The sequence below is a fragment of the Telopea speciosissima genome, chromosome 10, assembly GCF_018873765.1.
Source record: "Telopea speciosissima isolate NSW1024214 ecotype Mountain lineage chromosome 10, Tspe_v1, whole genome shotgun sequence".
NCBI lineage: Eukaryota > Viridiplantae > Streptophyta > Magnoliopsida > Proteales > Proteaceae > Telopea > Telopea speciosissima.
This window is the reverse complement of record NC_057925.1, coordinates 10,528,757-10,598,693: the sequence shown is the minus strand read 5'-3', so window position 1 is coordinate 10,598,693 and position 69,937 is coordinate 10,528,757. Positions and strand designations below refer to the sequence as shown.

Genomic DNA, 69,937 nt, shown 5'->3' with positions numbered 1-69,937 from the left:
ATCCTCTATGAGATTCTAACTCATGTGGCTCTCGATGATCTTCTCCGGCAATGTAGATGGGTTTGCAGAGATTGGAAAACTTTGACATATGACTCCACATTCAGACGCCTCCATTGTCAAAGAACACAATCCGTTTCTGGTTACCTCATTCAGTATCTTACCAAGAATAGATTTCACGCCAGCTTTGTCCGTTCCATTAATGAATCCTCTTCGTCATCGATTTCTCTCGATTTTATGCCGGAGATGGACATTAGGATTAGAGCCTCTACTCATCAGGCACAAGGTCTGGTTTGCTGCGTCAGTAAAGTCGACCACAGCACTCACTTCAGGTATTGCTACTTAATTCGTTAAGTTTTGCTTTTTTTTTGTTAAAAAAAAAAAAAAAAAAAAAAAAAAAGACCTCTCTACTGGGAGTGTGGCGAACGCTTGCACTCCCAAGAATCTCTCTCTTTTTCCCATTGCCCCCCGTTTGTTTTTTAGAGGGGAAGTTTTGATGGGATTATTGGGAAGATGGGAGTCACATGGTTTTTTTTTTTTTTGTTTGGAAAAAAAAATTATATTAAATTCAAGAAGCACATATGGATAATTGTTTTTCCTAGCCTAGATGGCCAGACTAGAAACCATGTACATCCAAAATAAAATGATTCGTAATATAAGAAAACATTGCATTATGACAAAGATTGTTTATCTTCAAAAGTTGATCCAAACGCTCCCATGACCAAGGCGTATGGATTGGAGATGGAAGAAAAACAGGGATCATTTTGTTGGAACACCAAACTTCTTTCAACTTCAATCCATGAATGGCCGCATACTCTAACCCAATCAGAAGTAGTCAGAAGTCCAAAGATTTTTTTGTTCCAAAAAATGAGATGTCGTAATCCGACATGCAGCAATAGAAATAAACTTTCCTTCTAACGAAATAAAAGAGGCCCATCCAACTAAACCTATGCTTGAGGGTAGAGTTCAGAAGTGAAAGCTTCGGCTATGACTTTGGATTGCTTAGCGATGGGATTTTGAAGTGTCAATAAGCATATAAATCAATTAATGTTATTCCTTTGTTTTTGTAAGTGAGGTTAGAGATAGGTTGGGATTTTGAAGCGAGGTTGGGGTGGGATTTTGAAGAACTACATCAGCATTTTCCCACCTCATTTCTCCTACCCCACCTAAGCACCACATCAGTATTTTCCTAGCTCATTTCTCCTACCCCACCTAAGTCCCCTCTAAACAAACGGGGCCTATATGAAAAGATATCTCTGCCCCCTTGTTTTGAGGAGAGAGAGTGACACATGGGAGTGCAGGAGACAAAAAAAAACACTACTTCGCTTTTTTTTAAATATTTGGAAGGAAGAATTTTGGTTAAGTCCCTAACATAGTTCGTAATCTCGGATCGAATCAGTCAAAGTCATGTGGATTGGATCAATATCAGCCTAGACCGATACCCAATATCCATTGATCCGTCTACTGGGATCAGATCGCCTGAATCTTGGGATCAGATCGGTCGTCATTACGATTCTAAAATGGCTTGTAACCTCAGGATGGAATCGGTCCAGATCGGATCGATATCAGTCATGATTTTTCGATCTATTTTTATTTTTCATAATTTTTTTATAGTATCTAATCGATAATAACCGATATGGAAACTGATACAACAAAATCCGATTTCTTTTTTTTCTGTTTTTTTTCATTATTTATCAATGCAGACCGATTTTGACTGATCCAGATTGGTAACTAATCGATATCAGCCTTGACCGACCCAAACTCCCACAACAGTTTCCCTTGTAGAAGTAGAATACAAATCTTCTCTTTATCTCTCTCCAGTTTACGAAAAATTAATTATCCTTCTGTCATTCTTTTTCTATAGATCTTCAGGTAAATCATGTATCCAATTACAATATTGTTTTCTTTAGGGTAAAGATGTTCAATTACAATTTATGTTCAAAGTGTAAGTATGAATTTTTTTTGGTGACTTGCAAATAAAAATTTCATTTTCATTATTTACTTAATTGTTTATATATTTACACTTTTACTAATCCAATTTCATCAGGTACTATGTGTGCAAGCCTTTGACAAGGCAGTGGACAAAAATTCCAAACCCTGTGAGTGGTTGTTACAGTGAGAAAATGGCCATAGTGGTAATGAAATCAAATCCAATATTGCATTACAAGATCATTCGATTCTCACATTGCAGTAAGGATTGGGGTACACAATACTGTGAGATATTTGATTCCAAGAACTGGGCATGGAGGTTTCATGTGGAATATGAGAGGTTGCCTTATTCTGTTCTATTTGATTTGGAGCCAGAGGTTTTTCTGCATGGTTCTTTCCACTGGTTAACCTTTTTGGGTGAACAAAAACAAATTTTTGCTTTCGATGTTGACAAAGAGAATTGGAGGTTTATCATGTTACCTCAATCGCAACCTTCTAATGAAGTAGAAGCTCGAATTGACAAAAAATTGGTAATTTGTGAGGGGCATCTTGGGCTGTTATGCACTCCAAAATTGACGTCAACGCCGGAGCTATGTTTATGGATTGAGGTATGGGTGATGGAGGATTACTTGAAAGAGACATCCTGGAAAAAGAAATACAGATTGAGCTTGGAACCACTAAACCGGATTGTGGGTAGACGGTATTGTATATTGGCAATGGACACAATGAATGACAGTGTTTTGGTGAGGACTTTTGACAAGCACATTTGGTACAATTGCACCAGTGGAGTTCTAACCAAAGTGAAGAAGCTTGAAAATCCAATGAGTACTTCTGTTCGATCTATTCATCCATTTATTTCCGATTCTGTACCTTGTAATCTAGAGCCAGAAGTAAATCCAAAAGAAGAAAAAAATCGAATCTGGAGCTCTTGTTAGAGATCTTCTTCAATGTATATATAAGAGACCACTTTCAATTTTGGAGCTAGCTCTACCCTAGGACTGAAAGGGGTTCACTACATCCCAACACCTTTATTTCTTCAGCCATTTTAGTTCGTGCACTTGAAAATATACAACTTCTAACTATTTGTTTCTTATTCATTGGAATCTTTTTATATGTATTAGGACAAATTTTTCTGTCAATAAGGGCTTGCACACAGTAGGGGGTATGTTCAACCATTCATAAATGGGGGTCAATTTTTACGTCACTTTTTATGGCCATTGAAGAGCCGGTGATCCGTCACCGCTTGAAGGAAACCTTCTTTCAATTTATTACATATGTTTACGTTTCTCAAAAACCAAGTTCTCAAAAGTCACCCTAGAGAATAACCATAGTACATATAATTAGGATGAATTTTGAAGCGAAGTCCCAAATGGAGTAGATGCAAATATATCTTATCTTCCTTTTCGAAAGTTCGTTTTATTTTTTCTTGGGACTCATAAGCAATAACTACTTTCTGAGGATTAAGTAAATCTTTTCAAATTTGAAACTTATGAATGTAAAACAAATTTGAAACGAACTAAACTTGTAATTAATTTATTAACTAGTAGATCTGAGCAATTTCCCCTTTTCATAATTGTAGTCTAAAGCTGAAATAGCAGTAACATCCAACTCCATCTCCTAATTATCCAACCCAATCTAAATCTATAATGGAATCAAATTCTAAAACTAAAAATGGAATGCAACTCTAACATAAATAAAATATTACAAGATAAATCAAATAATCTACTAATATCCTACTAAACCCAAATCCCAATTCCGACCCGATTCTCATCAGAACTTTCAAACAAGTTTGGCCTGGTCCAAAGAACTGCTCCTGCATCACCTAGACAAGTCGGATCATAAAATAAATATTTTTTTTTTCTACCACCATTTCTGAAACTTCACTAAAACAATTCCACCTTCTGGGGATCATCAGGGTAGGACTGGAAGGTCAACTTTGTCGAAGGAAAAGTAAATGACACGCCCATGATCTACATGACAAAACTTCAAGGGAATGCCATTGCACTTTTTCTCAAGGTTTTCAAGCTCTGCTCTCAGTGGTGGCTGACCACTACAAAAGAAACCAAAGATTGAGATGCTTTTACAACAGTACAAGACATACAAATTGATCTCTTAAATCTTAATAGAAGGAAAAGGAAAAGGAAAATAAGAAAAAATAACCAAGGGAGAAAAATATGGTGATTAACTCAAGACCATAGCAAGTTTTTTGCAAATAATGCGCTGAAAATATGTACCATATGATGCACTTCTCAACATACAAAAATTTATTTCCCTATACCAGCAATTTCATTCATATTTTGCCATATTCTAATTTTTATTCTCATTTTGGAGTTACAAATGCAGAAGAATGAACAAAAAGGGTGGCCCCAAGATCATTCCAGACAGTTCCTAATTCAATTATCATAATAGCAATAGATCTCAGTAACAGTAATAGAAGATCATTCTGAACTTGAAATCAAGATAGAGACCAAATTTGAAGATTTCAGAAATTCGATCAGCAGGGCTCTTTAAGAAATGGGCATACAAGTATCAAGATGTCTTCTTTTCAGGCATTATATGGGCGACTTCCACCTGTCATTCCATTCTATGTAGAGGGTAGTTCTTCCATAGAGGCGGTTGATTTGGATCTTTAAGAGAGAGACCAGTTGCTGCACCAATTGAAAGGTCATTTACTCAAAACTCAGCAATGGATGAAGGCTTATGCAGATAACCATAGGAGGGAATTGAATTTTCAGGTTGGTGATTGGGCATGGCTTAAATTGCAGCCTTATCGACAGTTGTCTGTGACGTCTCGACCCGGCCAGAAAATTAGTAAGCGTTACTATGGGCCATTTGAAGTGTTAGCCAAGATTGGACCAGTAGCTTATAAATTACAGCTAGCTTCTCAATCCCGGATCCATGATGTCTTTCATGTATCCCAGCTTAAGGCTTATTTTGGGACGATTCCTCCTGTTACAATTCAGCACCTACCCGCTATAAATTCTGCCGCTCAACCAGTGGTTGTACCGATGGCAATTGTACGTCAACGACAAATCTGGGTGAATGAGAGGCTTGTACCTCAAGTACTTGTTCAATGGCATGGATTGTTGTTAGAAGATGCAACTTGGGAAGATTTTAATAAATTCAAAGCTTTATATCCCAATCTCAACCTTGAGGACAAGGTTTGTTTCAATGGGGTAGGGAGTGATACAACCTCAGAATTACAGGTGGACATTAGTCAACAATTTGAAGATACAGCTCAGCAGGCCAGGGAGCAAGTTGATCAGCCTCAGACAACAGAAGAAGCCCCTAGACAAAGAAGAGCTCCAGCTTGGCTTAAAGATTATGTGACTAGTTGAAGTGGGAATTGATCCAGTGAATTGAACTAGTCTTGCAAGATTGTTGATTCTAGAAGAAGCTGCAAGTTGTTGGTGTACAAGTGGATGATTCTAGAAGAAGCTACAAGTTGTTGGAGCACAAGTGGTGTACAAGTGGTTCAGTTAGTGTTAGCTATACAAGTTGTAATCAGTTAGTAGCTCCGTTAGTTAGTTGCTGTATTGTTAGATTGGGTAGCTTATAAATAATTCTTGTAAGTTATTAGAGGTAATGAATGAAAATACAGATTTCTCTTCCTCTGTTTTACAGAATCTTCTTCTTCTACCTTCCTCCTAGGAGTTGAACTGCTGTTCAACTATTTTCTTCATTTTCCCTATTCACATCACAACGCCTATAGGGGGTGTCAATTTCCAACTTGATTGCCAAACTAACATGAACAAGAATATCCCTCTTAATCTCTACCAAGATATGAAGAGTACTTGATCCACTGACCAATCCTCGGAAGTCTAGGTCTGCAGGGATAACAAGAAATTACAAGCTGGGTGCTGTTTGAAGCGTGTTTGTTCTTCTTAGTTGTGGAGCTGCCCATCTTCACTCAGGGGTGCCGTTGAGATGATGCTCTAGGGCTGCTGTCAATTGGTTTTAAATTTTCTTTTTTTATTTCTGCATAAATTTGATTTACCGATAGAATAATTAAAAAAAAGGGCATTACTAAGCTTGAGCTTCATTGTCAGTGCATATCAAACCTGTTCATATTATTAATTATGTGGTACACACCGGTCTTACAGTCCTAGTGCCTAACCCAATTATTTTTAGTTTTGCAAACTTATTTGCCACACACACATAGAACAGGTGCAAACATTGATACCGGATTAAGCCATCATCTGCTGGAACTCAGGGAAATCAATCACACCATCGCCGTTGCGGTCGAATGCCTGTATGATTCTCTTGCACTCTTCATTTGACATTTTGTTTCCAAGGCGACCGAATGTTCTCTGCAAGCCCTCTGGTGTAATGGACCCAGAACTCTTTGCTACGAACATCTGAAAGCCTCTTTTCAGATCATCATCCCCACCTTCACGTTCCATCAACAGTGCAAAATCATCAAAGCTGAGCATCAAACTGTCGCCGCCTGCTGCATCGAGTTCGTTGGTCACAGCTTGAGCCTCTTCAGGTGACATGAACTCCCTTTTGGAGGCAAGGTAGGATCTGAGTTCAGATCCTGAGATTTTCCCATTACCATCAGCATCCAAGTGACGAAATATTTGTTGGAGTTCATCATTTCTTGATTGTTTTTTGGAATGCTGAAGGCGATGGAGACTTAGCACAAAGCTCTTGTTGGAGAACCATTTGGATAATGTTGCCTTGGAAACAATAGCAGTTGCCATTAGAGTAGCTAGGAACGTTGAGTAGGGTTTGTTGCTTCTTGTTGTCTGTTGCTCTTTGCTGTGATGGAAATGAAAGAACATGCAAAGAGACTTATATAGAGACTTTGATAGGATGGAGACTTCATGGTAAGTTAAAAAGAAAGAATCAGATTCTAGAGCTTAAAAGGACTGGTCTAAGTTAAAAGTTTCTAAATATTGAATTGTTGGAATATTTGCCTAAATAAACATTCATGGGGGGTGTTGCTTAAAGACAAATAATTTTCAGTGTGAGAAAGAATAAATATCCATAGCTTAAAAAAGGACTGGTTGTTGTTAAAAGTTCCCAAAGGTGAATGCATGGGTTGGGTCCCAGATTTGAGTGATGATTAACATTCTTGCATCCACATTCAAAAGTCATACAAATACAAGGTTTAGTTTATACATCGACTTAAATGGGGTGGAACCTAAAAAAACAAGTATGTAAAATCCTTAATTTACAAATAAACAAGCTTTGAGAGGAAATTAACAAATAAAAACTAATCTAATCTTCTTCTCTACCAAACAAAATTGGACAAAGGAAGTATATGATTCAGTGCCTCTTGGGTGTCAATTTCAAATATGAATAGCCAAACTACGTACATACATGACATGACACGGTTAAGGATACGTGGCGTTGTACTTGTTGGGCATTATAACTTCTGAATATAAAAGAATTAGAAAATTAAATACTAGTTATATATAAATGTTATATGATACATAAACATGGATGAAGTTATAACTTGGTGTTTCAATTTATTTATTTTTGTGCATTGGGCTCGAAAGAGACTATTTTTGTCATTTTGTAAGGATATTTTAATTCAATTTTACCCAAAACGGCTTGTATGAGATGAATTTAATGTGATCTAAGACAAACTATTTACCCAAAATTAAGATCATATGATTATAGTATATTGTTGTTTGTTGACACAAACACAACTCGTTTATCATATCATGTTCATTAGGGATGCAGGGATTCCAACACAACACGAAGATGTCCTGACATGACCTATTGCCACACCTAGTTGCCCTGGTACCTAAGTGATACTCTTAATTGAAGCTTAGAACGAAATATACACAAAAATGTGCTTATATGTTAGATAAACTTAATCAGGTTGAATCTTGATTCAACATATATATTTTAGTAGGCCTTGTTGAATAAATTGTCAGGATGCACAAATATTTATCAATTGCTATTTCCCTTCCCCATGACTCCCTCTTACATCCCTTGTACGCTCTCTCTCTCTCTCTCTCTCTCACACACACACACACACACACACACACACACACACATACATTCTCTGCACTGGGGACGCAAGATGTGCCCAGACACATGGGGCAAAATGACCGCCCCCGTCCCCTGAATGACCGAAATGGCTGCTGCGTCCCACCCCATGTGTATGGGCACAATTTGCTCCCCCATGTGCTCCTAGGCAGAGAACATCACCTATATATTTATTTATTTATTTATCATGTCAATCTTCAAAAATCATGTGATCATCTGCAAAAATGGTAGAGAAAAGGTTTACACCGAGGCAAAAGCAAGATTTTCTTCCATGGCAATAGTAAATTAGTAGGAACGCATCGGGTCCCCCTTTTTGATACCCTTACCTCACAAGCCATCGCTTCTAGACAACTATCACTATTAGAGTGCTTGTTGGTGATTAGGAGATGGCTGCAGAGAAAGCTTCTGTTGCTCCTGGTTCCAATGGCTGTGATTTGGATGATGATGGAGATGCTCATGAAGATGTGGATCAAGGCCCCATTCCTGCCCCCTTGGGGATGGAGGGGGGTGCTCCTTCATCTGCTCTGGTGGAAAAAAAATCCTTTGCAAGTGCAGTGGGGGGAGTTTCTTGGCCGTACATTGATGCACTACCAAACCCAATTCATACGGGTAACATTACTCATATTGTGATTCCTTAGTCGGGTTATGAATCCAATCTTCTAAAATTTTGGTTTTCTCTCATTGGGAGAGTTAACTTTAGACATGCTTCCTTGAATGATCTCTGTAAAGAGGCTTTGATCAAGTGGAATCTGAAAGATCGGGTGGTGATGTGGCCTCTAGGAAAAGGTTTTGTCATCTTTCAATTCTCTTCGGAGTCGGATATGGCTTCAGTTTGGAGAAGAAGCCCTTTAAAATTCAAGGATTAGTTCGTTAAGTTTCAAAGGTGAAGACTGGATTTTAACATCAATTAAAAACATGTTGCTACTAAGCTGGTTTGGGTTAGGTTTCCTTATCTCCCCCTAGAGTATTGGCATGAAAATGTCCTTCTTTCTATGGCCATGGCTGTAGGTTGACCAATAGCTTTGGTCCGTTTCACTCAGCAAGGATTGTTCGGTCACTATGCCAGAGTTCTGATCAAGGTGGATGCATCGGATTCAATTGCTAGGATCGAGGAATTCCAAGTAGAAATATGTCAACTTGGCTCCTCGGAGTTTTTCTACTTTTTTTTTTTTTGATATGTAGCTTTTCTACTTCAATTAATCAGTGATCTATGAAGATAATATGAGCCATTGTGGCTACTGTAAGAAGCTCGGCCATCAGGTTGCAGGATGCAGAATCAAGAAGGAAGATGATGCTCATGCTAACGCTCAGGTTCAAGCTGCATCTGTTCCTGGTACAGTGTACATGGATGAAGATGGAGTCAACCCTGCCAAGAAGAAGCACAACTCGTCCATCTTAGTGGGATGACAGGTCCTGGGTGCTCCTAGTCTGGCAAGTATTTTTCCCAATATCTCAACGGTTATGTAAGATAAGAACATAGTTGCTGACCTTTGTAACTGCCCTGGACTGCTACTATCACTGTATTGCACCAAGATACACTGTGTTGACAACAATGACAACAAACACAGAGACATTGGGGGGGGGGGGGGGGGGGATCTCCTATTAATTCTAATCAATCAGTTGGAAGAGATATTATTTCACCCAATTTAAGAAATTCAAATAAGAGAGGATCTGACGTTAATAAGGAAGGTGATCTGATTGCCTCTCTAACAGAATATTTAGCTAATATCCCCTTGGATGGAACCGGTTCACCCATTGACCATCTTTTTGGAACACAAGGTGGATCCGGGTATGGGTCGGGCTATGATTCTAACCATGGATCGGAGGATGAAGGTGGTTCAGAACCAGAAGGTAGGCAGGATCGAGTGGTGAGGGACCGGTGTGGCCTCTCTCCCCCCGTGCTTGTGGTCACCATTTTGAGGTGGGTGCTTCTTCTCTTAGACCTCAACCAGCTTTTAATGGTCGTGGTAGAGGTGCCTCCAGGGGAGTTATGGATGCAAGTCGTGGTGGCAGGAGTTCTTTTGTTTGTGGTGGTAGAAACTCTGATCGAGGGACCCTCATTTCCTCCGCAGAAATCTCTGCCCTTCCTTCCTCTTCTTTTTATGAAGGTTGGCTAGTCATGGAATTTCTTGAAGTGGATGCGGTAGATGACGCTGCCAGAAGGTTAGAGGGTGGTGAGGGGATGGTTACCTGGCAACAGTCGAAGAAAAAGCATGGCGATGGAAGTCAGACCAAGAAGTCTGACAAAGGAAATATATTCTTCTTGAACTTTATCATGAAGGTTATTTTTGGGAAGATCAGAGGAGTTAAAAAGGCCTCTGCTAGGAGGGCCCTTAGTCTTCTCTTGAAGTATTTGCCTGATGTGGTATGTCTTGCAGAACCTATGGTTGAGGTATCGAGTTTCCATTCTTTTTTTTTCAATAAATTTGGTTTTGCTCCAGATTTTATTCATAATAGTCGCCATGCTAAGGCCCCAAATCTTTTGGTCTTGTGGAAATCTCATATCCAACGCCCGGTTGTTGTTTTTGAGTCCGACCAGCAGGTATCATTATGTTTTAGTTGGGGAGGTCAATTATTATTTTTCTCCTTTTTTCATGCTAATTGCTTTTGTGCTCATCGGCGTGAGCTTTGGTTGGATTTGATGGCAACTCTGGTTGGTCTCAGCCCTTGGTCTGTTATCGGGGATTTTAATTCCACCACTTGCTTCTCATAAGAAGAATGGCTCGGGTCTGTTTACTTTGGGATCAACGGTAGATTTCCAAGCTTTGTAAATGGCTGTTTGTTGTTGCCAATTTCTCTCATTCTTTTAGATTTATTGTTCAATCGATGCAGTGTAGGGAGGTCATTTTATGGTGAGGAGGAGAGAGACACACAATGGCACAAACATGGAGGCCACACTCCCGAAAAGGAAACTTTCTTCCGATATGAATGCATTTATGTATACATGTATGTATGTATAAAATAAAGAATGATAGATGGAATGAGACTAGCTCCCTACATGAAATACTTTTTTGTTTTGTTGATGAATTAAAAATATATTAACGAAGCAGAAAGAAACAACTCCCCCGCAAAGAAAAGGGGGGAAAGAACAAAAAGAAAACAAGGAGAAACTCCACAACAAAATAATGGACTAACCTACAACTTAGTTAAGCTGAAGAGTGACCTTCCAAACAGAAACAAAGCACATAATCAAGCCCAAACAACCATTCATCTATATGTAAAATTGACCTTCTTCCCATTAGGATTATGTGGAGGAATGGGAGGAATCACCCAACTCTTGCTATGATTCTTAAAAGCTAAGGAAAGACTCTCACGATCCATGGCATCATTAGATTCAAATGCTCCCCTACCATTGACATCAAAAGCCCTATCATGCGCATTAGGGGGAATGGTCACCACTTTCTCAGTCGGATTATCAATTGGAACATCCTACACCAACTCGGATTGATTCCCCGTAGAACACGTATTAGAGAGACCTTCATCCATAGGGACCACAAGGGAAGTAGAGGCAGTGTTTCCAACAACCTACGAATTGCCACCTGGACCTTGTTTTTTCCCTTTCTTACCCTTTCTTTTCTTTCCCTTAGAAGAAGTCTGATCAATGACACCCACAATGCCACCTTCTTCAATTAGAGGGCCTTCCTCCACAATGGGATCCACCCTTAAGTTAGCAAACAACTCAATCCTCTCAGGATCGTTTACTTGAAACACATCCTTAGGCCCAGGCCCACCAATAGGAGTGGGGTCCAGCATAGTTGAAATAATATGACCATTGGGAGCTTCCATTTCTTTCAATTCATTCACTTGAAACACATCCTTAGGCCCAGGCACACCAGTGGGAGTGGGGTCCAGCATAGTTGAAATAATATGACCGTTGGGAGCTTCCATTTCATTCAACCCAGATTCAAAGTTGAGGGTATCGAATCGGTTTCTATTAGAGGCCAAGCTGAGAGTAACAGAAGGAGCGTGTTCAGACCTGGGAGCAACAGAAGGCAGAGGCCAGGAATGAGGGGGTTATAGACCTGCAGGATCGGCAGCAGGAGAGGTAACACCGAAGTGGGAAACCTCAAGAAAAGTTCCCCAACGCAGAGGGCTCAGGGACCTTGGGCGACAAGGAAAGGACGCTCCCCAGGTTCGATGCTTGCACTCGTACTTGCACCGACGAAGGAAGGATCCCGTGGGCATGGTTTATTTCAGACACCTCAGAATCAGACCTCGAGCTTAAACCTTTTCTCAGTTCTATAGCTTGCCAATGAACTTGGTTAGAAGATTGGGGAGCAGCCTTGGTGCAAGAGACTGTAGTGTGCCCGAAAACCTTGCACAGATTGCAAACAGGAGGTTTCCATTCATAACGAACCTCTTACGAGAAAGAAAAACTTGAGTCGTCTTCAACTAAGATCGTCTCCGGAAGATCATCTCTAGCATAAATTTCAATACTCAGATGGGCAAAGGCTAGGCGGTCCTGAAGTTTAGTTCTCCTATTTTAGCACAAAGGCCTCCCAATCACCGAGCCTATGGTGCTCAACCCAGTTTCACCCCATAAATGAAAGGGAAGACCTGGTAGAGATACCCAAATGGGGAGAGATGATATATCGATATGCTTCAACTGAAGGTTTTTCTCCCATTGCCGAAGGATAATAGTCGAAGAAAAAGCATGGCGATGGAGGTCAAACCAAGAAGTCTAACAAAGGTAATTCTTCTCGAACTTTATCATGAAGGTTTTTTTTTTTTGGAACGTTAGAGGAGTTAAAAAGGCCACCGCTAGGAGGGCCCTCAGTCATCTTTTGAGGAAGTATTTGCTTGATGTGGTATGTCTTGCAGAACCTATGGTTGAGGTATCGTGTTTCCCTTCTTTCTTTTTCAATAAATTTGGTTTTGCTCCAGATTTTATTCATAATAGTTGCCATGCTAAGGCCCCATATCTTTGGGTCCTGTGGAAATCTCATATCTAATGTCCAGTTGTTGTTTTTGAGTTGGACCAACAGGTATCATTATGTTTTAGTTGGGGAGGCCAGTTATTATTTTTCTCCTTTGTTCATGCTAATTGCTTTCGTGCTCATCGGCATGAGCTTTGCTTGGATTTGATGGCAACTCTGGTTGATCTCAGCCCCTGGTCTGTTATCAGGGATTTTAATTCCATCCTTGCTTCCCATAAGAAGAATGGCTCGGGTCGGTTTACTTTGGGATCAACGGTAGATTTCCAAGCTTTGTAGATGGCTGTTGTTGGCAATTTCTCTCATTCTTTTATATTTATTGTTCAATTGATGCAGTGTAGGGAGGTCATTTTATGGTGAGGAGGAGAGAGACACACAATGGCACAAACATGGAGGCCACACTCCTGAAAAGGAAACTTTCTTCCTATATGAATGCATTTATGTATACATGTATGTATGTATAAAATAAAGAATGATAGATGGAATGAGACTTGCTCCCTACATGAAATAATTTTTTTTTTTGATGAATTAAAAATATATTAACGAAGCAGAAAGAAACAACTCCCCCTCCAAAGAAAAGGGGGGAAAGAACAAAAAGAAAACTAGGAGAAAGCTCCACAACAAAACAATGGACTAACCTACAACTTAGTTAAGCTGAAGAGAGACCTTCCAAACAGGAACAAAGGACATAATCAAGCCCAAACAACCAATCACCTATATGTAAAATTGACCTTCTTCCCATTAGGATTATATGGGGGAATGGGAGGAATCACCCAACTCTTGCTATGATTCTTAAAAGCTAAGGGAAGACTCTCCCGATCCAAAAAGGCGCCATTAGGTTCAAATGCTCCCCTACCACTGACGTCAAAAGCCCTATCATGCGCATTAGGGGGAGTGGTCACCACTTCCTCATTCGGATTATCAATTGGAACATCCTGCACCGACTCGGATTGATTCCCCATAGAATACGTATTAGAGAGACCTTCATCCATAGGGACCACAAGGGAAGTAGATGCAGTGATTCCAACAACCAACGAATTGCCACCTAGACCTTGTTTTTTTTCTCTTTCTGACCCTTTCTTTTCTTTCCTTTTGAAGAAATCTGATCAATGACACCCACAATGCCACCTTCTTCAATTAGAGGGCCTTCCTCCACAATGGGATCCACCCTTAAGTCAACAAACATTTCAATCCTCTCAGGATCTTTCACTTGAAACACATCCTTAGGCCCAGGCCCACCAGTAGGAGTGGGGTCCAACATAGTTGAAATAATATGACCTTTGTGAGCTTCAATTACTTTCAATTCATTCACTTGAAACACATCCTTAGGCCCAGGCATAACAGTGGGAGTAGGGTCCAACATAGTTGAAATAATATGACCGTTGGGAGCTTCCATTTCATTCAACTCAAATTCAAAGTTGAGGGTATCAAACCGGTTTCTATTGGAGGCCAGGCTGAGAGTAACAGAAGGAGCGTGTTTAGACCTAGGAGCAACAAAAGGCAGAGGCCAGGAATGAGGGGGTTGTAGACCTGCAGGATCGGCAGCAGGAGAGGTAACACCGAAGTGGGAAACCTCAAGAAAAGTGCCCAACGCAGAGGGCTTAGGGACCTTGGGCAACGAGGAAGGGGCGCTCCCCAGGTTTGATGCTTGCACTCGTACCTACACCGGCGAAGGAAGGATCCCGTCGGCATGGTTTCTTCAGGCACCTCAGAACCAGACCTCGAGCTTAAACCATTTCTCTGTTCAATAGCTTGCCAACGAACTTGGTCAGAAGATTGGGGAGCAGCCTTGGTGCAAGAGACTGTAGTGTGCCCGAAAACCTTGCACAGATTGCAAACAGGAGGTTTCCATTCATAACGAACCTCTTACGAGAAAGAAAAACCTGAGTCGTCTTCAACTAAGATTATCTCCAGCATAAATTTCAATACTCAGATGGGCAAAGGCTAGGCGATCTTGAAGTTTAGTTCTCCTATTTGAGTACAAAGGCCTCCCAATCACTGAGCCTATGGTGCTCAACCCAGTTTCACCCCATAAATGAAAGGGAAGACCTGGTAGAGATACCCAAATGGGGAGAGATGATATATCGATATGCTTCAACTGAAGATTTTTCTCCCATTGCCGAAGGATAATAGGTTTCCTAGCCACAAACCAAAGACCTGGTTCCAGCACCTTGGCCATGTCTAAATCATCGAAGAATTTGAAAATGAATGTACCATTTTCAAGAACAAAAAAACCTATAGCTCCTTTGGTCTACCAAAGTCTCTTAAGCGTATCTTTTACCAAATGAAACGGAGGTCTTTTCCCAATGAAATGACCCACAAGAGTGCATCGCCATTTATGGACTTCATCTTCCAACTCTGAAGAGTTCAGTTTAGCAATTTTAATCTCCCCATCACGATCTGGAGGAACAAAGTGCAGAGAATGCCCCTCATTCCCATCAGTCGGAGTTTCGAACAAGGAGCTCCAGGTAGCATTCACTGGAGGAGGGGGTGAACCAAAAGGAGAAGAACTCAAGGAAGGCCTATCCTTGTTTTACTCTTTGTGCAATTAAGGTGAGGAGAAGAATGTCTGAAACACTGCCGCAAGGTGATTTCCTGGGTCATGCACAAGACTCGGATGAAGGAGGACTGCTGATCGACCTGGGTGCTTTCCTAGGTTTTCCTTCTGTAAAACCTGCCGCTGCCGCCCCTCCCCCTAAGCTGTATCCTTCTGCGGCTAGACAGGGTCTTCCGGAGGTTGACAAGCTTCCATCTCCGGTGAGAGACGACAACCTTACTCGTATAAAAATCCCACAAGCTGCGTACATGTCTCAACTAGATAAACTCAAGTTCTCTCTCCTTGGGAGATTGAATTTCAGATATACGATAATGGACAAGGTACACGAAGCTTCGAAACTCTGGGGCTTACGTGCGGAAGTTTATCTTTGCTCCATTGGAAAAGGTTTTGTCATTTTTACTTTAAAAAATGAGCACGACTTGGCTTCGGTCTGGAGAAGGAGTCCCTTCAGGGTGGATGGACAAGCCTTATGCTTTCAGCCTTGGTGCAGAGATTTCACTACCCAAGAACAAACAATCACGCACCGCTTAACATGGACCTGGCTTTCTGGTCTGCCTCAGGAATATTGGCATGAGGAGGTGTTGTTATCCATTGCAAAAGCAGTAGGAAGACCCATTGCCATTGACAAGCGGACTCAAGACTCTCACTATGGCCATTTTGCGTGAGTCTACGTGGACGTGAATGAATCCATCCCCAGAGTGGAAGAAGTTTACGTAGAAAGAGAGCAAGATGGCACTTCTGAAATGTTTGTTTTCAAGTAGAGTATTGTCTACGAAGACCCTCCGGCTAGATGCACCGAATGCTGCCATTTTGGTCATCGAGTGGACTCATGCCCTTCAAGAAAACAGGTAGCGGAGGATGGTGGAGTTCCTGGTGCAAACTATGTTGAGGAGCAGGGACATCCACGTAGACAGAATCGACCACAACGTCATCGGTATACGACATCGATGGACAAAGCTGCTACAGGCGGTGATTTCTCGGCAGATGATAGGAATCACGGTGAGAAGGTAATTATGGAAGACGCGCATAACCAGGCTTCAATTAGGAATGTTGAAAATTTGGAAAGTCCAAGGATTTTGAATTTTGAAAATTTGGAGCAGGTTGATCCCGAGAGATATGCGAATAATGTGGATTTGTCCTCTCGTCAAGTGCAATTCTCTCCTTTAGTCAATCTCTCAAGAGTGAGTGACTCGCTCTCCAACCGAAACATGGTGTCATCGCCAGTGGAGGTTGCACAGCTAGAACAAAGCTTGGAGCGGCCACGTGGTGGCAGTGTGGATGCCAATAGCTCACCTGCACTGATCTCCTATGATGAGCATGGTCGAACTGCAGCCGTTACTCACGTCTCGGCTGAGCATGAACAAGGTGAAGAAGGTGGCAACTTCAAAAGAGTGACACACAGACGCGTAAGAGAGAAGCATATTAGTCAGGAAAATATCTTCTCGGGCACGCGACGTCGTCGACAAGGTATGAAAGAGGTTGCTATGGTGGCAGACGCAATTCACGACTCCCATATTGAGGGCTCTTCAGATGGAGGCCATGCTCGATCCACTTCCCCTATCTTAGGCTTTTACTAGAATATCTGAGGAGTGGGTAATCATAGGGCATAGGTGCACCTGAGGAGATTAATTCAGGAGAATAAGCCTAATTTTTTATTTTTGGCTGAACCAAAAATTGAAGCAGATAAATGCACTCTTGTTTTCTTTTCTGGTTTGGGTATGGAAGTAGATGTAATCTCCAACAGTCGTGCTTCTGGTGTTCCCAACATCTGGTTCTTTTGGAAGGCTGGTCTTATTCGACCTACAGTAATTTTTCACTCGGATCAACACATCACTATCTAGGTTGAGTTGGGTGGTATAAGGAGTGTAATCTCTACTGTTCACGCAAGTTGTTTTAGAGCCATCCGCCGTAACCTTTGGTGTGACCTAGCCGCTATTGCAGGTCTAACTTGCCCTTGGCTCGTTCTGGGGGATTTTAACTCTTACTTATTGGCCTCTGACAAGATTGGGCCTGGCCGTTTTAATTTGAGCTTAGCGGATGAATTTGCAGCTATGGTGGACAAGACAACCCTCTCTTTAATTCCCTCATCGGGGAATAAATTCACCTGGTCCAATAATAGACAGGTGGGGAACGTTAGAGCCGTCCTAGATCGGAGTTTTTGTTACGATCCATGGTGGCAACAGTATGCCAATGGCAGTCAGCGAGTTCTTGTTAGAGGTTATTCGGACCATGCTCCTATTATCATTTCTGACGATATGATTCAGCGCCCCCCTAACGTCCCCTTTCGGTTTCAGCGTTTCTGGACCGAACATGAGGAGTTTAGGGCCGTCGTCCAGCGTTCTTGGACTGAAGCAGTAAGAGGGACTCCCTCGTATGTAGTCGCAACAAAATTGAAGAGATTAAAAGCCCCTCTCAGAGAATGGGCTAGGCAGGTCTTCCCTCATGTAGATCATGAAGTTTTGAGAGCCAAAGAAAGCCTTCAGGAAATTTTCTCTTTGATAGAGGAAGAAGGCTTATCTAGTGATTATATCAGTAAAGAAGCACATGCTAGGAGCGAGCTGGACAAGGTTGTTCTGCTTCAGGAAAAATTGTGGAAAGAGAAATCTAGAGGCAAGCGAATAATATGTGGTGACAAGTGTACAAAGTATTTCCATTTATCCACTAAAATTCACAGAGCTAGGAATGCCATCAGAGAACTGAAGATGGAAGATGGCTCCACCCTTTCCAAGGCTGAGGAAATTGGAGATTGTATAGTTAAACACTATGAAAATTTTTTCAAGAAAGGAGTGTCCCACAGAAATGAAGACCTGCTGCCGGTCATCCCCACGTTGATCACTGAAGATGAGAACGAAGCTCTTGTTCGAGTTCCTTCGCCAGAGGAGATCAAGTCGGCAGTCTTTGACTTGGATCCTTCCAGTGCCCCTGGCCTAGATGGTTTTCCAGGTACCTTTTACAGGGTTTGTTGGGATTTAGTGGGCCCTGACATATGCCGTGGAGTTCAAAATTTTTTTAGAGAAGGTGTTGTCAGTAAGGGTATAAATTGCAATTTTATAACCCTAATTCCCAAAGTGAAGCATGCGAACAAAGTGGGGCAATTTTGCCCTATTTGTCTTGGGAATTTTTTCTTCAAGCTGATTCCAAAAATCTTGGCAACCAGGCTCTCCAATATTCTTCATAAGTTAATTTCTCCGGAGCAAGGTGCTTTTCAGCAAGGAAAGGTGATTTTTGAAATTATTGGTGTGGCATCAAAACTCTCTAGTCTCATGTTCACTAAATGTTGAGGAGGGGGAATAGCTCTTAAGTTGGACATTCAAAAGGCCTTCGACACCTTAGAGTGGGATTTTCTCTTTGATGTCCTCAAAGCTTTCGGCTTCTCAGGCTTGTGGATCTCTCTGGTGCAGCAAATCATGCTATCAACTAAAATCTCAGTCCTTATAAATGGAGGCCCGATGGGGTTCTTTAATGTTGAAAGAGGGCTTCGACAGGGTGATCCGTTATCTCCTCTTCTCTTTATTATTGCCGAGGAAGTTCTATGCAGAGGCATTCGAAATCTTGGCCGGTTAGGGATGATTACTGCCCTCCCAGGAAACCGTCAAGTACCTCCCCCCCACGCACCTCTTATATGCTGATGACCTTTTTGTCTTAATGGGGGCAGACCTGAGAGGTGTGAAGAGAACTAAAAATTCTTGGAGGACTATGGAAATGCCTTAAGTTAGAAAATCAATTTGGCTAAAAGCAAGGTGTTCATGGGTTGTATCACTGCTACCCGCAAGGAGCGTCTGTCGACAGTGCTGCAAATCCCCACTTGCAACTTCTCTACAAGATACCTTGGTGTGGAGCTGGTCAAAGGCCGAATTACTAAAGACACGATCCTCCCTCTTCTTGATCACTTTAAGAAAAAATTCCCGGCTTGGAAAGGTCGTCTTCTCTCTATGGCAGGACGTGTTGAATTGGTGAGATCTGTAATGAGTAGCATCCCTATCCACAACTTCTCTGTTTATTATTGGCCCTCCTCCGCTATTTCCAAAATGGAGAGATGGATTCGCAATTTTATCTGGTCTGGAGAATCTGAGACTGCTAAAGCCATCGCGGTTCGATGGGACTCTCTTTGCAAGCCCAAAGATGAAGGATGTCTAGGCATCCGGATGATGAGGGAGGTAAATCTTGCTGTTTTAGCTAAATTTGCTTGGTCTATTCGAACTGGGAAGTCTGCTCTCTCAGCCTTTTTGCGAGGTCGCCTAGTTGATAAAAATGGCGCCTTGAAAAAACATGTGGGATCTACTATTTTTAAAGGTCTAAAAAAGGATTGGGGATTCATTCAAAAATCAGAAAGGTGGGTGGTAGGGAATGGTGAGTCAACTCGGTTTTGGTATGATGTTTGGGTGAATAATCAAAGCATCCAGGAGCAGCTCCTTCCAGCATCTATTCCCACTAACCTCATGGCCACCGTTTCAGATTTTTATGAAGATGGGAATTGGATTTTTCCACAGGTAGAAAGCCAGACTCTACAAGATATTTTCAATAATGTTCAGGGCTTGGATTTAGCTCTTTCAAGTAGAGAAGATGCTCGATTTTGGGGTCTCACTAATCAGGGTGCTTCACGGTGAGCTCAGCCTGGGAAGCTTTGAGGCGAAAGGCTGCTTCACCGTCTTGGTATTGGGCAGTTTGGAATCAGTCACTTCACCCTCGCAGCTCTCTTTTTGGATGGAGATTGGCACATAATTCTCTCCCCACTGATGATAATGTGCGACGTCGTTCAGTCCCTAGTGCCTCCAGATGTGATCTCGTTAAAGCTGAGGAGGAATCCTTTAACCACCTTTTCCTAAGCTGCAGTTTCGCCTGCCATGTCTGGAATGAGGTTTTAAAGCCTTTCAATGAACACTGGGCTGGATTTCCTTCTTTGGAACTACTGTTCTCGTAGTGGAAAAGGAAGGCAAGAGTGAGCCCAGCAGCAGATATTTGGAAAGTTCTCCCCATCATAACGTGCCAACAGATCTGGTATGAGAGAAACAGAAGAAGATTTGATAATCTTCAAGGTTCTATGCAGCAAATCCTCCAACGATGTATCACTGCTGTCTCCGATTGCTCTAAAATCAAAAAGGTTCAAGTGAAATCTGTTGAAGATTTGTTAATTGCAAGATTTTTCAAGGTTTTTACAGCAGCCCCAAAGCAGAATCATATCTTGGAAGTCATCTGGAAACCACCTCCACTTGGGTGGTGGAAACTTAATATAGACGGCTCTTCTATAGGGAACCCAGGTAGCTCCGGCACAGGAGGTATTCTAAGGAATCATCTTGGAGCCACAAGGAGGTGCTTTTCATGTTTCCAAGGAATTAGAACCAATTTTCAAGCAGAAATGGATGCCTTCTTCCTTGGAATAAAAGAGGCCAAGATCCTAGGAGTGCAGCGTCTTTGGGTGGAATGCGATTCGGCTGTGGTCGTCTCAAGTGTATTATCTGCTAAATTCCCCTGGGAGTTCCTTCAGTTATGGTGGATACCTGAAAATTACCTTTCCAATATCCAATGGCGAATCACTCACTGTTATAGGGAAGGTAATGCGGTAGCCGATGCGTTAGCTAGTAGAGCAGCAAGATCTGGATTTTCTGAGTTTTGGAATGAAGCTCCCTCCTTTATCTCCAGCTCCATTACTTGGGAAGCCTTGGGCAGATCCTATTTTCGGTTTTGATAACCTTCCCCCCCCTTTCTTTCCCTTTCGTGGGTTGGCTTTCTGCTAATCTGCAGCTGCTGTAGTTGGTTTTCTTGTTTGTATTTTCCTCTTTCATTAATATATAAGCTGATCTTTACCTAAAAAAAGGAAGGCCTATCCAACTCCGTAGAAGGCATACTATAGCTTAACTATCCTTCAGGAGTTAGTTTCACCACAAATAGCAGCACTCCATTGATGCTCCACCAAGAGCCTGAGAGAACGTTCATGACTATCGTCCTGACTTCAGGGGCTTACTTCCTACCAGTCGAACATGAATTTGATTCTGATTTTTTAGACTACATGAGATACTTATTAGTGGTTAATTGGTCATTCACTCTATATTGCAATAGCAAATAGCAATCTGTAGGGATAAGAAGATTTTTTTTTTGGTGGTTCAGGTGGGGCGTGCTGCGAGGTAACCCGACGTAGGGGAGAGTACACGGGGTGAAGATAAAAAGGTAAAAGATGCATACCAAACACCAATGCAGTGAGGAGTTCTTGATCTGCTGGCCAAGCCTCGGGCATGCTTTTAAGCAGTAAGTGACAAACCGCCAGAGCAAGTCTAGGGCAGCATTTGCTATGCTTTCTTGGATGCGTTCTAGGTTGATTTCACTTTCTCGTATGACAAAAATAGTTGTTTTTATCATCCCAAAATGCAAAATCAACTTAGATTGCATTAAAAAAATGCATACCAAATACAACCTAGGTCTGTAGGGATAACAAGAAATTATCAAGTTGGGTGCTGTTTGGAGCATGTGTTCTTAGTAGTGGAGGTGCCCTTCTTCTCTCTAGAATGTCCTTGAGATGCTCTAGGGCTGCTGTCCTTTGGTTGTAATTTTTTTTCTTTTTCCAACTCAATAAATTTGATTTACCGATAAAATAATAACAATAATAATAATAAGACATTATCACGCTTGAATTTCATACTCAGTACTTAGCAAACCTGTTCATTATTATTAATAATGTGGTACACACCGGTCTTACAGTCCTAGTGCCTAACCCCACTTGCATTGCAGCTTTCTAAATAAAACAGGGGAAAGGACATTATTTTTATTTTCGTACACTTATTTTTTGCCACACACATAGAACAGGTGCAAACATTGATACCGGATTAAGCCATCATCTGCTGGAACTCAGGGAAATCAATCACACCATCGTCGTTGCAGTCGAATGCCTGTATGATCTTCTTGCACTCTTCATTTGACATTTTGTTTCCAAGGCGACTGAATATCCTCTGCAAATCCTCTGATGTAATGGACCCAGACCTCTTCCTAGCGAACATCTGAAAGCCTCTGTTCAGATCATCATCCCCACTTTCATGTTCCATCAACATTGCAAAATCATCAAAGCTGAGCATCAAACTGTCGCCGCCTGCTGCATCGAGTTCGTTGGTCACACCTTGAGCCTCCTCAGGTGACATGAACTCCCTTTTGGAGGCAAGGTAGGATCTGACTTCAGATCCTTCGATTTTCCCATTACCATTAGCATCCAAGTGACGAAATATTTGTTGGAGTTCATCATTTCTTGATTGTTTTTTGGAATGCTGAAGGCGATGGACACAGCACGAAGCTCTTGTTGGAGAAGCATTTGGATAATGTTGCCTTGGAAACAACAGTAGTTGCCATTAGAGTAGCTAGGAACGTCGAGAGTAGTGTTTGTTGCTTCTTGTTGCCTCTTGCTCGATCTTTGCTGTGATGGAAACGAAAGACCATGCAAAGAGCATTATATAGAGACTTTGATAGGATGGAGATGTTGGACAAGTGTGTGTCCATCAAACCCGGTTCGGTCCGGTTCAACCCGGTTCACCTTTGTATTGAACATTTATACATTTTAGTTTAATATTGTCACATGCGATATAAACTTTTTGAGCATTATGTGTCCGTAAGTTATACTTAAAATGGTAGTCACGACTAGGGTTTAGGCTGGGCACCCTTATCATATGGTCGTCGCATTGGGTATGCCTAGACATGTGATGTCAGGGTACGAATGCGAGTGCTCACATGTTTGATGTGTGCATTGGTGAAGAATCTACTTTGTCGATTCCCTCATGTATTACGCGCGGATGTAGGAAGGGATAGACATGTGTCACCAACACCCTGCACTGAGGGAACCCATCACTGCAAAGTGTGATCGCATTCTTTGGTTCATCAATGACTGAGACTCAACTGAGTCAAAGCCGGTGTTCTGGGAATGCGTGAACACTTTGTGAGTGAAGGAGTTATCCAACACGGTCACCACTGCCCGATTGGGGAACACCAAGATAGAGACTATCTGTGCATGGTCGGATCAGAATCTGGATCCAGTACCGTTTTGAAAATGGTTTTGCAAAATTTATTTTACATAAAATGATACATTATTTATAGTTATTTCAAATAAAGTGTTTTATCGAGTTTTGCGGGACTCGATCGGATGCATAGACGCTCTTATATGGACATGTACTATGGATTGGGGTTTGGCAGTACATGTGTACATGCCCTAGATTCCATAATGATGGTGTTGATTAGTGGGGGGGTTGTATATGATAAATTGTTATCATATAGGGAGTTATTTGAAATTTGCTAATTTAATTGGTTCTTTATTTAATTAGTGGATTTGGTGCTAATTGTAATTATCCATTAATAATTAAATAAAGAATCTAATTAATACTTTCCCTATTAGATTCTGCTTCTTCACCTGTGTAGCACTTTGAGTTTAAACAGAACTGCCAGATTGAGAGAGAGAGAGTCAGACTCTCACTAGGGCTCTATTAAATCTATCTAGGATTTAATTAAACCCTATTATTAAAAATAGGGGACCAAAAATAAGCAGAAGAGAAGCTCTCCACATTTTTGGAGCAAACACTCTCTCTCCTACGTTTTTGGTTTCTCTCTCTCCCTCTTGTGATCTCTCTTCTTCTTCTTGCTTCTCTCACCTGTGTTTGAGAGTTAGGGTTTGTGAAACCCTAGATCTGTGCTGAGGAGTTTGAGGGCATCTGGGATTGGCGTGTAGAACCTTGGTAGCACCATTGGAGGTTCAGATCTGTTTGCTTGGAGCGCTCATTGGAGGAAGAACCACTGTCTATTGGAGGAGCAACACTTGAGGCTCACCAGGTTAGCAGTTCTTTATTAATTCCTTCTGTTAATTGATTATTAATATTTATGGGATGCGAAAGAAACTCGAATCGATTATTTTCCGCTACGCATTCGAGTATGGGATGGATCCCTCTTGCCATGTGATGGACTAGAGACGAGTTTCTCCGTCCCTATTGTGATAATTAATTTTATGGAATGCAATAGGGAAGGAGAAACCCTAATAGGGATGCACCGCCCATGGAAAACCCTAAAATTAAAATGGGGCACCCATGGGACACCATGGGCTAACCCAGGGCGTGCAAAACCCTAAAGATAAATATCTTGGTCTCCCTAGGGAACCATGGTTTGATCCCTGGACCGTTGTTTGGCCAACAGTGTGGTATCAGAGCCACCTTTCCCACCCATGAATATTAGATAATTAATGGTTAATATGATTATCATGAGTGGGATGCAAGTTGGAACATGGGTGGTTAGGATATGGTTGTTGTAACAACCTTCCCATGTGCACATAGGTAGTTACAAGGTTGTTAGTGTAACAACCTACCCATGTGACGATGGATTTGGTTTGTTTTGTTTATTCCAATTATTGAAGCATGTATCTAATTAGGTTGTGATTACTAATTTTTATTTTAAAATTTTTTAATCATGTTCTATATGTGAGGGGTGGGGGGGGGGGGGGGGAGCGCACGCTGCCAAGCCTTTATGCACGCCCTTCCCCATGAACCTACCCTTGTGCGCATCCCCTTGTGGGCTGCTGGCTGCGGGCCTGCAGGCTGCTGTCCGTGGGCCCTATGCCTATGGGTTGTGCAGGGAGTGCTTGCAGCCTGTGCAAGTGGGCTGCATGCACCCCCCTTGTTTTCCCTCTAGTTTAACCAAAAAAAAAAAAAAAAAAAAAAAAAAACAGTTTTTTGCAAAACAGAATTTTATTATTTTGTTTTGTTTTTGGAGGATGATGATGGGTGAAGAGATTCCCTCTTTACCCACTTGCAATTAAAATACGATTTTAATTTTATGGGTTTGGATACATGATATCACATGCGATGTGGTGGTTCAATAATTGAAGGAATCCATATTTTAATTTTTGGTTCACTTGCTTTAATGCCCATGCATGAAATTATATTCTGATGTGATTATGGGAATGGCATTCTAATAAATGGATGGATTGTTTATGTATGTGATACATGTGGTTATGGGTGGATGTGATGCTTCTCTCTCTTTCTCTCTCTCCCCCTTTCTTTTTTATAAACAAATGTACTCCACCCCATGGGCAACCCAAATGGTGGGATGGTTTCTCCATGCGGGGTTTCTTTATTATTATGGAAAGGAAAGTGTATAGAATTTTTCTAGGTTTCCATTGTAATTTTAGAGGAGTTAGGACTCCCAGGGCATGTAGATGGTGATCCACATGTGGTGCTCAAAGCTTATGGAGATGCAAGTCACCTACTTTGAAGACGTGATCGGGCGGAGGAGATGATCGAGGCGTGGCATCCATGGCATGATAAATGCACCCAGTTATTAGTTTTATTTTTATTGGGAGGGTTCTTTAATTGCTTCTGATAAAAATGCCGCCATCCCATAATCACTTTTAATTAATGTTGATTAATTATGTTGTTTAAATCTATCCATATATGTGAGAGTTAATTAATCCCTCTTTATTCACAATACATGTATGATATGGACTAGTCTTAATCGGTAGACATGTCCATGGCCTCCTATTGAAGATAAATGTAGAAAATGTGTGACATGACCCCGCATAAGCCGACAGGACATTGCCAGGACCTCTGTCACGCATTTATCTATATTTACCTCCATCTAGATACGTTAGGGTATGGATAGTGAGAGGGCACTGCGACAGTGGGCCATCTTTCATGATTCCATGATTCTAACTAATGCGATAGGTAAGTACATGACTTGGGTGTATGTCAGTCGACAGGATCTGGACATGACACCCAGGTGGTCTAAAATATTGGAAGCCTATGAGGCGGACAGCGTAGTCCACACTACCATGGTGTGTATAATGACTCTCGATAGGGTAAGTTATGCATGCAAGGGTTGTAGGTATCCAATTCATCTTTTGGGTTATGAGGGAAACCCAAATCATGAAAGACCAGTGATGTGTGTGTGCTCAATTTATTATTTTCAATGGTCATTAATTAGCATGTGGTTATTTACTTGTGCATGTGTAGATTAATATACGATGGCTGCCGTTAATTCCAACCTGTTAACACTCATTAGCGAATACAAACTTAATGGTACAAACTATGTCGATTAGTACCGGAGCATTAAGTTGCTCCGATCTTGAAGGATCAGTACACGATTCTAGATGAACAAGTTCCTCCTCAACCCGACCCGAACGATTTTGAGGCAAATGAAGAGATGCAAGGGTTCCTCATGAGGGATTCCAAGGCATCACTCTATATCCTAGGATCGTTGAAAAAATCAGTTGTAGACTCAGTCAAGGATATACGCACTGCTGGGGGTAAAATGGATAAGCTTGCTGAATTGTTCAACAGGCAGTTGACACACGCACATTCTGATGCGGTGAGTCAAATCCATAACTCCAAGATGTCTCAGGGGACTCGGTGATGGATCATGTAATGAAAATGATCAACTGTTTGAAAACTGGAATCCATGGGGACGATTTCGATCTGCGATACAAGACGATGTGATCTTAGCGTCACTCACTTCGCCACGCACCTTTTAGGATGTCCTACAAGATGTCCGAGAAGGAGATGGAGCTCACCGAGCTTGCTAATGCACTGGTAGAGGCTGAAGCGTCCTTGAAAAAGGACAAGGCTGAGGTCAATGCAACGAGGTAAAGCCTTCTTCAAATGGGAAGAAGAAGAAAAAGGGAAGTAAGGGCAAGACCCTGAAAGCCAAGGGTGGAAAGTCTGGCAATAAAGGCAAAGGCAAGTGCTTCTATTGCAAGAAGGAGGGTCACTGGAAAAGACACTATCGTGCTTACCTGGCAACTTTGAAAGACAAGAAGCCGGATCAAACAGAGGCTGCTAAAGAAGGTACATGTGATGTTCACGTTCTTTATGAGTCTAATTTGTCTTTTAAACCGACCAATTCTTGGTTGGTGGATAGTGGATACACTGTTCACATTTGCAATGATTTGCAGGGGTTCAAGGAGACAAGGAACCTGGAAAGAAATGAAGTGCGTCTTCGGATGGGCACTGGAGTGAGACCATGGCGTTGGTGTGGGAACTTTTATTTTAAATTTTAGTTCGCTAGTTTAGTTTTAAAGGATTGCTATTATGTACCCTCTTTCAAGAGGAAGATAATTTCAGTTTCAAAACTTATTTTGGACGGATATAGTTTTTCCTTTAATTTTAAATTGATTATTCGTTTTAATAATTCCTTTGTGGCATCCGGATATATGCAAAGTGGTTTGTATTTTCTAGATTGCCCTATTAGAACGAATGTTGTTTCAAATGTTAATTTGAAACGGAAAGCGCTCCAGTGAACTCAACATATCTGTGGCATCTAAGATTGGGTCACATTAATGTGGACCGAATCGATGGATTGGTGAGGGATGGGTCCTTAGAGAGTCCGAGGGTGGAACCATTCCCCACCGTGAGTCATGCCTTCAGGGCAAAATGACCAAGAAATCCTTTAGCAATAAAGGTGCTAGAGCCACAGATCTGTTGGAGTTGATACACACTGACGTGTGTGGACCCATAAACATACAAGCAAGATATGGGTATGAGTACTTTATCACGTTCACCGATGATTACTCTAGATATGGTTACATATACTTGATGCGTAGGAAATCGAAAGCCTTTGAAAAATTCAAAGAATTCCAAGCCGAGGTCGAAAGACAGCTCGATAAACGCGTCAAGTCCTTACGATCAGATCGTGGAGGGGAGTATCTATCGGATGAGTTTAAAGAACATATCATATCCCAAGGGATAGTTAGTCAACTAACTAATCCAGGCACACCACAGCAAAATGGTGTATCCGAACGACGCAATCAGACCCTATTGGATATGGTCAGGACGATGCTCACTTATAGTGAGCTGCCTCTTTCTTTCTGGGGGGTACGCTTTGGAGATGACGATATATATCTTGAATAGGGTTCCATCTAAGTCTGTAGCCAAGACACCCTTTGAGTTGTGGAAAGGGCGAAAGCCCGATATTCAACACCTTAGGGTATGGGGTTGCATAGCACATGTGCGAAAGCAATGCATGCATGTTAGAATCCGGACTTCGAGATGCTATTTCTTAGGCTACCCCAAAGGCACGATAGGCTATTATTTCTATGACCCATTGACCAAAAGGTCATTGTAAGTAAACATGTCACATTTTTGGAGGAAGAAATGATGACCAGGTCCGAACCAGATAGTCATAAAAGAGCTATCGATGGCTCAGAAACGTCACTTCCAGAAGTGAGACCAACTGACATACCCGCTGAAATACCAACACCTGAGGAACCTCGACGCAGTGGGAGGACTGTTAGACCACCCACCAGGCTAACTCTTCTAACCAAAGAGGAAACAGTGGAAGAGTTCCACATGGTATCGGTTGAATCGGATGATGAGTCGATGACATACTCTGAGGCTCTAAAGGATGTTGATGCCACTAGGTGGCTGGAAGCAATGCGCTCTGAAATCGATTCGATGCATTCCAACAAGGTCTAGACTCTAGTCGATCCACCACTTGGCGTCAAGTCGATTGGATGTAAATGGATCTTCAAGAGGAAGAAGGGCGTAGATGGAAAGGTCGAGAGATTCAAAGCGAGACGGTGGCAAAGGGTTATACCCAAAAGAGGGTATAGACTATGAGGAAACCTTTTCACCGAGGCGATGATGAAATCCATCGGAGATTTTATTGGCTATCGCAGACACTTTGATTATGAGATCCGCGCAGATGGATGTGCGATCGTGCATTTCTAAATGGGTTCCTTCAAGAGGAAATCTACATGGAACAGCCAGAGGGTTCTCTTCCTTGGAGGAAGAAAGAAAGGTGTGCAAATTGCAGAGGTCCATTTATGGGCTGAAGCAGCTTCCAGGAGCTGGAACATCGGGTTGATCAATCAATCAAATCATTTGGTTTTGATCAAAACATGGATGAACCATGCGTTTACAAGAAGATCATGGGAGGGCGAGATGTTTTCTTATTTTATACGTAGATGACATATTGCTGATTGGTAACGATGTAGGATTCCTTTCATCAAGAAAGCAGTGGTTATCCACAATGTTTTCGATGAAAGACCTTGGTGAAGCTAGCTATATCCTTGGGATCAAACTCGTAAGAGATCGCCAGAAAAGGATGCTAGGCTTGTCACAGACTACCTATATAGACCAAGTCCTGGCCAGATTTAGTATGGAGAACTCCAAGAGGGGAAGTGTTCCCTTCAGGCATGGAGTCAGTCTTTCCAGATCTCAATGTCCTCAGTCTCAGGCGGACATTAAAGAGATGAAGAAGATTCCCTATGCCTCGGAAGTTGTATATGTTGCATCGAGGTCGACGTTTGCTATACAGAGGTATTGTGAGTCGTTACGAGTCTAATGAGTGGAGGTGTCATTGTATAGAGGAGTACAAAATAGAAATCTACAATGATCCCTATTTTTATGAACACCTTGCATCATGTGATGCGGCTAATAAGGTGTTTGGGTTAGGAAGTTCCTAACATTTTTGGAGTAGTTCCTGATCTTGTCAAGGGCCCCATTCCCCTGTTATGTGACAACAGAGGGGCCATTGCACAAGCTAAGGAGCCTAGGGCTCATCAGGGGAACAAGCACGTGCATCGAAAGTATCACCTCATCAGAGAGATTATCCAGCAGGGTGACGTGAGTATCTCCAAAGTGGACACAACTGAAAATGTGTCTGATGCCATGACAAAGGGTTTGTCACCAGGTGTGTTTGAGAAACACATGGAGGGCATGGGTTTAAAATGTATGGGGAATTGGCTTTGATGTACAAGTGGGAGATTGTTGGACAAGTGTGTGTCCATCAAACCCGGTTCGGTCCGGTTCAACCCGGTTCACCTTTGTATTGAACATTTATACATTTTAGTTTAATATTGTCACATGCGATATAAACTTTTTGAGCATTATGTGTCCGTAAGTTATACTTAAAATGGTAGTCACGACTAGGGTTTGGGCTAGGCACCCTTATCATATGGTCGTCGCATTGGGTATGCCTAGACATGTGATGTCAGGGTACGAATGCGAGTGCTCACATGTTTGATGTGTGCATTGGCGAAGAATCTACTTTGTCGATTCCCTCATGTATTACTGCCAGATGTAGGAAGGGATAGACATGTGTCACCGACACCCTGTACCTGAGGGAACCCTGTCACTGCAAAGTGTGATCGCATTCTTTGGTTCATCAATGACTGAGACTCAAGCGAGTCAAAGTCGGTATTCTGGGAATGCGTGAACACTTTGTGAGTGAAGGAGTTATCCAACACGGTCACCATCGCCGATTGGGGAACACCAAGATAGAGACTCAGCATGGTCGGATCGAATCGGATTCGATACCATTTTGGAAATGGTTTTGCAAAATTTATTTTACATAAAATGATACATTATTTATAGTTATTTCAAATAAAGTGTTTTATCGAGTTTTGCGGGACCCGATCGGATGCACAGACGCTCTTATATGGACATGTACTATGGATTGGGGTTTGGCAGTACATGTGTACATGCCCTAGATTCCATAATGATGGTGTTGATTAGTGGGGGGGTTGTATATGATAAATTGTTATCATATAGGGAGTTATTTGGAATTTGCTAATTTAATTGGCTCTTTATTTAATTAATGGATTTGGTGCTAATTGTAATTATCCATTAATAATTAAATAAAGAATCTAATTAATACTTTCCCTATTAGATTCTGCTTCTTCACCTGTGTAGCACTTTGAGTTTAAACAGAACTGCCAGATTGAGAGAGAGAGAGTCAGACTCTCACTAGGGCTCTATTAAATCTATCTAGGATTTAATTAAACCCTATTATTATAAATAGGGGACCAAAAATACGCAGAAGAGAAGCTCTCCACGTTTTTGGAGCAGACACTCTCTCTCCTGCATTTTTGGTTTCTCTCTCTCCCTCTTGTGATCTCTCTTCTTCTTCTTGCTTCTCTCACCTGTGTTTGAGAGTTAGGGTTTGTGAAACCGTAGATCTGTGCTGAGGAGTTTGAGGGCATCTCGGGATTGGCGTGTAGAACCTTGGTAGCACCATTGGAGGTTCGAGATCTGTTTGCTTGGAGCGCTCATTGGAGGAAGAACCACTGTCTATTGGAGGAGCAACACTTGAGGCTCACCATGTTAGCAGTTCTTTATTAATTCCTTCTGTTCATTGATTATTAATATTTATGGGATGCGAAAGAAACTCGAATCGATTATTTTCCGCTGCGCATTCGAGTATGGGACGGATCCCTCTTGCCATGTGATGGACTAGAGACGAGTTTCTCCGTCCCTATTGTGATAATTAATTTTATGGAATGCAATAGGGAAGGAGAAACCCTAATAGGGATGCACCAGGGTTCCCATGGGCGACCATGGGAAACCCTAAAATTAAAATGGGGCACCCATGGGAAACCCTAAAATTAAAATGGGGCACCCATGGGACACCATGGGCTAACCCAGGGCGTGCAAAACCCTAAAGATAAATATCTTGGTCTCCCTAGGGAACCATGGTTTGATCCCCGGACCGTTGTTTGGCCAACAGGAGACTTCACGGTAAGTACAAAAGAAGTATTTTGAAGGTATTTTTGCTGTGTGTGAAAGAATCAGAATCGTAGAACTTAGAAAGGACTGGTCTGGGTTGAAAGTTCCTAAACAATTGCATTGTTGGCATATTTGCCCCCAAAAAAAAATACATGGGAGTGTTGCTTTAAGCCAAACCATTTTCAGTGTGAGAAAGAATAAGTATCCAGAGCGTATCCAGATCTTAAAATTAAAGGACTGGTTGTTGTAAAAAGCTCCCTAACTTGGCATTGTGGTGATATTGGCGGCCCACCCAACAAACATTCATGGGAATATCGTGGAAACCCAAACAATCCCAAAGGTGAATGGGTTGGGTCCCCCCCCCCCCCCCCCAAAAAAAAAAAAAAAAGTATGTAAAATCCTTAATTAACAAATAAACAGCTTTGGGAGAGAAGTAATAAATAATAACTAATCTAACCTTCTTCTCTACCAAACAAATATGGACCAAGGAAGTATATGATTCAGTGCCTGTCGGGGGTGTCAATTTCCAATATGAATTGCCAAACTAACATTAAGTGGTTGGATATAAAAAACGCTCCTACTAGATGTTTTGTGCTCATACCCTGTTATTATAATTTTTATCATAAAATTCTTTTAATCACAATTATAGAATATTAATGCAGTTTAATAGCCGTCTTTCTATACCACATCTAAGGGCAGATAAAATATGATTTCCATTTCAATTTTTGATTGATTTTATGAAATAGTCAATAAATAGATTTTTTGGTAAAAAATTGAAATTGTTTTGATTGTATCAATATGAATTATTTCAAGAATAAAAAAAATCCATTTAATAGTTAAATTTCTAAGAATAGATTCTCTATCTTTCTTTGGGAAGGGTGGTGGTGGCAGCGGAGTAGTGGTAGTGGCGGTGTAGTGGGGTGGTGGCAATGCAATGGTGGTGGTGAGACCATTACGAGAAGAAGTGTGATTTTTTATTTTTGACATTAAATTACTACTTTGCCCATTAAATTAACCATGTACTCATTAAATAGCAAGAGTTTTTACCAAAAAATAAATAAATAAATAAATAAATAAATAAATAAATAAATAGCAAGAGTGAAATCAAATGAAATAGAAATTCTGAATTTCTATTCCACTTAATTTCTATTTCACTGAAATAAGATGCAAACATCAGACTAAACAATTTCCAAAATAGAAATCAGCCCCTGAAATTAAACTAGAAATCATACCAAATTAGGCCTAAATATTGTGGTCGTTCCTTTTTTTTTGGTAGAAATGTTGTGGTCTTTCCTCATTATTGTAATTTCTAATTTTCCTTATAAAAATCTTTAAATAGTAAAAGTAAAATATTATCGCAACTATATATTTGACATTAGTTGTTGCAGGAGGAGAAGAAGAAGCAAAAAAAAAAGATGGGAAGGGTAAAAGGGTCTAATTACATGGACCAAACTCAGGCAATGGTAGGGGTATCGTCGCCGGGGATTTCACGGCTCAAAGGTTGAAGAAGAAGTTTGGAAATGGAAAATAGGGCAAGTCATTCTCCCTTTCCCTTGTTATTTTGGCTTTCTATCAAAAGGGTACGTAAATGGGTCATCTCACAATGGCCAAGGGTTAATTTGGGTATTACAACAAATCAAACTACGCCATGTCAGCACATAACAGACAGATGCTAACGGCAAGGGAGGAATTAATAATTTTTCAAATAGTATAGGGGAATCGAATGTAAGGTGGGAAAAACAAGGGGAGGAACGTGTTATTAGGGCAAAGTACAGGGGAGGGGGACAGAATTTTCCTTTTTTCTTATATCTAAGGTTGCTATTTGGTTTTACAATATAGAGAAAATGACCAACTAACCATAGCTACGTATCTAACGCTTCTTTTCAATTCTTATAAACTTGATTGATTGATTAAAAGAAAATTCATTGTAATAATGGATTGAAGAAAGATTTGCCCAACAGCAACTGCAATAGCTACATTGTGGATGGGAAGGCCAAAGTGACATAGTGATTTTGACTGCCACTATCTCAGCAGAAACAGTGGTTTATGCTTCTCTCCTAAGCATGGATGGATGCAGTTAATTCTTCCATGTTTAGTGAGTAAATTAGGCATATAATATTGTTTATTAATTAGTTTATGTTACAGTGTTACCTATAATCAAAATTTTAGGAGTGTGGATTCAAGAATGTTCATCATCACTCAAATCTGGGACCCAACCCATGCATACACCTTTGGGATTGTTGGGCGAATATGACAATAATTTGGGGAACTTTTTACAACAACCAGTCCCTTTTTTAAACTCTGGATATTTATTCTTTCTCACACTGAAAATGATTTGTCTTTATGCAACACTCCAATGAATGTTTATCTATCTAGGCAAATATTCCAACAATTCAATAATTTAGGAACTTTTAACAACAGCCAGTCCTTTTTAAGCACTAGAATCTGATTCTTTCTTTCTTACTTACCATGAAGTCTCTATATAAGGCTCTTTGCACATTCTTTCGTTTCCATCACAGCAAAGATCGAGCAAGAGGCAACAAGAAGCAACAAACACTACTCTCGACGTTCCTAGCTAGCTACTCTAATGGCAACTGCTGTTGTTTCCAAGGCAACATTATCCAAATGCTTCTCCAACAAGAGCTTCGTGCTAAGTGTCCATCGCCTTCAGCATTCCAAAAAACAATCAAGAAATGATGAGCTCCAACAAATATTTCGTCACTTGGATACTAATGGTAATGGGAAAATCGAAGGATCTGAACTCAGATCCTACCTTGCCTCCAAAAAGGAGTTCATGTCACCTGAGGAGGCTCAAGCTGTGACCAATGAACTCGTTGCAGCAGGCGGGGACAGTTTGACGCTCAGCTTTGATGATTTTGCAATGTTGATGGAGCGTCAAGGTGGGGATGATGATCTGAAAAGAGGCTTTCAGATGTTCGCTGGGAAGAGGTCTGGGTCCATTACATCAGAGGATTTGCAGAGGATATTCAAAATGTCAAATGAAGAGTGCAAGAGCATCATAAAGGCATTCGACCTCAACGGCGATGGTGTGATTGATTTCCCTGAGTTCCAGCAGATGATGGCTTAATATATCGGGTATCAGTGTTTGGACCTGTTCTATGTGTGTGTGTGTGTGGCAAATAAGCAGTTTAATAAAATAAAAATAATGGCCTTTCCCATGTTTAGTTGTTCAGAAAGATGCAATGCAAGTGGGGGTTAGGCACTAGGACTGTAAGACCGGTGTGTACCACATAATTAATAATTATGAACAGGTTTGCTATGTACTGAGTATGAATTTCAAGTTTGGTTATGTTTTTTTTTTTTAAAATTTATTGATATATCGAATTTTTTTTTTGGATGAATGAGAAATATATTAAAAAACAAAGAAACTTTCTCCCTCCATAAAAAAGGGATAGAATAAGAAGAAAACAAGGAGAAAACTCCACAACAAAAACAAGGGACAACCTACAGCCAAATCAAGCTGATGGGAGACCACTCATAGAAGAACAAAAGACATAGTCAAACCCCAACAATAAAGGTGACCTTCTTCCCATTAGGGTTATAGGGAGGAATGGGAGGGATCACCCAACTCCTACTTTGATTAGAATCTAAGGAAGGACTCTCCCGATCCAAAAAGGCATCATTAACCTTACCAGTAACGCCAATATCTTCTGCAATGGGAGATGATGCTCCCCCCAAATCAACAATTAATTCCAACCCAACTTGGGAGCTTGCTTCAATTTCCAACTGATGAAGGGGGGCCCCACCTTGGTCCTCCTCAATGGTTACTTGATGTTTTTTTCCTTTCTTACCTTTTCTTTTCTTTCCCTTATGGCCATTGACAGCCACAATGCCACTTGGGTCCATCACTTCTTCATTGCTGGCTGGGTTGTTGACAACACTTTCATGTTGCACCACTGAAGGACGGCAGCTCTTCTCACTCTCAATCGGTGGGTGAATAATAGATAAAGTTCCTCCCCTCTGGTCCGAGATACTCTCTCCACCGAAGTTTCCCTCACGCTGGCCCTCAAACGCATCACCTATAGGGGTAGCTACCTTCTCTCCTCTCCTTCTAACAATTTCTGAGTCCCTAGCATTGCTGGCCGCCACATCAGTAGCCTTAGGGTCCCACTTAAGTTGAGCAGGTTGAAGCATTCTAGAACTTCTCCTACACCCCACAGCCTCTCCACCTTGCTGACTCGGCTCACCATCTTGGTTATAAGGAAGCACCACGGAAGCTTGCAGAATTTGCACATTGCATGAAAGAGGCAATGTAGGAGACGGAGGATTCAGATCCAACGAGTGGACCAAGGCAGGAGTAGCTAGCCTGTTAACATCCTCTACCTCCTCTAGTTGACTACCCATGTGGACCAGCCCAGCAGTCAAGAAATCAGCTCCTTCAGTAGTCTCTGCTGACACACCGTACCAGCCACTTCAAAAACTTCACCTAACGCACGAGCTTCCAAGACACCAAACCTTATTCTTACATCTGCTTTGATTAACATTAGAGTGGAAAGCCTCCACCTGTTGAACACTGCCCACCAAACCTTTACTTGCAATATGTGATCTGTCACCATCAACACTTTTCCTGGGCACCTCCACCGGGCAAGAAACAGCAGCTACAAGCTCGCCATCGGACGGTGAGGTAGCCTGAGCAACCTTAAGGGTACCATTCCCTCCATTGTTCTGAGTCAGAAAATCCACCTCCCTCTCTGAAGCCGGCTGGAAGCTTTTATCACGAGACAAATGTCTTTGAACCCCCTCAGATTGCACACCATTGCTGGGAACAAGAGGACTGCGAGCACACTGGTTATCTCCATGGCCAAAAACTTGGCATCTTCCACACCTTGGAGGTTTCCATTCATAAACTAGTTGCTGATTGAATGGCATGCCCCATTCCACCATGATTTCAATCGAGTTGCAAAGCTCTTTCGAAGCTGAGACTTCGATGCATAGCCGCGCATACGAAAGTCTCTCCTTAGACCGTGTCCATCTATCTGAGAAAAGAGGGACACCAATGTTACTTCCAATGATGCTCAAAGCATCTTTGCTCCACAAATGAAACGGCAGGTTGGGTAGAGACACCCAAAGAGGAATAGATGTCAGGGAGGCTCTAGACATGGAGGCTTGAGGAGTCCATATTTTCAGAACCAATGGACGCTTATGAACGCACCACAATCCTCTTTCAATCACGCTGAATTTGTCTTCTTCAGATGAGAAAGAGAAGACGAAGACTCCAGTGTCTAACATAGATATATCGACAGTCCCAACACATCTCCATTGTTTCAATATGGAATCCTTCACCAAGGAGAAGGGGGGTCTCCTACCCACAAAAAAGCCAAGTAAGGTGTTATTCCATAAGCTGACTTCCGCTTCCACCACTTCCTTTGGGCATAAGGCCACTTGCCTACCCTCAACAGTACATGGAGCTACAAAATGTAGTTGCAGGCCCTCAGCATTGCTTGAGGAAGACTTGAAAAGAGAGCTCCATCTCCCCAAGGGAACGGTAGTATCGGCTACTTAGTCCCTTCCAGTATACACTGCCTCAGAAGTATGATTAGAGGATTCCACAACTGCATCAGGAGCTCCACCCACTCCCTGAGCATGGAGAGCAGGCTGAGCATAACTAAACGTATGGGTTCCACCATCAAATCATGAAGTTGCCTCTCAGCCTTCCGATATATCGAATTTACTGAGAAAGAAAAAGAATAATTACAACCAAAGGACAGCAGCCCTAGAGCATCTCAAGGGTATTCCTGAGAGAACAAGGGCACCCCTACTGAAGTCAAAAATGGTTGTTGGAATTTGGAACATCCAATCCAACCAAGAATAGGAGTGTGGCGCTAACTGATAGCGGCATATTAGGAATGGGATTAGTCAATCCCCATATGATGGATAATCCCCTTATGTAACTGAATCCTTGATTTTGGGTCGATTGGGGCAGACGTGCTTTTATCCATCGGACCATCCCTGACAATAGTGACGTGGTGTGACATCATTGGGTGGCTATACTTAGGTATATCAACATTAAATCACAAAATTTACCTCCATTAATGAAAGGAAAAAAAAAAAGGCGTGTTCTACTAAAAATGCCAAAAAAAAATAAAATAATAAAATTATTTGACAGAGATGTCAATAAGAAAATCTTTCTTTTTTTCTTTGCCTTCTTGAAAAAGAAGATTTCAAGAAGGAAAAAGAAAACTACAAGATATAATTTTGTATTTCGAGTTCCCTTTGTTTTTTATTTTTCGTATCCACACTCAAATTTGCTTCTCCATCTTTATCCAACTCATTATTCCTTCCATAAATTTAAAAAAAAAAAAAAATGTAATCCAAAATCACTGAACAAGATTATACATGCCCGGACGAGTGGGCACCCCTTCTCAAGGGTATTCCTGAGAGAAGAACAAACACGTTTCTAACAGCACCCAGCTTGTAATTTCTTGTTATCCCTACAGACCTAGACTCTCTCTAGTGGTTTGGCACTGCTCGCTTGAAAGCATGCCCGATGCTTGGTCAGTAGATCAAGTACTCCTCATTGCATAGGTGCTTGGTGTGCACCTTCCACCCTTTCCATCCCCAGCCCATGTACTCTCCCCCACATCAAAGGCTGACCCCCTTGGTGCCCACCCCTTAGCTGCCTAGTAGTAGGTCGCACCTGAACCAAAAAAAAAAAAAAAAATCTTCTTATACTTAAAGGTCGCTATTTGGTTTTGCAATATATAGAGAATGATCAAGGGCCTGCATGATAACACTTCTGTTTTTCTATTTCTCTTTATTTTTTTTTCTTGGGAACAAAAAAAATAAGAGAAATCTGTTTTATAAGACCGGTTCATTTTTTGGTTCCCGGAAATGAACCGGAACAAAAAAGTTGCTAAGAAATAGAAAAAAAAAAGAAACTCCAATTTGTAGCTTCTCTGTCCCAAAATATAAATGGAATAACGTTGCAATTATTGCTGCTAATAGTTTTTTTGGGTGAATACAAACTGCTAATAAAGAAAGCAAAGAAGATACAACAACTCAAATGGAACAAGAGGCCAAGCCTCAAGCAAAAAACAACAAAGCAGCAAAAGGCTTAATAGAGCCTGATCTGAAGACCCCAAGAAGTAGCAATATGATGATTCTTGAAGCAGTCTAAGTCTGAAGCATGAAGATGGTTGATCTTAGTTCTGACATCAAACTCGATGGCACTCCAAATCTACATATGAGACCGAGAAAAGGAGGTCCATCTACGTTTGTTTCTCTCTCACCAAAGATAACAAATAGTAGCACAAAAAATCGTCTTTACAGCCCTCTTACATATCGACTTTCCTTTAAACTCTTGTCTAATCCAACTCCATTCTTTGGCAAAGGAAGAGATGGGCACATGAGAAGGGCAACACTTGCGAATAACTCCAGCCCAAATAGCCTTGGAATAAGGGTAATTAAAGAACAAAAGATCAATATTCTCCATATCATTCCAACAGAGACAACAATTGGGGATAGAGATGTTCCTGTGAGAAAGGAACTCCTGAGTGGGGAGGGAACTAGTGAGGGCACACCATGTAATGAAGCTATGTCTGGGGATGTGGTAAGTAAACTAAATCAAGTCCCACCAAGGAACAATGGTTCCATTAGATCTAATAAGCTCCCATGCCGACGCCGAAGAGAACATCTTATTGGTAGAGGGTTCCATTCAACAATATCACTGTTGCCGGAGGCCTCCTACCAATATGCTGAAGTTGCTCCTTGACAAATTAAAGATCTGAAGAAATTAAAGGACTGGGTCTCCAAGACCCATTATAGATGATCGAAGAGACAAGTGCCATCCTTTCAAAGCCGGTCATACCTGATTCTATCTCCAAACACTGAGAGAAGGACTCCACATGGGTGCCAATTGTCTAACCAAAGTCTTGTGGACATTCCATCATCAATCTTGGAAATTAACTATGTGATCTTGAACCAAATGTCTCAACTTTAGAATCTTTTTCCAAACCCAAAAAGCATCAGAACCGCATTTGACTGTCCAAATAGAGTCTTTCTTGAAGTATTTAAAATGAATCCACTGAGCTCATAAACCTTCTCTCTTTCTAACAATTTTCCAAAGAAGCTTAAGAAGACCCGGCTTATTTACATCTTTTACTCTCTTTAGACCTAGTCATGCCTCCTTCTTTGGAAGGAAAACTGAGGTCCAGCTGATGATGTGAAGGAATTTATTATTGTCACTTCCCTTCCACAAGAAGGAACACATGATGGACTCAATCATCCGAATCACATAGCTAGGAAGGCCATTATTCTAGTCCAATAAAGATATGAAGCATGCATGCTCCTCACGGCTCTTGTTTTACAAAAGCACACTAACCTTTATTGGCTCCATTTGTGCAATATTCACCAATCAATGGTGAATTATTTAGTTCTAGCTAACTAATTTATTACTTTTTTTAATAAATTTGTTCACATTTTGAGGATTTTTTTTGGACATTTACTATAATATCCCGACATAATGGAGGAATTAATTTAAAGTTTAACTATGATATAATACCCATGCCCAAAATATAAGGGTAATTTGGACATTTCACATTAGCTTAAATTTTGAATCGACGGTCAACTAAGGATTTTGATTTTTGGATCCATGATCAATGGATTTTGAGGTAAGATGATCATTTTTAATATATTTATTCATAGGCAAATAAATGTGTAAACTTGTTAGCCTAGTGGTTAGGATCTTAAAAGTAATTAAAGAGGTGTAGGGATTAAATCTTGTTGGAAGCAATTATAAGGAATTTTATCTATTTTTTTTTCCTTAAGCAGCTTGGTGGACCCCACATAATATTAACTTGAGAAGTGAGAAAATAGAGGTGGAGATTCCCACGTTTAGAGAAAACGTGGAAGAGGGAGAGAGATAGAGATTTTTTTTTTGGATGAATGAATATATTACCATACCCCAGGAGGGGGCAGGGAGGAAGAGATAGAGATTGAGTTGGATTGAAAATTAAATAAAGAAATAGAGAAGAAAAAAAATTTGAGTTTAAAGCAAATAAATAAATAAAGAGGGAATGGAAGATAAAAAGAAAAAATCGTGGATAGCAAATTGGATAAAGAAGAGAGAAAGAAGTTATAGTTTTAAAAGGAGAATTTGAGTGGAATTAGGAAAGAGGGAGAGAGACATAAATCATGAAAAGGGGAGAGAGAGACTCGAATCGTGAAAGAGGAAGAGAAAGAGATCGTGGGAAAAAAAAAAAGAGGAAGAGAGAAAGAAAGAAGAGAAGAAGAGAAGAAAAAAAAAGAAAAAGGAGGGAGGTCTTCCACCATTAGCACCTTTAAGCTTTTTTTTAGAATTTGATTTTCTTCAACTCAGTGAGTTAACATCTATACTTTGTGCTTATTTTATATTAAAAATATTCTCCTCTCTTGATTTTAAAATTCTAGTATTACAAGCATGTGTTCAACAACTTTATTCGAAAAAACTATGTTGAAAAATCTATTGATTTATGAGCATAATAGCATGAGATATAGTGAGAAGGATCTTATGATGATATTCTTCATGATTATAGAAACATGACAATCCTTTGCATGCTTCTGGATGTATGGATGTTTTTTTTTTTATTTGAATTGTGATTGAGAAGATGAGCCTGTAGTACGGTACATGGCATACTTCTTGTCCTCATCTTTGGTGAGTGAGCTGCGCTTGTAGTACGGTGCAAGGCAGGTGTTTGTGATTACATTAATGTGTATGTTCATGATTAAAATTGATATCGTAGTTATGCTCTTGGCCAGGTGTAAGCATGGTGTTGGTACTTGATTATGTATATGCGATGTTGTTGTTTTTTTGAAATTTGCTATAGGGATGAGTAACCCTAATTTTACGTATATATTTTCCCAACTCTGTTATGGTGCATGTTTTTTTTTAAATGTTCATATGAGGTTAAGATGTTATCTTGCTAAGTTTGTTCGTAAGAGGTTTAGATGTTAATTGCTAAGTTTCTTTCCGAAGCTTACCCCAATTATGTTTCAGATGGAGAGACCGTATATATTGATCAGACTTGTGTGGAGAATCATGAGGATGAAGCTCATGTTTGTGAATGAGACATCATTAGGATTGAATCTTGGAGTTGATTTAAATTCCGTTTCAGATTTGAATTTTTTTGGACATGTAACTTTGATTAATTTGGGTTTGTAATAGTCAGTTAAATTTTTAGTACTATTAGAGACTTGAATTTTATTATATTGATTGAATTGATGTGATTAGAGACTTCCATTGCAATTTATATTTTGAGGTTAACAGATGACTAATAAATTTGGTTTGCATTCCGGTTCCTATTTTCCTAAGACTTAGATCTTGTGGACCGTTATCGACCTAAACTTCTGAACGGATTTGGGGGCGTTACAGAGTGGTATCGGAGCAAGCGTTATAGGTTGAAATAAGAATTAGAAACGTGAACCCTAGACACTGATATTGAAGTTAGAAGAACCTAGAAACTCAAATTTGAATATTACAAATTAGAAAATTTTTCTGTGGTGGGCAGAATAGTAGTCCGGTTTTGAGTTTGATGATTGACCTACTTTGGAGTTAAATTTGGATCTGAAATTTTTACTGGGAGTAAAGTAATGTGTAGAGGATCTCCCAAAATTTCATTTGATTTGAGAATGATTGGGTCGGTCAAATAATTTCTGTAGTCCGAACTGTACAGTTGCTGTTAAAATCTAGAGACTGAGAAAGAAAGGGTTCATAGAGAGACTTAGAGGTTGAAATTGGAGGTGATTTTTGGACTGTAGACACTTTTAGAAGTATTACTGATCCCAAAAAAATTAGAGATCTAATTGACTTTGGAAAACACACTTTTTGACTATTTTAAAATTCTTGGATAGAATCTGCCTACAGTCAGAGCCTGATTTTGGAGAACATAGAAACCTAAGTTAGAAAAACCTTTTTGATGTGATTTTTGGATATGTTTTAACACTATAACTTAGGTTTCATTAAAAATTAATTTCCACATTAATGGATTTTCAAAAGATTTAATTTCTTAATTTCTACCATAAACGGTTAGAATTGCAGAAAACAGAATTTTTATGAGTTGCAATTTTGAGTATGAGTTGTTGATCTTTTGTACTTGGCCAAAACAGAACCATGCCTCCATGAAGAGCGAGACGGAGTGGCAGCAATGCGCTACTAAATTCTGAAAATCATTCACCACCACCAATTGAGGATGAACTTTGATTTATGAAACCACATGAGAATTATTGGAGATGAGTTTTAGTGAACCTTGAATTTAGAAACTGGTGGCATAGGATTTTGAACATAGAGATTAGGGGTGTCAAACAGTCGGTTCGGCTCAATTTCGGTCGGGCTGAATTGGTTTCGGTCTTGGAATGGTGAGACCAAACCCAAACTATTAAGAAACTTTGGTTTTTGGTCGGTTTCGGTTTTGGTTCGGTGCGGTTTCGGTTTATTTCAATTTTTCAATATTGGGTTATTACCGGTTTAGATTAGTTTGTTTTCGGGTTTGAGGCACAATGAAATCTTAAATTCATAATTTATAGTGAGGAAAGTTTTGATAAAAGCACCTTAATTCACCTTCCCCAAGTCAAAACAAGTATACAACCATAAACAAGAAAATTGATTTAATATGTTCATGTTGTAATTCAAACAAAGAAGAATAAAGTATATCGGGAAGAATGGAAGATATATTCAAATCAATGGATAATTATTGTTTCAAATCATATAATTATTTATTATTAATTGTAAGGGCAAGATAATTAAAATTGAAATCAAAGAATAGTCACTGAGAAGATAATTAATAATGAAATCACAGAATGAACCCTACTTTCAAATCATTTATTTGACAAGCAACTAATTTTGTATAGTAAACAAGGTGATTAATGGAAGAAGCATTGTTAAAATGAAATTTCTTTTTTTCATAACCTCATGCTCATTGATTTGTAACAATTCCCCTTACAACCAGAAATTTGTTCACTAACTCAATGATTTTTCTTTATCAATTCACCTATTCATAACCTTATATTCAATGATTTTTGTTATCGGTTTCATTCGGTTTGGGTTACAATTTGCTATCGGTTGGTCCGGTGCGGTCTGGTGTTCAGCCGGTCCCGTCATACCCCAATCCAAAACCAATCCAATAAGGATCGATTCGATTTGGTCTGGGTTTTTTAGGTCGGTCTTAATGGTTCGGGCTAGGTTTTGACACCCTTAATAGAGATATTACACATAGGTTTCAACTAAAACAATTAGGATGAAACTCTTTAATATTTTGTTGTGAAGTTGAGTTGTGGAGTGGGAGTGATATATTTTCTTCATTATTTGGATAGACATTTGTGGCAGATACTATATATATGTATTTTCAAGTATAGATAGAAGGTAGAGATGTGCCTGGAGATTTGATTCTTCTAGAAATGATGAATTTTGATGTCATACTTGACTTTAGTTGATTATCCTCCTACTATGCTAGTGTTTATTATTTTGATGTGAGAATAATGATGTTTGGTGCGGAGGACAAGTTAAGCCCTAAATTTATGGGACCCTCCAAGATTGAGGTACAACAATTTCAAGGACGAAATTTTTAAAAGAGGGGAGGATGTAATAACCTGAAATTTTTGGGAACCCAATTGATCGTACATGCTAAGATAAAAATGATTGAACTTATAATATGAGGTGCATGTAAACTAGAGTATGCGATACATGATTGTGGATGGTACACACAAAATAATTTGAACGAGTTGAGTTTGCGTGATTCTACATGGAAAAATGTTGAATGGTTGAGGATCAAGTCAATTCTGGTTCAACTTATTGGTTAGTAAAACTCAAGTGTGAGAGGTTTAGATATTTTGGACCTTGATATAGGTCATGATTGAATAAATAATCGGCCAGGATATAGAGATAATGATCCAAAAACTTTTAAAAAAAGATTTAGCCAAGGTTGCATGTTAACTCAGTGATTCAAGAATATAGGTTGATTTTGGTTCAGCTTAGTCACTCAACGTTTTAGCTAAGAACCAAGTTACCATGTTGGATATTATTTATCGATCAATAGATTTAGTTTGATCAAAGTTGAATTTTGAAAGTTTGATTTATTAAATTTGTTAAGTTTCTAATAATGATGTCTTAACCAACAAATGGATGGATAGGTAGAGAGAGTGATTCAAATTTTGAGGAAATACCTATATATTTTGGATCATAAGGAGCAAGTCCTATATAACCGCACCTTTTCATTTAAGACGATTTTCTGGAGGAATCATAATATTCAAGGGACTTTGGAAAAAAAAAAAAAAAGGAAGACGAGATGCGGTCTAAGTATCCGCAACTGTTTAGAGACTCAGATATTTAAATTTCGAGGATGAAATTTCTTTAAGGGGAGTGAATTGTAATATCCCACATTTATTCAGCTATCCAGATAATTGTAAATTTCGAGGACGAAATTTCTTTATGGAGGGTGGATTGTAATATCCCGACATAATGGAGGAATTAATTTAAAGCTTAACTGTGATATAATACCCATGCCCAAAATACAAGGGTAATTTGGATATTTCACATTAGCTTAAATTTTGAATCGACGGTCAACTGAGGATTTTGATTTTTGGATCCATGATCAACGGATTTTGAGGTAAGATGATCATGTTTTAATATATTTATTCATAAGCATATAAATGTGTAAACTTGTTAGCCTAGTGGTTAGGATCTTAAAAGTAATTAAAGAGGTGTAGGGATTAAATCTTGTTGGAAGCAATTATAAGGAATTTTATCTATTTTTTTCCTTTAAGCAATTTGGTGGATCCCACATAATATTAACTTGAGAAGTAAGAGAAAATAGGGGTGGAGATTCCCATGTTTAGAGAAAACGTGGAAGAGGGAGAGAGAGAGAAATTGAGTGAATTGAAAAGAAATAACAAATAATAAAGGGAGAGAGAAAATAGGGGTGGAGTTTCCCCACATTTAATGAAACGTGGAAGAGGGAGAGAGATAGAGATTGAGTTGGATTGAAAATAAATAACCAATAATAAAGGGAGAGAGAAAATAGGGGTGGAGTTTCCTACTGCAGATACTCGGGGTTTCAAATAGCTTTGTGGCAGAGTTTGAGGCTCTATTAGATGGGCTTTTTATTGCTTGGGAGAGTGGCTTCATGGACCTTTGGATTGAATCTGATTCGGCAGCTTTGGTGTTGGCCATTCAACACTCAAACATTCCGTGGTTTGCGCTCCAAAGATGGCAGGCTCTCAAGCCTTTCCTTGACTCCTCCAATTGGAGAATCTCGCATTGCTTTAGGGAAGCAAATCCTATCGCAGACTATTTGGCAAAGCATGCGGCGATTAACGGAGTGTCTTCTACAAACTTGCTCTTTCCTAGTCATATTGTAGATCAGTGGGCAAAGCATGCGGCGATTAACGGAGTGTCTTCTACAAACTTGCTCTTTCCTAGTCATATTGTAGATCAGTTGGCTCGTGATGCTATGGGCTTGCCTAGATATAGATTTGTTATGATTTAGGGGAGCTGGCTGGCTGGTCCAGTCTGTGTTTGTGTTTTGCTTTTGGTTTCTTCTTGTTTTTGGAGTTGTGACTCTTTTGCCTTTTATTTAATACAAGGATCTTCTAGCCAAAAAAAAAAAGGGGTGGAGTTTCCCCACATTTAGAGAAAACGTGGAAGCGGGAGAGAGATACAGATTGAGTTGGATTGAAAATTAAATAAAGAAATACAGAAGAAAGAGGATTTGAGTTTAAAGCAAATAAATAAATAACGAGGGAATGAAAGATAAAAAGGGAAAATCATGGATGGCAAATTGGATAAAGAAAAGAGAAAGAAGCTAGAGTTTTAAAAGGAGAATTTGAGTGGAATTAGGAAAGAGGGGGAGAGACATAAATCATGAAAAGGAGAGAGAGAGACTAGAATGGTGAAAGAGGAAGAGTAAGAGATCGTGGGAAAAAAAAAAAAAGAGGAAGAGAGAAAGAAAGAAGAGAAGAAGAGAAGGATAAAAAAAACAAAAGAAGGAGGGAGGTCTTCCACCATTAGCACCTTCAAGTGTATTTTTAGAATTTGATTTTCTGCAAATCGGTGAGTTAACATCTATACTTTGTGCTTATTTTATGTTAAAAATATTCTCCTCTCTTGATTTTAAAATTTTGGTTTTACAAGCATGTGTTTAACAATTTTATTTGAGAAAACTATGATGAGAAATCCATTGATTTATGAGCATAATAACATGAGATATAGTGAGGAGGATGTTATGATGATATTCTTCATGATTATAGAAGCATGACAATCCTTTGCATGCCTATAGATGTATGGATATTTTTTTTTTATTTGAATTGTGATTGAGAAGATGAGCCTGTAGTACGGTACATGGCATACTTCTTTTCCTCACCTTTGGTGAGTGAGCTGCGCTTGTAGTACGGTACAAGGCAGGTGTTTGTGATTGTATTAATGTGCATATTCATGATTAAAATTGATATCGTGGTTATGCTCTTGGCCAGGTGTAAGCATGGTGTTGATACTTGATTATGTATATGCGATGTTGTTTTTTTGAAATTTGCTATAGGGATGAGTAACCCTAATTTTACGTATATATTTTTCCAACTCTGTTATGGTGCATGTTTTTTTAAATGTTTGTATGAGGTTTAGATGTTATCTTGCTAAGTTTCTACCCGAAGCTTACCCCAATTATGTATCAGATGGAGAGACCATAGATATTGATCAAACCTGTGTGGAGAATCATGAGGATGAAGCTTATGTTTGTGAAGGAGACATCATTAGGGTTGAATCTTGAAGTTGATTTAAATTCTGTTTCAGACTTGATTTTTTTGGACATGTAATTTTGATTAGTTTGGGTTTTGAGATGATGTAATAGTCAGTTAAATTTTTAGTACTATTAGAGACTTGAATTTTATTATACTGCAATTTATGTTTTGAGGTTACCAGATGACTTTTAAATTTGGTTCACATTCCGGTTCCTATTTCCCTAAGACTTAGATCTTGTGGACCGTTATCGACCTAAACTCCTGGATGGATTTGGGGGCGTTACATTTACTGTTTTTTACATATATTATGCAAGAAATATATCATTTTATGCAATAGTTAAAAAAATTTACATTTTTATTTCCAATGTATATTTTTATATTAGTTTGGATTTTACTGTATTTTTATAAATTTATTATAATTTTGATTGCAATTTTTGTAATATTTCATACAAAAACGTTTAATTATAGTACCTATCGCCACGAATTGTAGTACGTTTGGAATTTTTTATTGATAACAAAGGTTATTCAACAGATGTAATTATTGTTACTAATAGTTTGTAAATAGAAGCGATTAAACTTTACCATTGCTAAATACAGCTATGACGGTCAGATTAAACAATTATCAGGGTTAAACAACCGCAAAATATTTTGTGGTAGATTTCCAAAATATTTTTCTCAGGGAAAATTACGTCCCCCTCCCCTGTATTTTGCCCTAATTACACGTTCCTCCCCTTGGTTTTTCCACCTTAAATTTTGACCCCTTATTGCTGGCGGTGTTAGGATGCTACTAGTTATTGGTTTGAAAAGACAATATTACCCTTTACTAACAAATTAAAACTGCATTTCCAATTCTACCCTTTTCATCATCTCTAAAATCGATTAAGGCTTCCAAGCTTCTCCAACGACAGCCACCTCCAAGCTTCCTCAGCGACAGCAACCTTCAAGCATCTCCGGTGATAGTCACCTCCATTGCCTGAGTTTTGGGAGGGTCAAGGGTAATATTGCTTTCCTATACAGGAAATAAAATCACTGACTTTCCCTCCATCAACCATGGAGGATACACATCAAACAAAATTAAAACAGACCTTATGAATTATGAAACTCCAATGGAGCTGGTTTGTGCAATATTCTATGCACCCACACAGAGGCTGCAATACTCCATATTCTTGTTTCCTTAATTGGCTCAATCTTTGTAAAAAAGTATATTTCCCTTGAATAAATTTCTTTACAATTCCTGACTTCCTGTACACCAATGAACAACTAAACCTATCGACCTAAAAACTGATTCATTTAAAAGTAACCCAAAAGAACGAGACAGAAAAGCCCAAAAGAGGAAGAAGAAGAAGAGGAATTAAGAACTGTAGAAGAAGAAGAAGATGCATCATGACAGAACTCAGGAGTTTATGAGTGTGAGGTATCCTTAGATTTGCTCTATTATAATTTTAGCATCTGTGTATCCATCGCCGTTCACCAGTGCAGTGATCGTTGGCGTCAACATCTGGTCCTTAACAACTGACACTAGCAGCCAACACCTCCGCATTTTGCTCTTCAAACATCCTGAAGATTCGAATTGGAACTGAGTTTTAAACCCTAGAATTTGACAAATTTTTGAGCTCTGGTTGAATATTATTGATCTTGAAGTAAATTGGATTTTCTGAAAGTTAAAAGGGTTTGCTCATTTTTGGCAAGTCTTGCAAGGTTTGATTTGAGTCTTAATTGGAACTGAGTTTAAACCCAAAAAAGAATTTGACATTTTGTCTTTATTTTTTAGAGTTTTGATTTACTATGATTTACGACTGATTACGATGATTCAGAGCCGATTTAGAAATGTTGGTGAGTTTTCCTGCCATAGTAGATGGTGAATTTTCCATCCATGTAGTGATTTTCAGCCACCAGTTGACTATGGTCGTGATCCTCAATAGCGATTCCAATTCCTCTGCTACTTCTCTGTTGCATCGCCTCTCTCTCTCTCTCTCTCTCTCTAAAGTTCCTAGTTTTTAGTTCTCTCTGTAATCTACCAATCTTCTCTATATTCGCTTCTCAAAAAAACGGATTTATGATATGTAGGGCCTCCAGGGTTTCCATGATATCAATCATTTCATGGAAGTTGCAGAAAGGTGTTGCAGGAGGAGAAGAAGAAGAAAAAAAACAGATGGGAAGGGTAAAAGGGTCTATTTACATGGACCAAACTCAGGCAATGGTAGGGGTATCGTCGCCGGGACTTCACGGCTCAAAGGTTGAAGATGAAGTTTGGAAATGGAAGATAGGGCAAGTCATTCTCCCTTTTCCCTTGTTATTTTGGCTTTATATCAAAAGGGTAAATGGGTCATCTCACAATGGCCAAGGGTTAATTTGGGTATTACAAAAAATCTAGCTACGCCATGTCAACACATAATATACAGATGCTAACGGCAGGGGAGGAACTAATAATTTTTCGAAAACTATAGGGGAATCAAATGTAAGGTGGGAAAAACAAGGGGAGGAACGTGTAATTAGGGCAAAGTACAGGGGAGGGGGATGCAATTTTCCCTTTTTCTTATATCTAAGGTTGCTATTTGGTTTTGCAATATAGAGAGAATGACCAACTAACTATAGATACGTATCTAATGCTTCTTTTCAATTCTTATAAACTTGATTGATTGATTAAAAAAAAATTCACTGTAATAATGGATCGAAGAAAGATTTGCCCAACAGCAACTGCAATAGCTAGATTGTGGATGGGAAGGCCAAAGTGACATAGTGATTTTGACTATCTCTTCGTGTGTTCTTGGTTTTTTTCCCCTTAACTTTTCATGTTGAATACGCAGTGCACATGGTTGTGTCTATGTGTTGGTTGTCATTGTTGTCAACACAGTGCATGTGTGTTGTTTTTATGAACACAGTGCATCTTGTTTCAGTACAATGATAGTGGCAGTCCATGGTAGTTACAAAGGTCAGTCAAGTACAAGCAACACTCTAGATGAGTTGTCAAACATCTAGCAGTGCAGGCAGTGACTAGAAAGTGTTCCTAGCATTCCTAGCAGTCCTGACTGTATTTACAATGGCAGTGACACCATTACAGGGAAACTGTAAAGTTTGGGTCGATTCTGAAGTCATTTAGCCAGTGAAACCCTACCAAGGGAAATTTTTTCATTTTAGGGTAGTTTTTCCGAATCTCTCCGGGTAGAGGTTCCACTTTGTTAGGTTCAAGGTTAGGAGAGGCTCTCCAATCAAAATCAGGCCTCACACACCACCACACACAATTTCAAAATAAAGTATCATCATCGTAGACTAAGCTAGCTCAAGTATCTCTATTCACAAATTCCTTTAAATTTCCTTAGATCTCACTAGGTACACTTATTGTTATCATTATATGATCATAGACTCATAGGTATACTGCCACTATCTCAGCAGAAACAGTGGTTTATGCTTCTCTCCTAAGCATGGATGCAGTTAATTCTTCCATGTTTAGTGAGTAAATTAGGCATATAATGTTGTTTATTAATTAGTTTATGTTACAGTGTTACCTATAATCAAAATTTTAGGAATGTGGATTCAAGAATGTTCATCATCACTCAAATCTGGGACCCAACCCATGCATACACCTTTGGGATTGTTGGGCGAATATGACAATAATTTGGGAACTTTTTACAACAACCAGTCCGTTTTACTTATTCTTTCTCACACTGAAAATGATTCGTCTTTATGCAACACTCCAATGAATGTTTATCTAGGCAGATATTCCAACAATTCAATAATTTAGCAACTTTTAACAACAACCAGTCCTTTTTAAGCTCTAGAATCTGATTCTTTCTTTTTTACTTACCATGAAGTCTCTATATAAGGCTCTTTGCATGTTCTTTCGTTTCCATCACAGCAAAGATCGTGCAAGAGGCAACAATAAGCAACAAACACTACTCTCGACGTACCTAGCTACTCTAATGGCAACTGCTGTTGTTTCCAAGGCAACATTAGCCAAATGCTTCTCCAACAAGAGCTTCGTGTTAAGTGTCCATCGCCTTCAGCATTCCAAAAAACAATCAGGAAATGATGAACTCCAACAAATATTTCGTCAGTTGGATACTAATGGTAATGGGAAAATCGAAGGATCTGAACTCAGATCCTACCTTGCCTCCAAAAAGGAGTTCATGTCACCTGAGGAGGCTCAAGCTGTGACCAATGAACTCGATGCAGCAGGCGGCGACAGTTTGACGCTCAGCTTTGATGATTTTGCAATGTTGATGGAGCGTCAAGGTGGGGATGATGATCTGAAAAGAGGCTTTCAGATGTTCGCTGGGAAGAGGTCTGGGTCCATTACATCAGAGGATTTGCAGAGGATATTCAAAATGTCAAATGAAGAGTGCAAGAGCATCATAAAGGCATTCGACCTCAACGGCGATGGTGTGATTGATTTCCCTGAGTTCCAGCAGATGATGGCTTAATCTCGTATCAGTGTTTGGACCTGTTCTATGTGCGTGTGTGTGTGGCAAATAAGCAGTTTACTTAAATAAAAATAATGGCCTTTCCCCTGTTTAGTTGTTTTGAAAGATGCAATGCAAGTGGGGGTTAGGCACTAGGACTGTAAGACCGGTGTGTACCACAATTAATAATTATGAACAGGTTTGCTATGTACTGAGTATGAAGTTCAAGCTTGGTTATGTTCTTTTTTTTTTTTTTTTTTTTTTTTTTGGTTTTAATTTATCAATATATCGTATTTACTGAGAAAGAAAAAGAATAATTACAACCAAAGGACAGCAGCCCTAGAGCATCTCAAGGGTATTCCTAAGAGAAGAAGGGCACCCCTACTGAAGTCACAAATGGTTGTTGGAATTTGGAACATCCAATCCAACCAAGAATAGGAGTGTGGCGCTAATTGATAGCGGCATATTAGGAATGGGATTAGTCAATCCCCATATGAAGGATAATCCCCTTATGTAACTGAATCCTTGATTCCGGGTCGATTGGGGCAGACGTGACTGTGGCCCGGTGGGCTTTTATCCATCGGACCATCCCTGACATTGGTGACGTGGTGTGACATCATTGGGTGGCTATAGTTAGGTCTATCAACATTAAATCACAAAATTTACACATGCCCGGACGAGTGGGCACCCCTTCTCAAAGGTATTCCTGAGAGAAGAACAAACACGTTTCTAACAACACCCAGCTTGTAATTTCTTGTTATCCCTACAGACCTAGACTCCCTCTGGTGGTTTGGCACTGCTCGCTTGAAAGCATGCCCGATGCTTGGTCAGTTGATCAAGTACTCCTCATTGCATTGGTGCTTGATATGCACCTTCCACCCTTTCCATCCCCAACCCATGTACTCTCCCCCACATCAAAGGCTGACCCCCTTGGCGCCCAGCCTTTGGCTGCCTAGTAGCGGGTCCCACCTGAACTCCCAAAAAAAAAAATCTTCTTATACTTAAAGGTTGCTATTTGGTTTTGCAATATATAGAGAATGATCAAGGGCCTGCATGATAACACTTTTCTTTCCTTATTTCTCTTTATTTTGTTTTTTTATTGGGAACAAAAAAAATAAGAGAAATCTGTTTCTTAAGACCGATTCATTTTTTGGTTCCCGGAAATGGACCAGAACAAAAAAGTTGCTAAGAAATAGAAAAAAAAAAAAAAAAAAAAACTCCAATTTGTTGCTTCTCTGTCCCAAAAATAAAAGGAATTACAATTGTAATTATTGCTGCTAGTAGTTTTTTTGGGGTGTGTGTGTGTGCGTGTGTACGTGGGTGCACGTGTGCATGGGTGTGCGTGTGTGTGTGTGTGAGAGAGAGAGAGAGATAGAGAGAGAGAGGGGGAGTCATGGGGAAGGAAAATAGTAACTGATAAATATTTGTGCATCCTAACAGTTTATTCAACAAGGCCTACTAAAATATAGAATCAAGATTCAGCCCAACTAAACATATCTAACACATAAACATGTTTTTGTGCATGTTTCTTTCTAAACTTCAATTAAAACAAATTTATCATTACCATGTTTAGATCAGGAAAATAAGAACCAGTGAAAGACTATTTATCTTGTTGAAGATAAACAAATCAAATCATTCTTTAAATACACCCATGTTACTTTTTGAGTATGGAATTTATAACTACTTTATATGTTTAAAGAAAATTTTTGTGCAAGTTAATACAAGAACTCAGAAGCTGCTAGTACAAGCATAACTCAATCTGTTTAAGAGAAGAAGAAGACAAATGTAATATTCAATAGATGGGATTGGTAGGGCTACCAAAATGGTATACTTCTATTATTTCCTCAACGGTTGCCACTTGTGTAGCATTGTATTTGTAGTGCTATTTGATATGATTATGGTGACCCAATCACTATCCACTCGCATATGCTTTTACATGACCATGATATTGTATATAAAGAGTATCTCTTAGTTACCTGCAGGGCAACTAGGTGTGGCAATAGGTCATGTCAGGACAGCTTCGTGTTGTGTTGGAATCTCTTCATCCCTAATGAACATGATATGATAAACGAGTCATGTTTGTGTTAACAAACAACAATATACTATATTCGTATTATCTTAATTTTTGGTAAATAGTTTGTCTTAGATCACATTAAATTCATCTCATACAAGCCGTTTTGGGTAAAATTGAATTAAAATATCCTTAAGAAGAAAACACTAGAAAGTGCATACAGAATACTAGGACTAACCGACTAACCAGTTTTTAATCTGTTTAATATGTATAATTGGTTCGATAGCATACTAGTTCTAATCAGTTTAAATTGATTTTAAAAATAATATTTATCAGGTCAAAATCAAACCGAATTGTTTAATGAATGATATTACTTTTCAAAACCCAAACCGAACCGATTAGTAAATGGTGTGTCGATTCCAATTCAAACGGTTCAATTCAATTTCATTAATGGTTTCAATTTGCAATTCACACCCTTATGTACCCTTTGTCAATTCACTATGTGCTACTAATGGATTAAAGTCTTAATTTGAGTTAGGAAACAACTTGATGCTAGAGTATACAAGAGTCTAATTCATGTCTTCCTCACCAAGGGAAGATCCTTCCAAATTTGTACCACCACCAAGGAAGCCAGCACCCACGTCGGAAAATTGGGGTTCCGGCACTTTATCACCAAAACCCGGCGAATTTCTGGCCCTTCCTCCATCACCCAAAAAAGGGGTTTAGGACTGAAAGGTCCCTATCCTCATCGTTACCAGAAAACTTTTCTGTCGAAACTTCATGAGGAGAGCACATCGCCAGCTCGCGACCCTGCTCTCTCATCTCTTTAGGAACAGAGCCTTTCTCCCCTTCAATATTTACCATATTATGCTTAACCACATCAAGGATTGCTTTTCAAGCTTTGATAGAGAATCTGATCAATAGTCAAACTTTGATTGAGAATTCAATTTTTAATTATGATGAGGTGGCCACTCAATCAAGGATTGCTTTCCAATCTGATCAAGAGGAGGTGCAAGGCGGGTGGACTCAGGTGTTGGGTCGAAAAAATTGTGATGGTCGTAGGATTTCTCTTCGAGGTGGTCGTGTGGTTTCCATATGGCAACTCTAGTTATTGGCAGGCGGTGGTAGAAAAACATCCAGTTAAAAAGGAGTTAGGAGTGGGGTTGCAAAAAATTCCATCTCCCTTTTCGCAGGAGGAGGCTCTTTTGGCCTGTGTGGCTCTTGATCAGCCTGGTTTATATGCTGAGATCCCCCGACGATCGAATAGAATAAGGACCCCCTCGGTGCTCCTCACAGATCCCCTGTAGCCTTATTTTATTATGTCTCTTGGGTGAGCGAGTGGCTTGTTGCCCTCGCCAGAAGAAGTGGGTGGGTGCTTTCATTTTTTACTATTTTAATGACAAAAAAAAAAAAAAAAAAAAAAAAAAGACTAGAAGATGAATGGTAGGTTAAATAGATTAACAGGTTACTAAGTGAAAAGGAAGGGCAATCTGGGTATTTAAAAACATGAACGTAAAATGAGATATAAAAGTTTAAAAGCAGGGTAGTATCAAAAAAGAAGTTTAAGGTAGGGTAGTTTTAATAAATATAGGCTAAATGTAGGGTAGTAATAGTAATTGCCCCTTATTTGTTTATTTGTAAATGAAGGATTTTACATACTTGCTTTTTTAGGTTCCACCCCATTGTAAGTCGACGTATAAACTAAACCATGTATTTGTATGACGTTTGAAAGTGAATGCAAAAATGTTCATCATCACTCAAATCTTGGACCCAACCCATGCACACACCTTTAATTGGGATTTGTTTAATTGGGAACTTTTTACAACAACCAGTCCTTTTAATCTCTGGATACCTATTCTTTCAATTCTCACACTGAAAATGATTTGTCTTTAAGCAACACTCCAATGAATGTTTATTTAGGCAAATATTCCAACAATTCAATATTTAGGAACTTTTAACATTAGATCAGTCCTTTTTACACTCAAGAATCTGATTCTTTCTTTTTTACTTACCATGAAGTCTCCATCCTATCAAAGTCTCTATATAAGTTTCTTTTCATGTTCTTTCATTTCCATCACAGCAAAGAGCAAGAGGCAACAAGGAACAACAAACACTACTCTCGAAGTTCCAGCTCTAATGGCAACTGCTGTTGTTTCCAAGGCAACATTATCCAAATGGTTTTCCAACAAGAGCTTCGCGTTAAGTGTCCATCGCCTTCAGCATTCCAAAAAAAACAATCAAGAAATGATGAGCTCCAGCAAATATTTCGTCACTTGGACGCTGATGGCAATGGGAAAATCTCAGGATCTGAACTAAGGTCCTACTTTGCCTCCAAAAGGGAGTTCATGTCACCTGAGGAGGCTCAAGGTGTGACTAATGAACTCGATGCAGCAGGCGGCGACAGTTTGATGCTCAGCTTTGATGATTTTGCAATGTTGATGGAGCGTGAAGGTGGGGATGATGATCTGAAAAGAGGGTTTCAGATGTTCATTGCGAAGAGTTCTGGGTCCATTACACCAGAGGGCTTGCAGAGGACATTCGGTTGTCGAATGAAGAGTGCAAGAGCATCGTACAGGCATTCGACCGCAACGGCGATGGTGTGATTGATTTCCCTGAGTTCCAGCAGATGATGGCTTAATCCGGTATCAATGTTTGCACCTGTTCTATGTGTGTGGCAAAAAATAAGTTTACGAAAATAAAAATAATGGCATTTCCCCTGTTTTATTCAGAAAGCTTTAATGCAAGGACTGTAAGACCGGTGTGTACCTGTTAAGGAATAAGAAAGAGATAATAAGAGAAAAAGGAAGACAGCAATCTTAACGTAGTTCGGTTTGTGATAAACCTCCGTCCAGGGCTCAAAGGATTTCTCACTTGTTTATTTCTCTTAAGAGTGATACAGTATTTATAGATGAATGTGATTGAGCTAATTGAGGAGAATCTTTTCTATACATGGGATGAGGATATTTGTCCTTATCATAATTTTTTTTTTTTTTTTTTGATGAAACAAAGTGTAATCACACAAACCACACACCAATCCCAAAAGGTTCACCGACTTTTGGGACCGTGGAATGGCATCCTTATTACAATTGCTGTCATGCTTATCACGTGCTCTTTGTGAGTCAATCTTACCAAGTGTGGTATTCTCTTGGATAGAATTTCCACGTTGGTGCTTGGTATTCAACGGTTGAATTTGAATTCCTTCTATGGTACCAAATTATTATTAATAATGAACAGGTTTGCTAAGTACTGAGTATGAAGTTCCAGCATGGTAATGTCTTTTTATTATTATTGTTATTATTCTATCGATAAATCAAATTTATTGAGAAAGAAAAAGAAAAATAATTACAACCAAAGGACAGCAGCCCTAGAGCATCTCAAGGACATTCTAGAGAGAAGAAGGGCACCTCCACAACTAAGAACACACATGCTCCAAACAGCTCTGAACTTGATAATTTCTTGTAATCCCTACAGACCTAGGTTGTGTTTGGTATGCATTTTTTGAATGCAATCTAAGTTGATTTCGTATTCTGGGGTGATAAAAACAACTATTTTTATCATGTGCGAAGGTGAAATCAACCTAGAACTCCTCACTGCATTGATGTTTGGTATGCACCTTTCACGCTTTTCATCCTCACCCCATGTCCTCTCCCCCACGTCAGGTTACCTTGCAGCGTGCCCCACCTGAACCCAAAAAAAATAAAGAAGTCTTCTTATCCTTAAAGATTGTTATTTGCTATTGCAATATAGAGCGAATGACCAACTAACCACACATAAGTATCTCATGTAGGGAGCTAGTCTCATTCCATTTATCAGTCTTTATTTTATACATACATACATGTATACATAAATGCATTCATATCGCAAGAAAGTTTCCTTTCGGGAGTGTGGCCTCCATGTTTGTGCCATTGTGTGTCTCTCTCCTCCTCAACATAAAATGACCTCCCTACAATGCATCGATTGAACAATAAATATAAAAGAATGAGAGAAATTGCCAACAACAAACAGCCATCTACAAAGCTTGGAAATCTACCGCTGATCCCAAAGTAAATCGATCCGAGCCATTCTTCTCATGGGAAGTAAGGGTGGAATTAAAATCCCTGATAATTGACTAGGGGCTGAGACCAACCAGAGTTGCCGTGAAATCCAACCAAAGCTCACGCCGGTGAGCACGAAAGCAATTAGCATGAACAAAGGAGAAAAATAATAGCTGACCTCCCCAACTAAAAGATAATGATACCTGCTGGTCCGACTCTGAAACAACAACCGGGCGTTGGATATGAGATTTCCACAGGACCCAAAGATTTGGGGCCTTAGCATGGCGACTATTATGAATAAAATCCAGACCAAAACCCAATTTATTGAAATAGAAAGAAGGGAAACTCGATACCACAACCATAGGTTCTACAAGACATACCACAACAGGCAATACTTCTTCAAGAGAAGACTGAGGGTCCTCCTAGCGGAGGCCTTTTTTACTCCTCTAACGTTCCAAAAAAAAAACCTTCATGATAAAGTTCGAGAAGAATTTCCTTTGTCAGACTTCTTGGGGCAGCCATTTCGATCATTCAGGGGGCAGGGGCGGTCATTTTGGCCCCATGTGTCTAGGCACATCTTGCATCCCCAGTGCAGAGAATGTATGTGTGTGTGTGTGTGTGTGTGAGAGAGAGAGAGAGACAGAGAGAGAGACAGAGAGTAGAAGGGACGTAAGAGGGAGTCATGGGGAAGGGAAATAGCAACTGATAAATATTTGTGCATCCTGACAGTTTATTCAACAAGACCTACTAAAATATATATGTTGAACCAAGATTCAGCCTGATTAAGTTTATCTAACACATAAACACATTTTTGTGCATATTTCTTCTAAGCTTCAATTAAAACAAATTTATCTTTACCATGTTCAGATCAAGAAAATAAGAACCAGTGAAAAGGCTATTTATCTTGTTGAAGATAAATTAATTAGATCATTCTTTAAATACACCCATGTTACTTTTTGAGTACATAATTTATAATTACTTTATATGTTTAAACAAAATTTCTGTGCAAGTTAATAAAAGAACTCAAAAGTTGCTAGTAAAAGCATAACTCAATCAATTTAAGAGAAGAAGAAGATAAATGTTTATATGTATTTAATAGAACAAAATGGTAGACTTCTATTATTTTGAAACAGCAAAAGATGAACCTCAAGTCTAGGGGTGTCAATGGGTCGGGTTGGGCCGGGCCTGCCCTAAACCCTAACCCAACCCTAGGGGCCTTAACCTAAACCCAAACCCAACCCAACCCTGCCAGGGTCTTATATCCTCTCAACCCAATCCGACCTACCAAGGTTTTGTGCATCCCAACCCGGCCTGATTGACCCTGATTGAGTCGGGTCAGTCTGGGTTGGCCCTGGTTGACCCTGACAGGTTCTTTCATTTAAATTAACAGAAAAAAATTTATAGGAAACAAGTACACGCCACCCATCCAAGATTCCAACACAGCTCTGTGGTCTCTAACCAGACACCCTAGGATTGCCGGACTCTGTGTTCGCTGATGACAGTGACGGTTCTCTTACACAAAATACCAATAAAGAAGAAAACTAATGGCAAGGTTCATCAATCATCAACTATGGATAAAACCCATATCGAAGTCTCCTTTAGTATTTACTACCAAAATCCATCTCCACAATATTCCAAGCTTCTTAGTTTTTTTTTTGGTTGAGAAAACTGCAAGAACAATTGAGGAAAGAAGAAAATCTACATGAACAGTAGAAAAGAAACACCTTAATTGAGGTAGAGATCCAGAATATCCAAGCAGTCTTTCGCTTAATTCATAATCTTCGAATCAACTTGATCTACATATTCTCCAATCTTTGGAACAATTTAGACTGATATGGGATATAGAAAAATTGAAAATTTACAAATTAACCACTCCTTCAAGTTACAGGACACAGCAACAGAGATGAGAGAGAAGAGATTGGAAGAATCAAGGACAGATTTCAAGATCTTCATCCAGCTCAGGCTTTTCAATTCCCTCGTCAAACAAAATCTCATAGTAGCAGCAATTGCGGCTGCAAAACACTTTCTCTCCCCTGAAACACAAGTTGAGATTACAATATTTTATTGTTAATATGAATACGATCTTCAATCAATTCAATTTAACAGCAATTCCATGTAAATCCAGAGACAATAGCAGCTCAAGCAAACTCATTTTGGAAAATTTCCCAACTTTAGATTTAAAACGAAAATCACAGATACAAAGGAACAAATTCACTAAACGAAAATCACAGATATAGAGGAACAAATTCACTAACCTGTACATGTAGTTATCTTTCCCCTGTCCTAGATTCTTCTTGCATGCGTAGCAAAAGCTGAGGAAATTTTCTGAGGGGAAACGTGACGATCGATACAGAAAACCCAACAACTCCACAGCAACTTTGATCCAGGAATCACAGATCTCAACGAACCTCGGCTTGAAGCAAACCTCATACTTTTGGAAGGAAGAAAAATAGACGCAGGTGAGACTAGGGCTTAGGAGCTTCCACTTCCGGTGACCACCTCCTCCAAACGAGAAGTCGAGAACGATAGATGAGACTAGGGCTCGGTGGGAGAGGAAACATTAGGAAATTTTAGGGTTTCTTGTTTCTAAACCAAGTAACCAACCACTAAAATTCAATCCTACGGTCCAAAATAGATCCCCCAAAACCCAACCTATATATTATATATAAGTATAATTAATACAGGGTCGGGCTGAGCCCGGGGCCTAAACCCGATCCCGACCCGATCCTGCCGGAGCCAGGGCGGGTTAGGGTCGGCCGGGCTTTTTTGACACTAGAGGTTCTCAAAGATATGGGGATAAATGTCGTTGGTTCTAGGAGAAAAATGTATTGTGCAATACAGAAGCTCAGAAACGGGCAAATGTTCAAGGAAGCAATAGGTCTAATGGTTTTGGTGGCGATGGGGGAAGGGGAAGGGGAAGCCGTGGTGGGGTTACGGTTTTGGAAGCGGAGGTGGTGGTTACAGTGGTGGATACGGTGGGAAAAACAGCGAGGGTAGTGATGCAGCCTAAATTAGGCTACTTGAATAAAAGATCGGGAGACTGATAGAACAAACAATTAAAAAAGGCTAAACGACAGATTCACACTGTGTCAGTAAAATAGTGATAACTCTCAAGTCAAAATTTGGTTTTGGGTTTCTTCAGATTTGCAGTGGAAGATATCCGAAATTGTATTACAAGTGATGGTAATTGGAAGGACATATAAGTAACTTGGATGGGGTGAAGGTAGAGTGACTTACTTATCTTCTAGGATGCAAATCAACTCTAATGGTGGCCTACAACTCTTCTATGTAGGTGAAGAATAAAACTGTCACACCCCCATCCCTAGACTAGGGTATTGTGACGGGAATACCCTTCCACACCAATCTACAGGATCGACACTTTGCTGTGTTATGTACACTACCCGGTTTCTCATTCGAAGAATAAGAAAGGAAATCAAAACTATGACGGGAAGCAATAATGATAATAATCATATACAATAGAGAGTTCTAAATGATACCATATTCGTATATAACAATTTAGATCAAGTATCCTAGTCACCAATATATCACCACTACTACTAGCAACTATAAAGTTTAAAAGAAGATAAGAATCAAATGCCGTTAATTACATTCATCCTCAAATCCAAAATAAAAGTCATAATATCCAAGGGCTCTGGGCCCTAGGCGAACTAATATGCCTCATGAACACAGTCATCACAAAGATAGTCCGATGCCTGCTCTGTCTCTGGCTGGGCACCCCAATCCTCATAGTCACCATCACATTGGTACGTTGGGTCAATCTCAGCTAGATGCGCCATCCCAGTGTCCATATCTAAAGAAAAACAAAGATTCCCGAGGGATGAGCTTCCACAAGCCCAATGAGCGATTAAACCATACACAATCATATAATAAAGAGTACATGTTCAATGCATGCTAAAGTATGCTCATCACATATGATGCATGAATGCATTTGTTCATTTTCCCCCTAATAATGAGATTCTAAATTGGGTCAAGTACAACAATAACACAGGTATCATCGTCAGCAACAGTGCCATAAACCGGATGGCATTCCGACCATGTCAAACCCATGCTACAATGGAAACCTACAAGACCAGACCCCCTCACTGGGTTGTCCGCAAGCCCCCGATACAAACCCCATCCTAGTGTCTAGCCCGATATACGGTTGGTGCCTGAACTTCTCGGTGGGTTACCCCGAAATATGATCGGGACCCGTGGATTTGCCCGACACCTAAAGCCCTATCGGTAAGGGTCGTAGTACTGGGTAAATTACATCCTAACCAGCAGACAACTATTAAAATGCATACATTACACGCAGGTGTAAGAGTAGCCTAGAGGTCGAGTCCATAATTCCTTATCCGGAGGCCGACTATCCCCTTGCCCCTCTAGCTTACACCCACACAAGTAAAGTTATGGCGAGTGTGATACCGAAGTAACAGTCGGCCAGTCACCACCTGAATCCAAACCATCAATTATACATAATAAAGGTTTCCACATTTATAATACTAAACACTAACCATATTCGTTCTCCATATATAGCATCTTTCATACATGATTGTAATTTAACATACTTCGTATCAATTCATAATAATAGGAGATGCAATGTCACGCATATAGTACTCATACACATCAACATGCATAACTTACCCTGATGCCTAATGAGAAACACGCCATTAAATAGTTCGAATGTTCAATCCACTCGAAGTCAAAATATAAGTATCCCTAGCTCCCGCGTGATGTACGCCCTTCCCATACATGTATGTTAGCCTATCACGTCAATACACAGGTGTGCAATAGGTAAGAAGAGGTCTGGTCAAAGTCCCAGAGTTGAAACTCCAAAACAGCAGCAAATTGCACTAGGCGGACGATGCCTTGAAGTCAGGCGGATCATGCCATCGTCCGCCTAGGCCAGAATTGCAGCAATTGGCCTAGGCTTGATCCTTCCTTTGGCCAATGGGCAAGGAGCTAGCAAGGGTCTGTAATAGGGTATTCATAGCCCCAAGGGGAGCTATTACACAAGGGAATTCAATCCAATTCGTATTCCCAAAGAGGGATTTGGTTCCTAATGCCAAGAATCATACAATTGGGCTCCAAATTGGGGTTTCAAACCATCAAAACCTTAGGGTAGGGAAACGGGTCTTTCTAAGGTATCAATTAATTCCTCTAGCATTCAATCAATAGGCTAGACCTTTAAGAATGAAAAGCCCTTTGGTTTGAACATGGATTGGGCATCATCCATATGAAAACTACAAAGGCTTGCATAGCAATTAAGTAGGAATGATAGCTTACAATGGGATTCAGCTTGGAGTGGCAAGAGGGTGAATCCCTAAGCTGAGTTTGAGCTCCAAATCACCTCTTCCACGAGCTCCTAGTCCAGTGGTGAGTGAATGGCTAGTTAGGGGAGTGATGTGAGCCCAAGATTAGCTCAATTGGAGGTGGAATCCCCCCTTTTACTCTCCTTCTTCCTCCTTCTCCTTCCCCTTCTTGCTCTCCACGTTTTCATACCTTTCTAAGGTTGTGAAATGAGAAAAATGAAGAGAGAGTAGGGTTTTGGCTGGGTTTAGCTATGTGGGCTGGGGTGTGTTTGGATTGGGGCTTGTCTAAGGTCCAAAATGGGTTTGGCACATGGTGGAACCCAAATAGGTCATAGGCTCATGGTGTTAGGGGTGTTAGGGTCTAGCTAAGTCATTTGGGTCCCAATGGTCTAAGTGAGGGTTAAACCCTAGGCTAAGGCAAGATGGAAACCAACCAGATTTACCTTCACAGAGAAGGATTTTCGTACCTAGCAGATGATGTACTGGCGGCTCATGCATCGTCTGCTTGCTGTATCAGCCTCTAGGTCCAAAAGGTGGCTTTTGGGGGTCAAAATGGGATGGGGCTTCCTCGAGGGGTCAATACAAGTGATGGGGGGCAATTATGGGCATAACCTGGAAGGTTGACACGCTGAACTACCCAAGGGTATAATTGAAACTTTAAACATAAAGTTCATTACCTTCATTCATCCGAGGAGGGTAGTCTCGGGTATTTCCTACGGCCTTCTTCACATCTTTGGCAGGTGCACGGAGGGAGGTACACAAGTCTGGAGTTGTTGATGAACCTTCCTCAGGTTCTATCAAGGAACCTTTCCTCAACTGGGTTGCCATCCGACCTCCCGAAGATCTTGTAAGTTGGATTCATGGTAATGGTCTAGAGATCACCAACATAGGAGAGTTCCACCCCTACACACAAGGTCAAATTAGTATAGGGTTGGTTACGGATGTAACATTCTCCTACTCTTTTAAGAAGGAGAGAAACTTCTTCAAGATTTCCTAGTTGAACTCTTCAAGGTTCACAAAGGAGAACTCATCATGGTTCTTAACACATGCTCAAAGCAATTTCCATTCAAAACTCAAGTTCTCTTACAAATAAGATAAGTAGGCCTTTTATAGGCAAAGGAAAAGAAAACCTAAAAGTTCCTACGACATCTCAGCCGTTGAATTACATTGAGTTTCAAGGATTGAGATTACATCTTGATTTAAGAAAATCTAAAGCTTCTTCTCCATTTTCTTGTTTGTTGTTCTAAGCAATAAGTACAATATCTTGATTCTTGTTTCAAGTTGTTAGTTCTTGTTTTGAGGAGCTTTGATGCTATATATCTTCAAGGGAAGACTCAAGAGGAGAAGAACTTAGACAAATACAATTTAAAAGTAGGTGCGACATCATCAAGCACTAAGAATCTCAAGAGGCATTGTAGAGATTCTCCACTAGTAAGGCTTTTTTTGATCTTGGGCTGGTTCTGTTTTGGTCTGGTGGTCTTGGACTTAACTTGATGGGCTTGGGCCTTGATACGGGCTGACCTCCTTAGAGGTTTTGGGTTGTCCAAGTGTTCATAAATCTGATGTACCATACATGTGTGGGCATGGCCTGCATTAGGTAGAGGTGGTGGGGGTGGGGGTGGGGGTGGTTATGGTGGTGGAGGTTACGGTGGTTGTGGATGTTACACTTGCTGTGAGACAGGGCACTTGGCCTAGGACTCTCAGCAGAGAGGCGAAAGGTATGGCGGTGATGGTGGTGGAAGCTGCTACAATTATGGGGAGTCAGCAGGGAGGTGGAAGGTATGGTGGTGGTGGTGGTGGCTACTTCAAGACCTTGAAGATGAACAATAACAGGGTGGGATGGAGTGGGTTTATTTCTTTAAGAAATAAGAAAGGGCAAAATTGTCATTTCCTTCCAAAACTAATAGAGTTAGTACTCAGGGGTACGGAAGTAATATTTGAAATTCCAAGGGTAGACATAAATTTCCCAAGTAAATACATTGAAACACCAAGCTATAACTTCATCCATGTTGAGGTATCAGACATAACTAATATTTAATTTTCTATTTCTTTTATATTGAGAAGTTACCATGCCCAACAAGTACAATGCCACGTATCCTTAATCGGGTTGTGTCATGTATGTAGTTTGGCTATTCATATTGAAAATTGAAACCCCTAGAAGTACTGAATCATATACTTCCTTTGTCCCATTTTGTTTAGTAGAGAAGAAGATTAGATTACTCTCCTCCCAAAGCTTGTTTATTTGTAAATTAGGCATTTTACATACCTTTGTTGTGGTTTCCATGATGTTCCCATGAATGTTTGCTGGCCGAATATGACAACAATTTCATTGGGAACTTTTTACAACAACCAGTCCTTTTTAAGCTCTGGCCGGATACTTATTCTTTCTCACACTGAAAATGGTTTAGCATTTTGAGAATTTTTAACCCAGACCAGTCATTTTTAGGAACTTTCAAACCAGACCAGTCCTTTTTAAGCTCTAGATCGCTTCGATTCTTTCCCACAAAACAAAAGTACCTTAAAAAAGTTCTTTTTTACTTTCCATGAAGTCTCAATCCTATCAAAGTCTCTATATAAGTCTCTTTGCATGTTCTTTCATTTCCATCACAGCAAAGAGCAAGAGCCAAAAAGAAGCAACAAACACTACTCTCGACGTTCCAGCTCTAATGGCAACTGCTGTTGTTTCCAAGGCAACATTATCCAAATGGTTCTCCAACAAGAGCTTCGTGCTAAGTGTCCATCGCCTTCAGCATTCCAAAAAACAATCAAGTAATGATGAACTCCAACAAATATTTCGTCACTTGGATGCTAATGGTAATGGGAAAATCGAAGGATCTGAACTCAGATCCTACCTTGCCTCCAAAAGGGAGTTCTTGTCACCTGAGGAGGCTCAAGGTATGACCAATGAACTCGATGCAGCAGGCGGCGATAGTTTGATGCTCAGCTTTGATGATTTTGCAATGTTGATGGAGCGTGAAGGTGGGGATGATGATCTGAAAAGAGGGTTTCAGATGTTCGTTGCAAAGAGTTCTGGATCCATTACATCAGAGGGCTTGCAGAGGATATTCAGTCGCCTTGGAAACAAAATGTCGAATGAAGAGTGCAAGAGCATCATACAGGCATTCGACCGCAACGGCGATGGTGTGATTGATTTTGCCGAGTTCCAACAGATGATGGCTTAATCCGGTATCAATGTTTGCACCTGTTTTATGTGTGTCTGTGTGGCAAATCGGTTCACAAAAATAAAAATAATGGCCTTTCCCCTATTTTATTCAGAAAGCTGCAATGCAAGTGGGGTTAGGAACTAGGACTGTAAGTCAGGTGTGTACCACATAATTAATAATTAAGAACAACTTTGCTATGTACTGACTATGAAGCTCAAACACGCTCCAAACAGCACCCAGGTTGTAATTTTTTTTATCCCTATAGACCTAGACTTGGTCTAGAGGTTTGGCACTGCTCGCTTGAAAACATGCCCGAGGGTGATTATGCAAGTCACAAAAGTCAATCGAGTATTTTTTATTTTTCTGATAGGTCATATCGCTTTGTTGAAAAAAAGAAAGAAACTATACAAGGAATACAGAGAACAAGAGAAGATACAACTAAAGAAGTCTCACACGAATAGACCCATGAAAGGGAGACAAAGCCAACAAGACAACTACTCACCTAAGGATAAACAAACACAAATCTCATAGTGGATCAAGAAAGAAAGAACCAAAAAGAACTCATCAATGGTTCGACCATGAGACAAGAATACCCTAATTTTGAACCAAGAAGCATTTTTCCCAGAGTCAGTGGAGTATTGATACAGCTCACAGGGGTATTTTGGATATTTGGCAATGATGTGACATGTTGGCATTGATGCTGGAACATCCGGGCTTATGTGGCAATGTGGGAAACTTCACCTCACTGTTTTACAATGTTTTTCATCCTTCGACATTCTTGGTTATGGAAGTGTCAGCTTCATAGGATCACGCACTGACAGCGGTTTCGTTGGGCATTTTCAGAAGGTCAAATAGCAGAACTGAGCAGAAATTTCTAAATGAGAAACGTAGAATATCGAATCGCCTTTCCAACGCAATTAGAATTGCCTCATTTCGACGCCCAATAATGGAAATATAGTTGTTTTCGTACAGTCACACAGTTTAGAAGCCTCTCCAAAAAGAGAGAAATTTGGTGGGCCCATAGGTGACGCGTGTCGTAATCGGGATGTTTCATGAAGTTGACATGGCCTTTGTGCAAGAGAATGGCTGATGTGGCAGCCAAGTGTGCAGGGGCTGCATTGATTCGGCTAGCATGGGGCTGGCTGGCAGGATGTTGTGGCCATGGTTGCAGGCCTTGAGGACATGTCTGCAACAAGGCGAGAACCGCATGTGCGCACGGCGCATGGGGCTGGCTGGCAGGGTGTTACCTTCATTATCTATATGATATTATGTTTAGTGACAGTTTAAAAAAACCACCACTATATGTAGTTGTATTTAGTGGCAGTTTTAAAAAACTGCCTCCACATTGCATTATCACAGGCGGTTCTTAAAACCGCCACCATTAAATAGCTGTGGTACATTTCGTGGTGGAATTGTGATGGTAAAAAAAATGACATTATTTAAATGGTGGCCGTTTTTTGCTTAATTAGTGGCGGTTTTTACTGCCGCTAGAGACTTCTTTTTTTTTGGGGGGTTTATGGCCTGGGTAGGGATTTTCGCCAAATGTTTGGACGCCATTCCAAGGCTTGGCAAATTCCTATGGAGTTTCAAATAATTCCAATGTGTGATCTATGGTTGGTCTGGTGCAGAGATTTTTAGTTTTTTATTTTTTTTTTTTATTTTTTTCCGATTGATATTGGGACACCTGAGTCAATAACACAATTGTGACTCAGTGTATCAGGCTGATAAAACCGATCCATATCTAATAATTGTAACCCTAAATCTAAAATGTTCATCATATTGATACATGATCATGTATGAAATCTTTAATAAAACTAAAATATAAAATTATTTTAATAAAAATTATGGATATTTAGCGGTGGTATATAAATGTTGTAGCTAAAATATCAATATATAGTTGCAATAATATTTTACTGCTAATGTTTAAAGATTTTTATAGTAAAAATTAAAAGGGAAAATTACACTGCCACCTCCTGAGGTTTGTATTAAATACAGTGTGACCCCCTGTGTTTCTAAATTATATAGCCACACCCCCTGAATGGACGGTGTTAAATAATACATTTAAAATACCAACTTTGCCCTCTTCTAATATCCTGTTAAAACTTAGTGTTAAATTCCAACTTTACCCTCTTCTAAGATTATAAATCAAAACTTGCAAGACAAACCCTTTTTACGGTTGTCTTCTTCTCCACCTAGAACTCCACCGCACATTTAATTCATCTCATACAAGCCATTTTAGGTGAAATTGGATTAAAATATCCTTACAAAATGACAAAATTACTCTTTTGAGCCCAATGCACAAAAATAAATAAATTGAAACACCAAGCTATAACTTCATCCTTGTTTAGGTATCATATACACATAACCTATATTTAATTTTCTAGTTCTTTTATATTGAGAAGTTTTCATCCATGTATGACTTTTGAATGTGGATGCAAGAATGTCCTTCATCACTCAAATCTGGGACCCAACCCATGCATACACCCTTGGGATTGTTTGGGTTTCCATAATTTGGGAACTTTTTACAACAACCAGTTCTTTTAAGCTCTGGATACTTATTCTTTCTCACACTGAAAATGGTTTGGCATTAAGCAACACTCCCATGAATTTTTATTTGGGAAAATATGCCAACCAGTCCTTTTTAAGCTCTACGATTCTGATTCTTTCACACACACAACAAAAATACCTTAAAAATAATTCTGTTTTACTTACCGTGAAGTCTCCATCCTATCGAAGTGTCTATATAAGTCTCTTTGCATGTTCTTACATTTCCATTGCAGCAAAGAGCAAGAGGCAACAAGAAGCAATAAACACTACTCGACGTTCGTGCTCTAATGGCAACTGCTGTTGTTTCCAAGTCAACATTATCCAAATGGTTCTCCAACAAGAGCTTCGTGCTAAGTGTCCATCGCCTTCAGCATTCCAAAAAACAATCAAGAAATGATGAACTCCAACAAATATTTCGTCACTTGGATTCTAATGGTAATGGGAAAATCGAAGGATCTGAACTCAGATCCTACCTTGCCTCCAAAAGGGAGAGTTCATGTCACCTGATCGAGGAGGCTCAAGGTGTGACCAATGAACTCGATGCAGCAGGCGGCGACAGTTTGATGCTCAGCTTTTATGATTTTGCAATGTTGATGGAGCGTGAAGGTGGGGATGATGATCTGAACAGAGGCTTTCAGATGTTCGTTGGGAAGAGGTCTGGGTCCATTACATCAGAGAATTTGTAGAGGATATTCAGTCGCCTTGGAAACAAAATGTCAAATGAAGAGTGCAAGAGCATCATATAGGCATTCGACCTCAACGGCGATGGTGTGATTGATTTCGCTGAGTTCAAGCAGATGATGGCTTAATCGTATCAGTGTTTGGACCTGTTCTATGTGTGTGTGTGTGTGTGGCAAATAAGCAGTTTACTA

General features: G+C 40.0%; 3 protein-coding genes and 1 long non-coding RNA gene across 6 annotated transcripts in view; 2 read left to right on the top strand and 2 right to left on the bottom strand.

Moving 5' to 3' along the window:
• Positions 1 to 6,081: 6,081 nt before the first annotated feature.
• Positions 6,082 to 6,743, bottom strand: LOC122643418 (probable calcium-binding protein CML41). The gene has a single exon (XM_043837040.1). It carries the CDS (start codon positions 6,708 to 6,710, stop codon positions 6,114 to 6,116), a length of 597 nt encoding a protein of 198 aa, XP_043692975.1. The 5' UTR covers positions 6,711 to 6,743; the 3' UTR covers positions 6,082 to 6,113.
• A 3,268-nt stretch (positions 6,744 to 10,011) lies between these two features.
• LOC122643891 lies at positions 10,012 to 34,548 on the bottom strand. The gene is made up of 3 exons (XR_006330187.1): positions 34,458 to 34,548; positions 19,287 to 19,296; positions 10,012 to 10,022 (listed from the first exon to the last, which is right to left on the bottom strand). It is a non-coding gene; the product is annotated as an uncharacterized LOC122643891 (long non-coding RNA).
• Positions 34,549 to 51,403: 16,855 nt separating this feature from the next.
• LOC122643204 (probable calcium-binding protein CML41) lies at positions 51,404 to 52,018 on the top strand. Its single transcript, XM_043836851.1, has one exon. The coding sequence runs from the start codon at positions 51,404 to 51,406 to the stop codon at positions 52,016 to 52,018; it is 615 nt and encodes a 204-aa protein (XP_043692786.1).
• Positions 52,019 to 65,948: 13,930 nt separating this feature from the next.
• The window catches only part of LOC122641358 (probable calcium-binding protein CML41), a 19,417-nt gene continuing 15,428 nt past the window's right edge, over positions 65,949 to 69,937 (top strand). Inside the window, exons 1-2 of one of the 3 annotated variants that reach the window (XM_043834568.1) lie at positions 65,949 to 66,473; positions 69,812 to 69,904. In XM_043834568.1, coding sequence (XP_043690503.1) covers positions 66,021 to 66,473; positions 69,812 to 69,874 — 516 coding nt within the window. In that variant the 5' untranslated portion in view covers positions 65,949 to 66,020 and the 3' untranslated portion in view covers positions 69,875 to 69,904. Of the gene's footprint in view, positions 66,474 to 69,811; positions 69,905 to 69,937 lie in introns of those variants that run through there. The other 2 variants (XM_043834569.1, XM_043834570.1) reach the window with 2 other exon arrangements.

Excerpts from the sequence above, each read along its gene's own strand:
- LOC122643204 (XM_043836851.1), top strand. The coding sequence starts at position 51,404 with ATGAAGTCTCTATATAAGGCTCTTTGCATGTTCTTTCGTTTCCATCAC.
- LOC122643418 (XM_043837040.1), bottom strand. The coding sequence starts at position 6,710 with ATGTTCTTTCATTTCCATCACAGCAAAGAGCAACAGACAACAAGAAGC.